General features: G+C 44.8%; 1 protein-coding gene across 3 annotated transcripts; it reads left to right on the top strand.

The window, feature by feature from the left end:
* The first annotated feature begins 11,187 nt into the window (after positions 1-11,187).
* On the top strand, positions 11,188-68,924 carry STOX1 (storkhead box 1). Of its 3 annotated transcripts, none has more exons than XM_088019860.1 (4): positions 11,188-11,497; positions 59,565-59,717; positions 60,996-63,354; positions 68,712-68,924. In XM_088019860.1, the coding sequence occupies exons 1-4, from the start codon at positions 11,188-11,190 to the stop codon at positions 68,857-68,859; spliced, it is 2,970 nt and encodes a 989-aa protein (XP_087875986.1). In that variant the 3' UTR covers positions 68,860-68,924. The 3 variants fall into 3 exon arrangements, with proteins under 3 accessions (XP_087875986.1, XP_027965498.1, XP_027965499.1); XM_028109697.2 differs by having other exon boundaries at positions 60,996-61,192; positions 68,712-68,817; XM_028109698.2 differs by lacking the exon at positions 60,996-63,354 and having other exon boundaries at positions 68,712-68,841.
* The last annotated feature ends 2,212 nt before the right edge of the window (positions 68,925-71,136 follow it).

The following is a 71,136-nucleotide window of genomic DNA, read 5'->3' as shown; positions in this document are numbered from 1 at the left end:
AAAAACAAAGAGGGGCGCCTGGGTGGCTCAGTCGTTAAAGTGTCTGCCTTCTGCTCAGGTCGTGATCCCAGGGTCCCGGGATTGAGTCTCGCATCGGGCTCCCTGCTCGGCGGGGAGCCTGCTTCTCCCTCTGCCTCTGCCCCTCCCCCTGCTTGTGTTCTCTCTCTCTCTGACAAAAGAAAAAAAAAGAAAAAGTCACCTTAAAATCATATTTTTAAAAAATATTTTATTTACCTATTTGACAGAACACAAGCAGGGGGAGTGGAGAGGGAGAAGCAGGCTCCCACCCAATGCAAGGCTCGATCCCAGGACCCTAGGATCATGACCTGAGCCGAAATCAAGAGTTGGATCCTTAACTGACTGAGCCACCCAGGTGCCCCCTTGCCAGATAATTCTAACATCTGGATCATTTCTGTGTTGGTGTCCTCACTTGTTTTGACATCTGCCTGGTTCTTGGTATGACAAGTGGTCTGTGACTGAAACCTGGACATTTTGGTATTGTGAGACTCCGGATCTTATTTAAATTTTGTATTTTAGCAGACAACACTCAAACCTCTGATACCACTCCAGTGGGTGAAGAGGAGTGCCACCTTGTTACTGTCAGATTGGAGGGGGGGGTAAGTCCAGGACTTTTACTCTTGCTCCTTTGATGGTGGGGGGGACAAAAAGGGGGAGCCATTGTTACTTCTAGGCGGGGTGGGCTTTCAGGCCGTCCACTAGGCTTGAAAGTGGTGGAGCGTCTTGTTACTGCTCTCCACATGGCTTCCACTGACACTGAGGAGGGGGTGGCCTTTTTACTGCTGAGCTGTGATGGAAGTCCTCATTCTCCACCTGGCCACCTCTGACACCACCCCAGTGGGGAGGGGTAGAAGTCTGAGCTCCCCATGTGCTCTTCACTGACCCCACAGGAGGTTGGGGTAGGGGGTGAGCTGGGACTCATCATTATAGCCTGGCAAGTGTGGGAGTCTAGGCTTTCTAATTGGCCTTTGCTGATGAGATGGTAGAGCTGAATGGCTACTGTGTTAAAGCTTCTGTCTTGTTTGTTTGTTTAAGATTTTATTTATTTATTTGTCAGAAAGAGAGAGAGAGCAGAAGCAGGGGGAGCAGCAGTCAGAGAGAGAAGCAGGCTCCCCGCTGAGCAGGGAGCCTGATGTGGGACTTGATCCCAGGACTCTAGGATCATGACCTGAGCCAAAGGCAGACGCTTAATGGACTGAGCCACCCAAGCGTCCCAAGTTTCTGTCTTGCTAGGCTGTTCCTCTCCTACTCCTTTAGGAAGGGAAAGCAGTCTTTTCTTGAGGTGTTAGTTTTTTCTGTGCCCATTGGCATTTCCAGTTTGCTGGCTTCTCTGGTATCCAGTTTGGTATATAGAAAGCAAAAAGAAAACCCAGGGAACTAACCAGTGGGATGTTGTTCTTGGGTCCCTAGATCCCTAGCCAGCTGGTCTACCAGTCTTGTCTCTCTCCACCTTTCAGAGATACAGATATATTCCCAAGGTTTTTAGTTACGCTAAATGCGAAGAATAGGGGAAAGTGTGTCTCTTCCATCTTCCTGAAACCAAGTCTAATATTTTTCACTTAAAATATGATACATAATATGATTCTATTTTTCTAAAATTATTTCTTTCTGTCTATATATCTACCTAGAAAAATGCTCACCCTGCCAAAGATGATCATTTCTGGGTGGTAGAATTTCAAGTGAAAAAATTTTTTTGTAGTTTAAATTTTTAATATTGAAATATATTGTTTTTCAAAAAGAATAAAGACATTCTAAAAAGAAGCCAGTGTGTGCCTTGGGGGAAGGTTGGGAGATATTAATATCCCCAATGAAATGTCTACATCCTAGAAAACCCAGCAAATTTCCTTTCTGAGTGATTGTAATCAGTTTAAAAGAATTCTTTTCCTGTTGTCTGCTAGTGTGGTTTACCTCTCATCATCATTTGGCAATTTGAATGTCCAAGAGGGACAATTTATTGGTTTAAAAAACAATTCTTGGCTTCAAAGTCATTTGAGGACTAGGGGTGTGTGTACCCTGTTAATATTCAAAATATAAATGAGGGATGCCTGGGTGGCTCAGTCGTTAAGCATCTGCCTTCGGCTTAGGTCATGATCCCAGGGTCCTGGGATCAAGCCCCGCATCGGGCTCCTTGCTCAGTGCGGAGCCTGATTCTTCCTTTCCCACTCCCCCTGCTCATGTTCCCTCTCTCGCTGTCTCTCTCTCTCTCTCTGTCAAATAAATAAATAAAATCTTTAAAAATATATATAAATGGAATTTTAGGCAAATGAGAAAAGGCTGTATTGGCATAAAAAACAAATCCTTCCATTGTGAATGCCACGGAGCCTTTCACTTTAGAGTGAAAAATTTTGATTCAGGTAGAATAAGCAAGTTATATTACGTGAATGGCATTTCAATTTGAAAAAAATTATGAGATTCTTTTGAATAACAAACTATGAGTTTTCAAAAAGAAAAAGAGATATTCTTTATGAAGCAATCCACCAAAGGGTTTGCTCCGCTCATCTTGTTGAAATGTTCTAACATACACGTACACATTTATTTACAGTAAATTTTTAGACAATCTAGTATAAAACATGTTTGCCTATAAATGCATCTTTCCCCTCATGCAAAGGAATATTTTCACCTGTAAGAAATATTCTTTGAGAACTCACTGCCCTTAGAGATGGGCATCTAATTTCTTAAAAAATTCAGAACTCTAGAGTGGAAGTTGCCAGATACATATGGGCTCTAATATAGTTTTGCCATAAACATCTGTGGGAAATCTGAGGTTAATCTTGTAGAGGGATATTAAATTTGCAGGGTCTGTTGGCTGTTTCCCCCTGAAGTGTCTGGTAAATGAGGTGAATTCTTTGACACTTTTTTCCTAAGGAGTCTGGAGAGCTCTAAGGATTGGTAAGAGGGCTGGCTGCCTTTCACTTTTCAAGCCCTGGTTTGAATCTAACCCGGGTTAACCTTGTGACCCTGAATTGTTTGTGTGAAATGAGGTGGTGATCTCAGTCTTGCCTTAAGGAAACCCCTTTCGCATAGAAATTGGCACTAATTGGTCTCCCTGTTGACAGGCTTAGCTGAGAGGCCATGATTGAGTAGGCAGTGAGAACAGCAACTAAATGAGCCCACCTCAGTTCAGCGTGTTGGCTGGAGAACGAAGAGGGCCGCTACCCGTTCTGCTCCCTTCCAGCAGCATCTGACATGGAAAGCAATGGAGCTGGCCCAAGGAGGCCCAAAGGCCTACCGATTGTGCACTAAGAATAATTTCCATATGTCTGGCCCTGTTCTGCAAAGCAGCCTCGGCACGGATAGGGCTCTAGGCCGGGATTTGGCAAACTTTTTCTGTAAAGGGCCAGAGAGGAAATAGTTTCGGCTTCACAGGACATACAGGACTTTGTGGCAACCAGTCAACTCGCCTGACAAAAGCAGCCACACCTTATTGGTACATGACGGAATGTGCCGATCTTCCGACATAACGACATGGACATGGAAAATTGAGTTTTATGTAATTTTCACATGTCAAGAAATAGTCTTGGGCACCTGGGTGGCTCAGTCATTAAGCGTCTGCCTTCAGCTCAGGTCAGGATCCCAGGGTCCTGGGATCGAGCCCCGCATCGGGCTCCCTGCTCAGCGGGAAGCCTGCTTCTCCCTCTCCCTCTCCCCCTGCTTGTGTTCCCTCTCTCGCTGTGTCTCTCTCTGTCAAATAAATAAATAAAACCTTTAAAAAACAAAAAGAAAAAGGTATGTGTACTCTGGGGGTGCCTGGGTGGCTCAGTCAGTTAAGTGTCTGACTCTTGGTGACTCTCAGTTTCGGCTCAGGTTGTAACCTCAGGGTCCTGGGATGGAGCCCTGTGACGGACTCTGCGTTTGGCAAGGAGTCTGCTGGAGATTCTCTCCCTCTGCCCCTCCCCCCCAAACAAATAAATAAAAATCTATAAAGGGTAACACATACATCTTAATATTCTCAGTGTGATTCTTTGTCCTCGTAAGAGGAACAATGTCACAATCCTGAAAGCGAGACCGAGATGTGTAGCCTCCTATCTCTGTTTGAAGGCTCACTCCCCTTCTTTCTGTTTTTCCAGTGCTATTCTTTTTCTTTCCTGGGTTGTTTTTTGTGTTTTTTTTTTTTCTTCTTTTTTTGGTGAATGGGGAAAATATCCCAGAGTTTGTTGGAAAACGGAATTTTTTTTTCCTTCAAAGATGTTATTTTAAAATATAAATGTTTTGGGGTCTTATTGCCCAGTATACTTTATAAGCACTCTGCTACCCAGATGTACCTTATTGTAGGAGGTGATGATAGAGGGTTAGTAATCATTTTTACTGAATATCAGGAAAGAAAATCACCAAACAACTTAACCCAACACACTAATGTTTCTTTTTAAAAGGTGGAGGTATTTTAAGAGCATATTCATTTCTTCATAAATCACCCTCGTGTATCCCTTTGTTTTTCCTTTTGTTCTTTGTATCAAATACCCAGTCAGTGTTCACATTTCTCATAAACTGTTTCACATTTGGTTTGTTCCAATTAGGATCCAAATAAGGTTCGCACTGACCGTTCCATTAGTTGCTATCTCATTCTTTTTAGTTTATGCTCTTCTCTTCTGCTTTTTCTCATCATAAATGTGTTAGAAGTCTCTGATGTTTTGAAAAACACGAGATGGCACGCTGTCTGAGTGAACGGAAATGTTTCCTCTATCTTCGTGTCCTCCTCATTACCCAAAGCGGCACCTGGAATTTAGCGGGCTCAAGAAGTACTTTTTGTTGTTGTGTTACAGGTCCTTCTACAGAGCCTCCTGTTTTATTTGGATCCTCTGGGGAACGCTGAATGAACTGCATCTGTGCCGTCCTAGACCCGCGTTGGTTGGCACCAACTTGAACGACCAGTTCTCCCTTATCACACTGTGTTCTTTACCATCATGTTGAGAGAACCATTTTCTGGCTTTTGAGCCATGCTGTGGGGGGCACTCTAGAGGGGAGACAGATGAATACCAGGTCATCCTGGATTCCCGTTCAGAGGCTTAAACAAGGTGGGGTGCCTGGGTGGCTCAGTCGGTGAGCGTCTGACTCTTGGTCTTGGCTCAGGTCATGATCTCAGGGTTGCAGGATCAAGCCCCGAGGCGGGCTCTGGAATCTGCTTGAGATTCCCTCTCCCTTTCCCTTTGCCCTTCCCCTCTCTCAAATTAATAAATCTTTTAAAAAAATAGGCTTAAACAACTCATAACAAGTATATTGTGATTAGGGACAAAGCAACAGTTTGTTTCCCAATCCAAGATCATTTCAGCGTGTGAGGGAGGTGCCTGAGCATCTTTATTCCCCTCTGTGCCCAAGAAAGCAGAGAAAACAGACTCCTGGCTACGGGCAGGGGCCTCACTGGAAACAGAGTTCCTTTGAGATCTGGGCATCTGGAGTGGGGCCAACTCATTTTTGGTGGGATTTGCATGTAAATAGTGGGATATGAGGCCCAGCTTTACACCCTGTGCAGTAATCAAACTGAAGAGAAGTGGTTTCTCCTTTAAAATCCTGAAACTGGGTTTGGCATCTTGCCTTAGGCCTGCATACTTTATTCTCCCTTTTTTTAGGTGTAGGAAAGAGTTAATCTGATTTTCCAGGTTTCAAATAAGAATCTTGCTGACTTGCTCTGGTTCCAGGGCACTTCGTTGTACGTCTTTTTGACAGGCTGGTGTTGTGGCTTTCTTTCTGGGAGTAATTTTTTCCAGTTCTGAGACCTGCCCTCTGACCCCAAGTTTAATGGGGAAGTGAAATGATGGAGTCTCTTCATTTTGGTTAGAAAGCTTATTGGGTCCAATGGCCCCAGTGCAGGGGAGCCAGCTGCCTTAACTTCTTTTAAATCAAAAATTATTAGAGCCTTCTTCTTCTTCTTCTTTTTTGTAAATTTTTGGCAAGTATAGAAAAGCTCAAAGAAAGAAATAAAAATTGCTTGTAATTCCACCATCTAGAAATAATTTCTTTTTTTTTTTAAAGATTGTGTTTATTTATTTGACAGAGATAGACACGGTGAGAGAGGGAACACAAGCAGGGGGAGTGAGAGAGAGAGAAGCAGGCTTCCCGCCGAGCAGGGAGCCCGATGCGGGGCTCGATCCCAGAACCCTGGGACCATGATCTGAGCCGAAGGCAGATGCTTAACTACTGAGCCACCCAGGTGCCCCTAGAAATAATTTCTTTTAATGATAATATTCCAATTCCCCCCCTCACCAAACAAAAATAGGATTATGGGGTGTTTTAAATGCTTTACGGGTGTTAGTACCTTTAATCAGTGGGGAGGGGCAGAGTGCAGGAAGTTTGTATTGGTTTCTTTTTTTTTCTTTTTTTTATTTTTTAAAGATTTTATTTATTTATTTATTTGAGAGAGAGAATGAGATAGAGAGAGAGCATGAGAGGGGAGAGGGTCAGAGGGAGAAGCAGACTCCCCGCTGCGCAGGGAGCCCGATGCGGGACTTGATCCCGTGACTCCAGGATAATGACCTGAGCCGAGGGCAGTCGCTTAACCAACTGAGCCACCCAGGCGCCCTTGTATTGGTTTCTGACAGAGACCCTTCTTGACCAAACTTTGGTCAGGCTCCTCTAAGCCCTCTTTCTTTCCTTTCTTTCTTTTCTTTCTTCTTCCTTCCTTCCTTCCTTCCTTCCTTCCTTCCTTCCTTCCTTCCTTCCTTCCTTCCTTTTCTTTCTTTTCTTTCTTTTCTTTTCTTTTCTTTTTCTTTCTTTTCTTTCTCTCTCTCTCTCCCTTCCTTCCTTCCTTCCTTCCTTCCTTCCTTCCTTCCTTCCTTCCTTCCTCCCTCTCTCCCTCCCTCTCTCTTTTTCTTTTCTTTTCTTTTTAGTAGGCTCCATGTCCAGCGTGGAGCCCAGTGTGGGGCTCAAACTCACAACCCTGAGATGAAGACCTGAGCTGAGATCAAGAGTCAGATGCTTGGGTCACTGGGGTGGCTCAGTCGGTTAAGCATCTGCCTTTGGCTCAGGCCATAATCCCAGGGTCCTGGGATGGAGCCCCGCATCGGGCTCCCTGCTCGATGGGGAACCTGCTTCTCCCTCTCCCTCTGCCTCCTTCTTCCCCTGCTTGTACACTCTCTCTCTCTGTCAAAAATAAATAAAATCTTAAAAAAAAATAAAATAAAGAAATGGCATTAAATGCTTTTCTCCTGCCCCCACCTTCTTTTCTCTAGCCTTTGCCTCAACACAGTTGTTTAGCAAAGCCTCACATTTTTCTATGAGAAATACAAACAGAAGTCTCCAGGACTTTTTTTTTTTTCTGGTACAGGGAGAAAAGATGTTGTAGAAGTGGAAATGGTCATAATAAAGAGAAGCCAGATAGAAAACGATTTCTAACTCAGCCTTAAATGTCAAGGCTTGATTTTCTTAGTTAAGGGGGAGGAATTTCAGCCTGATGAATTCTGGTGTGGAAAAGAATTTGAGGCAGTTAAGACAAACATCATCCTCAGTGTAACATGTGTGCTGTAAACAGACTTCAGAGAAATCACTGAACTCCAAATGCCTGGGTGGGTGAGGCCTGGCTGTGCCTGTTGCTTGAGGCTTTGCCCTGGCTTTGACTACTGGATAACTAGGTCTTCCTGTGATTCACCCACAGACCAGAAATGCTTATGTGTGTGGTGACCCCAGACTCAACGAGAAGCAGCAAAAGTGGAGTTATCCTGGATTAAGTACTAGTTAAATTGGACTTGATTCAAGTGGAATGAATCTATGGCCCAGGTACTGGGCCACAGAGACGAGTCAGTCAGGAGCCTGGTCCTCAAGGAATCCCAGGTTGCCTGATGAGACAGATAATTAAGTATTACAGCCCTTGCCACACAAGTGTTATAAAAGGGTTAACAATGTGCTCCAAGAACAGATGATATCTCTCTGGATGTGTCACAGGTTTTATGGGCTGAACTTTGTAAGATAACAGCTGGTCAAGGGGGAAGGCCTTCTAGGCAGATGGAATAATGTGAGCAAAGACGGGGGAAGGTGTGTAATTTTGTGTAGTTGGAGCACAAGATCTGTGGATTGCTGGAGGAGGGCGAGGATAGAAATGGCAATGATATGAGAAAGACTGGGCTGGGGTCAGAGTGTGAAGAGCACTGAATGTTCTACTTCGGATAGACCCCAGACAGATGTGAGCATCAGATGATCCAGTTTATCTTATGTTTCTGTGTCTGGTCTCCAGAGATCACAAAGATGGAAGGCCCTTGAGAAGCTTCTGTTTCTGTTTCTCTAGTTTTGACACGTAATACCGGCCATTCAGGCTGGAGGTCTTCAGTTTTCCATTAACACTTTGCGCGCACACAAGCAGGGAGAGGGGCAGAGGGAGAAGGTGAAGCAGACTCCCCACTGAGCTGGGAGCCTGACGCTGGGCTTGCTCCCAGGATCCTGAGATCCTGACTCAAGCCCAAGGCAGATGCTTAGCCAACTGAGCCACCCAGGTGCCCCTCCATTAACTTTTAAGGCATATTCCATTTGGTAGTTTAGGGATATTTGTGAGGTAGCTGATCCTTTGGGAAAACAAGTAGATACATATTTGGCTGTAGTTTAAAATTTTTCTCTTTACAGTCTTCCCTCTTCTTTTGTTAATTGGACCAGCTGAAGTAAAATGATAATGGAAATGTTGCACATCTGAATGAAAGTTTCCACAATTTAAGACAGTTCTACCTTATCAGTTCAGGCCATGAAATCTCATAGCGTGGTCTACCTGAGAGCATCCCAGCAGCTACAGGCTCTGCTAATAAGGGCCTTATTGTGTATTTCCAGTTCAAAGACTTGGGAGAGAGAATCAAGCTCAGGACAATTTTTCAGACCAGGCAACAGGTCCCGTGAGTCAGGGTGTGGGTCTTCTGGCTTCCCCGTCTAGCCAGGTGTGTGGACAGTGTTGGGATCTCTATTTGACTGTCCATTAGCTTTGTCCTCATAGGCATGTGGCATAAGCTCTTTAAGCGTTTTCTTTTCTTTTCTTTTGGTTTTAAGTAGGCTCTACACCAAGCATGGAGCCCAACACGGATCTTGAATTTACGATCCTGAGATCAAGATCTGAACTGAGATCAAGAGTTGGATGCTTAACTGACTGAGCCACCCAGGCGCTCCCTCCCCTTTTAAGCTTTTGTTTTTCTTGTGGAAGATGGGGCTTACTAATATTACCCCTTTCAGAGGGTTAATTTTGAGGCTAAAATTATATCACACATGTAAAACCCTTAGTACAGTTCTAGGCATAGAGTGGGCTGAGAGTAAATGAGAATTATCATAATCCTTATTATAATGGAAAAGACACTTGTAGATGCTAGTTACAGAGACAAGTCATAGTTCTTTAGGGTGGGAAACACAGCAAAGTTATCCTTGATCCCATAAGGTTAGGGATACGATAGAGACAACTCAGTGGAGGAAATTTTGCCTTCCTCGTGGAGCTTCTACAAACATAGGAGTTTAGTTCATTTAGGCTCTCTGCTGTATTTATCCATCCAACCATCCATCTCCATCAGTGTCAAAATTCAGACCTGAGATGGTTATCTCAGGTTTGTATGCTTATTTGAATTGAAAATGGTGTCAGACTTGTCATAGGGAACCCTGATTGGTAGTTGTCTAACTCTTATCTCTTACTATCTGTGTGATCAGTATGCACTTTTTTTTTAAGGATGTTATTTATTTATTTGAGAGAGAGACAGAGATAGCGAGCTGGGAGGAGAGAGAGAAGCAGGCTCCCCACTCAGGAAGGAGCCCAATGCCCACTCCATCCCAGGACCCTGGGATCATGACCTGAGCTGAAGGCAGAGGCTTAACCGACTGAGCCACCCAGGCGCCCAGGACGCACTTCTTAATCTAACACAGCCTGCAGTTTCCTCATCTCTAAAACTATAGAAATGCTAACAGGAGTTAACACCTAGTTGTGAAATTAACGCCCCCAGCATACAGTGTTCAGTAAATGTTAGCTATCATTATTTAATAGAGTCATCTATCATTTATTGTGAGGATGATTTACAAGGAGGTAGGGTATAGATTATCTCCAATCATCATGGTTGTTGACTGATGAGCTGAGGGAGCGGGAAGTCTGGGATGACACCCAGGTCTTGCCAAACACCTCTGCTCCTTCTTCTAGGGACAGTTTCTAGTAGTAATAACGAACGCCCTACCTCTCATGTCCCCTGTTCTTTCCTCCAGGAGCCCTGTTCCATTGCCCCGGTCAGGGCTCCAGCCTCTGTCCCTCCGCATATGAGCAATACCTCGTTGCTCCGAGGCCCTCGCTACAGTCGGCCCGACAGATCACAAGCCCCTCTCCCTTCAGTCCGGGGAGCTCCCGGGCAAGACGGTTTCTCTTTCTTGCGGGATGTCCAGGTCCAGCCCAAGGCTGAATCCCACGGACTTCAGCACTGCGCCTCGCCAATCGCGGCCGCTCCTCTGGAACACTTCCCTTCCCTTCCCACCGAAGGGTGTAGGAGAGCCCAGGGGCGGGCCCAGAGCCTAGAACCTCAGAAAGTCACGGATGGAAAGGGGCTTAGAATGCAGTTCCAACTCCTCATTTTACAGGACAGTAAACTGAGGCTCAAAGAGAGGGGAAGTGACAAGCAAAACGAGTTAGGAGCGGACCGAGACTCAAACCTGGGTCGACGGACTGACTCCCGGCCCCAAAGAGGTCCCTGACACCCGCAGGCTGTCCCTCGTGGCCTCTCTCACTTAGGAGCGACCCTGAAGCCAGGACGATGGCGGCCACCCTGGTCCTCTCAGTTCTGGGGACTGCCGGCCGTGCCGCTCGCGCCGCGGTTGAAAGAGGCTCCCGAGAGCTGCGGGGCTCCCCGAGGACGTGGAAAGGCTCCAGAGCGTCCCCTTCGGGGTAGGGGAGTTCAGGGCTGCCCCGGAGCCGGGAGGTGAAGGGAGTCCCGGGGAGGCCGCGGGGAGGTGGCGGGGGGGGGGGAGCGGCGGAGTCCGGGCTGGGGAGGAGAACTACTCAGTCCTCGGAAAGCCCCATTGGGCGCCGGGCTGCCGACGGCCGCCGCCACCCTCAGGCCCCGCGTCCCGCCCCACCCCCGAGCCGCAGAGCGCCGCCGGCCCCGCCCCCCGGAGCCCGTTCCCCCGGCAGCCGGCGCCGCGCGCAGTCGGCCGATCCCTCCCGCCGGCCGCCCGGCCGCCAGTGCTGCGGCAGCGCCGCGCCCGAACATGCGCTAGGCTGGGGCCCCGGCCTCCCGCGGCGGCATGGCCCGGCCGGTGCAGCTGGCGCCGGGCTCGCTGGCGCTGGTGCTGTGCAGGCTGGAGGCGCAGGAGGCGGCGGCGGGCGCGGAGGAGCCTGGCGGGCGCGCGGTCTTCCGCGCCTTCCGCCGCGCCAACGCGCGCTGCTTCTGGAACTCGCGGCTGGCGCGCGCCGCCTCGCGGCTGGCTTTCCAGGGCTGGCTGCGGCGCGGGGTGCTGCTGGTGCACGCGCCTCCCGCCAGCCTGCAGGTGCTGCGCGACGCCTGGTGCCGCCGGGCGCTGCGCCCCCCGCGCGGCTTCCGCATCCGGGCGGTGGGTGAGTGCGGGGCCCGGACGGGAGGGGTGATCCGCCCCAGCCGCGGGGACCGAGCCCTGGCCGCTGGGGCGTGTGCGGCCCACGCTCCGCTCTGAGGCCGCGGGAGCCGGGGGTAAGAGGGGATGGGCGGCCACCTGGCTGCTGGAGGAGGGCTGTCCTCCCAGGACGTTGTCTCCTGCCCGGACACTGAAGCTCAGGCCCCCGAGATAGGCGTGGCCGCTGCCTGGGTTCAGCTCCAGGATGCCTCCACTTCTCAACTCTTGAGCCAGGGCAGCCAACAGGTTCCTGGCCGAAGGAAATTTCTACTTAGAAAAGTGATGCTCTGGGGAGTCTGGGGCACCGGGACTGGGGTCAGGAGACAGGGCCTCTGTCCCCGCACCATGGGGGCTCTTAGGAAGGGGACTGCTGAACTGGTTGCTCCTTTTTTTTTTTTTTAAGTTCCAGGCTTGGAGCGGACAAGAGTCCATGGTTTCCATACCCTTCTGCACTGGGTGGTGTGGTGGTCTTGGCTCAGGGCCTAGTGGAACGTTTGGGGTCATTAACAGCTTGGGAAAAAGAAATGACAAATGGTGCTCTGAACACATCCCATCCCATTAGCTAAATAGAGAAGATTCCTCCTTTTCAGTCTTTTCAGAGAGCCCGTTTGTTAGAAGGCAGCAACTTTTTGCTTGTGTAAAATAGCTTCATTCAAAACCACTGCAGCATTAAGTGGTCTTTGACACCCACCGCTAAACGGAGGAGGGCATGGCAGCTCCCTGTACCAGTCTGGTTTGTTTGCATTTATGTGGGGTTGTGACGACCATTTGATGGTGTGCTGTTGACAAGTTACCAGTTGTTCCAGCCCTGAATTTTGACTCCTACTGAGGAACCCCTCTCTCTCTCAGTCCATAAATCCTCCTCCTCCTCAGGTGAAGCAAATAAAACACATTAGTTTTAGTCCCCAGGGAGAAGAGAAGTGGGGTGGGGGTGGGGGGGAGAGTAGCAAGAGACACTTGATGTTGTTGTGTATCATCTGCTTAGAGATGATGTCTCAATATCCCAGGCCAGGGAGGCTAACCGTTGGCTTTTCATCTCCATGCATTCCCGTCCTGTCTGGTACCCCTGCTCCACTTTTTCTAATGTTAAAAGCAAAAGGAGAGCTCATTGGCAAAGCCACATACATACATTTCATCTCCTTTTACTTGCAGGAGTTACTGAAGAAATCGGTTTCTGATCTGAAAGCAGAGAGCCAAGGAGCCAAGCCAAAATTCTCACAGGGAAGGGGGTCTTTCAGACAGGCTGGATGAAAAACTCTTTTCAGTTCTGTGTCCTCTGTTTTTCTGGTTTGAATTAGTGGTTGCATTCTCTGGTTCCCCCACACCCTTTCAAAGGGTGAGCATAGAGTATTGCAGAGAGGGAAGATGGAGTTGGGGGTCTGGACCTGAGGGTGACAGAGAGACTTGTACTAAGCCAGAGGCAGTCACGGTGCCACCACCTGGGTCCCAGCGAGCAGTGGTGAATGGTGGTTCCTGGGTTGGCCCTGTTTGCTGCCCTCTGAACAGTGCGGGGGACAAAGAAAACACGTCACCAGGTGCTCCAGTCCTCCACCCACTAGGTAACTCAGCCTCACTGCACAACTCTGGATGCCATGGGCACTGTATTCTATGGAGTGTGCCGTAATAACAGTGGTCTTTATGCTAGGTCATCACCCCTGACCCGGGTCTCTTAGAAGGAATGATTTTGAAGTTTTTAACAGAGTCCTGATAAGAATTTGGATGTTTCTGGAATTTGTACAAAACCACCTAATAGGACACTTTGAAGAGCAAAATGGAGAAAGATCTTATTTGATGCAGGTCAATGGATGCATATGGACAGGGAGTTCTTTCTTTTTTTTTTTTAAGATTTTATTTATTTATTTGACAGAGAGAGACACAGTGAGAGAGAGAGAACACAAGCAGGGAGAGTGGGAGAGGGAGAAGCAGGCTTCCCGCGGAGCAGGGAGCCCGACGCGGGGCTCGATCCCAGGACCCTGAGATCATGACCTGAGCCGGAGGCAGCCACTTAACAACTGAGCTACCCAGGCGCCCCAGGGAGTTTATTTCGAGTAGAATTGATAATTACTAGTCTAACCTGGGGTCCCTAAGTCAGATCAAAGGAGAAGAGGCATCAAGGCAGCTCTTGGGCTAGGGCCATCTCAGACTCCCAGAATGTGGTAAAGGCAGGGGGAGCTGCCTTCCCTAAAGAGATTGGAAGTTTCAGTTCACTTGCTTTCTTGAATCTAGGAGCTTTGACTTTCAGAAGCTAAAATGGGCTTCCAGAAAGGCAAGGGAAGAGCAACAGTGCACTCTTGCAGGTACTGTTACTTTGTGGCAAAGAGCAAATGCACAAAATGCAAAAAGCAAAAGACACAAAGGACCAATTTGGTCAAATCAATTTAGTCCCTTTGCTGTAGATTTTTTTTTTTTTTAAGGCTCATTTATTCCCATATAAAAGCATTTGGACATAGGGAATGCTGCTGGCCAGCTCAGACAAAATGCACGGTGGGAAGTGGGGGTGGCCACCAGCATTATAAACCCATGGTGCTCCCATGGGTTCTTCTGGGCTTCTGGACCTGGAACTCCTGGGGCCTCATAAGATATGAGGAGGCTGAGCAGGTAAGAGTGACCTGAGTTTCCAGTGCACACCTGAATTTAAGGCCTGCAGGAGTTTTTCTCCACGTTTTGTGCCTTTTCTTTCCCTCTTTAATCTCCACCTCAACTTCCCTCTGGTGAGAAAAATAGTTCCCAGGCTGAGAGCATTTCCTTAAAAAGAAGGACATAGGATCTTTTAGCATGATGACTAAGTCTTCTTTTGTGCTCCAGTACTCATGTCTTTTTTTGTTTTTAATAAGCAAGTGACATTAACAAATGAAAGGGGTGACTCTGGAAGCCGGAGGGAAATATCTGCTCAGCAAGCTGAGCCACTGCAGGTGGTTAGGGGTGGGGGACACCTGTATTTGTTTGGTTGAATCGGTTGTTACTCTGGGACCACACCTCCTGGGGAGGTGAAAGGTTAATGATGGCTTCCCTGGGGTTAGGGAGGGAAGGCCACTTGGCCAAACAGTTTGCTCCTTTCTCCTGAAATTTATAGCCAAGGTGTCCCTGCTCTTTCACCCCTAGCATGGCCTTCCATCTGTTATCACTGAATAAAAATTCCTGTGGCTCTTTCTAAATATTTGCCTCATTAATTCATTCATGTGTCAGGTACTGTTCTAGGTATGTCTGTGTTTTAATGCGTATTTCACTCAGAGCTGCTTGTATTCAAGGAGAATATTATATAATAGAATTAGCCAGTGTCCTCCATATTCAGTTCACTGGGGGATAGCTGAGTGGGAGGCTATGTTCTAGAAGCTGTCTGGTTCACGCAGAGGCTTCTCCATCCCACTGTGACATGTGTGGGCACTGCAGGTTCTGCCTGTGATTTTGGGGGGTGAGAGTTCCCTGGTGTGTGTTTTGGGGGGTACTGAAGATCAGGCAGGTTAGGCTCGTGAAGGGGAGGTGATACAAGGATCTTCCCACCTCTACGTGTCCCTCCTTCCTGCTCACTGAAATATCTCTGAGCACAGAAACTTATCGAGGCAAAATTGAAAGGGCCCCAGAAGAGTAGAGGCCAGTCACTAATTTATGCTAGGCGTAAATGACTGATTTCAGAATCTATTGTGGGATCTGGTTTGAGAGAGGAGGAACGCTCAAGGGTACCAGGTGCCTGATGGTGCAGGAGTTGGATGAATATCTGAAATTTTGTTTTCACTTATCCTGTGATTTAGGGAATGCCTTGGGGGGAGTGCGTAGAGACGGTGAGGAGAGGAAGTGGTCCAGCTCCCATCCTGCCTTGTTTCTAAAGCCCTACCTTGGGGCACCTGGGTGGCTCAGTCATTGGGCATCTGCCTTCGGCTCAGGGCATGATCCCAGGGTCCTGGGATCGAGCCCCACATCAGGCTCCCTGCTCGGCGGGAAGCCTGCTTCTCCCTCTCCCACTCCCCCTGCCTGTGTTCCCTCTCTCACTGTGTCTCTCTCTGTCAAATGAATAAATAAAATCTTAAAAAATAATAATAATAAAGCCCTACCTTGAAAGACAGTAGGGTATCTTGTAGGGTTTAATAGCTAATGGAATATTTGAGGTGAAATTTTCATTTAGTGAAATGCACAAATCGTTTAAGTGTATTCTTTTTAAAAAGATTTTATTTTTAAGTAATCTCTACACCCATCATGGGTCTTCAATCCACAACCCCAATATCAAGAGTCACGCGCTCTACCACCTGAGCCAGCCAGGAGCGCCATAAGTGTAGTATTTAATGGATTTTTCAAATATATTCATGAATGTAACCCAACTTCCTAGCAGGATTTAGAACATTACCATTAGCCCACAAAGTTCCTTCTTGTTCCTTCTCAGTCAGCTCTGCCCCCACCCTGAGAATTAACATGATTTTTTTAAAAGATTTTATTTATTTATTTGACAGAGAGAGACACAGCGAGAGAGGGAACACAAGCAGGGGGAGTGGGTGAGGGAGAAGCAGGCTTCCTGTGGAGCAGGGAGCCCGATGTGGGGCTCGATCCTAGGACCCTGGGATCATGACCTGAGCCGAAGGCATAGATGCTCAACGACTGAGTCACCCAGGTGCCCCTGACCTGATTTTTTTTTTTAACCATAAAATAATTTTGCCTGTTCAAGAACTTCATGTAGGTGGAATCATATAGGAGGTATTCTTGTGTGAGGATTCTTTCACTCAGTTTAATGTTCCTGAGATTCATCTCTGTTGTATTACTAGTTTGTTCCTGTTATTGTGTAGAATTCCATTTTATGAATATACCACAGTTTATCCATTTTCCTGTAAATGGATCCCTGGGATGTTTCCACTTTATGGCTATTAAGAATAAAACTTCTATGAATATTCACGTATAGATTTTTTTTTATGCCGTTATTTCTTTTGGGTCATTACCTAAAAAAGGAATTGCTGACTCACTGAGTAGGTTATGTTTAGTTTTAAGGAACCTTTTTCCAGAGTGATTGTGCATCTTTGCCAACATTTGATGTTGTCAGTCTTTCTAATTTTAGCTATTATGGTGGTATCTTTTTTTTTAATTTGTTTTTGTTTTTTGAAGATTTTATTTACTCATTTGACAGAGAGACACAGCAATAGAGGGAACACAAGCAGGGGGAGTGGGAGAGGCAGAAGCAGACTCCCCGCTGAGCAGGGAGCCCAATGTGGGACTCGATCCCAGGACCCTGGGACCATGACTGGAGCCGAAGGCAGCCGCTTAATGACTGAGCCACCCAGGTGCCCCTGTTCTGGTGGTATCTTATTGCACTCCCTGATGTTATTGAACACTGTTTCATGTGCTTATCAACTTCCTTTGTGAAGTATCTGTACACATCTTTTGCCCTTTAAAAAAAATGGGTAGTATTTTTTCTTTATTATTTTCTTTTTATTTTTTAAAGATTTTATTTATAAATTTGAGAGAGAGAAAGTGTGCGAGCAAGCAGGCAGGGAGTGGGGCAGGAGGGGAGGAAGAGGAAGAGGAAGAGGGAAAGAATCCCAAGCCGACTCCAGACTGAGTGTGGAGCCCCACGTGGGGCTCAACTCCAGGACCCTGAGATTATGACCTGAGCCGAAACCAAGAGCCAGAAGCTTAACTGACTGAGCCATTCAGGTGCCCCATATTTACATAATCTCTACACCCAGTGTGGGGCTTGAACTCATGACCCTAATATCAAGAGTCACATGCTCTTCCAACTGAGCTAGCCAGGCACCCCTGGATAGTATTTTTATTTTATTATTGTGACTTGTTATTGCTCTGTAGTTCTTTATATATCCTGAATATCAGTCCTTTGTTAATTATATGCTTTGTGAGTATGATCTAGCCTGCGGCTCGCCTATTCAGTTTTTCAGTGGTATCTTTTGGAGAGAAGTTTTAAATTTCGATTAAATCTAATTAGTCCATTTTTCTCCTTTATGGAGCATACTTTTTGTATCCTCTATAAAGGAATTTTGCCTAACCCAATGATTTTCTCCTGTGTTATCTTCTAGAAGTTTTATAGATTTGTGGTTTTACATTTAGGTCTGTGATCCATTTTGAGTTAATTTTTATGAATGGTATGGTAGGTGAGGTTCACTTTTCTACATATGGGTGTCTAATTATTCAAGGACAATTTATTGAAGAGATTAGCCTTTCTCATTGAATTGTCTGTTAAAAATCAATTGAGGGGCGCCTGAGTGGCTCAGTTGCTTAAGCGGCTCAGGTCATGATCCCAGGGTTCTGGGATTGAGCCCCATATCAGGCTCCCTGCTCAGTGGGGAGCCTGCTTTTCCCTCTCCAGCTCCTCCATGCTTGTGTTCCCTCTCTGTTCCCTCTTGCTAGCTCTCTCTGTCAAAGAAATAAAAAATAAAATCTTTTTTAAAAAATCAATTGAATGTATATGTATATAGGGGTCTATTTCCATTGATCTTGAGTCTGTCCTTTCATTAAAACATACTGTCTTACTGTACTTTATCGTTAAGACTTGAAATTAGATATTGTGATCCTCCAACTTTGTTCTTCCTCAGAATTGTTTTGGCTACTGTAGATTCTTTGTTTTTCCACATAAATTTTAGAATCAGTTTGTCAATTTCTCAAAAAAAATCTATTATGTTGAAACAATAGATCAGTTTGAAGTTAGATGAGCAATTCATCCTGATTTGCCCAAGACTGCTTTGGCTTTAGAAATGGTAGTCCTGAATCTTTAGAAATTAACTCTTTCAGTCCCAGGCAAACTGGGATGGTTGGTCATCCTAATTTGGGGAGAATTGACATTTTAGCAATCCATGAACATGGTATTGTTTGAGTATTCTTAATTTTTCTTAGCAATGGCCTGTACTTTTTAGGGTACAGGGTCTGAATATCTTTTGTTAAATTTATCTTCCTAAGAACTTAATGTTTTTGGATGCTATTATAAATGGAATTATTTTTTCTATTTTTAAATTTTTTTAAAGATTTTATTTATTTGAGAGAGAGAGAGAGCACAAGCAGTGGGGAGGGGCAGAGGGAGCACAATCCCTCTGAGCAGGGAGCTGGATGCAGGGCTCCATCCCAGGACCCTGGGATCATGACCTGAGCTGAAGACAGACATTTAACCAACTGAGCCACCCAGGCGTCCCTGGAATTATTTTAAAATAAATTTCATTTTGGGGGCACCTGGATGGTTCAGTCGGTTAAGTGTTCAACTCTTGATTTCGGCTCAGGTCATGATCTCGGGGTCATGAGATTGAGCCCTGTGTTGGGCTGTGCTCAGTGTGGAGTCTGCTTGGCCCTCTCCCTTTGTTCCTCCCCCAGCTCGAGTGTGTGTGCGTGCACTCTCTCTCTCAAATAGTTAAATAAATAATCTTTAAAATAAATTTTATTTTAGAGTAATTTTAGATTTACAGAAAAATCACACAGGTAGTACAGAGTTTTGGGGCGCCTGGGTGGCTCAGTCAGTTAAGCATCTGCCTTCGGCTCAGGTCATGGTCCCAGGGTCCTGGGATCGAGCCCCGCATCGGGCTCCCTGCTCAGCGGGGAGCCTGCTTCTTCTCTCTCTACTCTTCCCCCTGCTTGTGTTCCCTCTCTCTCTCTCTGTCAAATAAATAAAATCTTAAAAAAAAAGTATAGAGTTCTGTATTCATCACCCAGTTTCTTATGATGTTTTTTACCTTACCTTTAAAAAAATTGAGATATAATTCACATAACATAAAATTAACCATTTTTAAGTATACAATTGAGAGGTTTTAGTATATTCACATTGTTGTGCAGCCATCACCATTATCTAATTCCAGGATATTTTCTTCACCGCAAAAAGAAACTGTACCCACCAGCAGTCTCTCCTTATCTCCTCTCCTTCTAGCCCCTGCCAATCGCTAGTGTACCTTCCGTCTTTATGAATTTGCCTATTCTACCTGTGCTAGATATTTCTTTTTTTTTTTTTAAGATTTTATTTTTAAGTTGTCTCTACACCCAACCTGGGGCTTAAACTTACAACCCTGAGATCAAGAGTCACACAGTCTACTGACTGAGCTAGCCAGGCACCCATGGATATTTTTTTTTTTAAGAGTTTATTTATTTATTTGACAGAGAGAGACACAGCGAGAGCAGGAACACAAGCAGGGGGAGTGGGAGAGGGAGAAGCGGGCTTCCTGCTGAGCAGGGAGCCCGATGCGGGGCTCGATCCCAGGACCCTGAGATCATGACCTGAGCCGAAGGCAGACGCTTAACGACTGAGCCACCCAGGCGCCCCACCCATGGATATTTCTTAAAAATGGAATCACAGTATATTGTTTATATCTCATATCTTTCACTTAATATGTTTTCAAGGTTTATCCACGTCATATCATGGATTAGCCCTTCATTCATTTTTATGGCTGAATAATATTCCATTGTATGCATATACTACATTTTGCTTATCCATCAGTGGATAGTTACTGGGGTTGTTTTCACTTTTTGGTCACTGTGAATAATGCTGCTGTGAACATTCTTGTGCAGGCTGTGTGTGGATATATATTTTTATTCTTAGGTAGAGTCCATTTGATTATTTTTAAATCTGTTTCTCTGATGAGATTCCCAATTTATTCATTACAAGCATTTTTTTTTATCTTTCAGTATAGCTCTACCAGCTTGTTTAAAATTAAAAAAATTTTTAATTATTTTATTTTATTTTTCTAATTTTATTTATTCATTTCAGTGAAGGAGAGAGTAAGAGTATGAGCAGGGGGGTAGAGTCAGAGGGAGAGGGAGAAGCAGACTCCCCCCTGAGCAGGATGCCGCACACCAGGCTTGGTCCCAGGACCCCAGGATCATGACCTGAGCCGAAGTCAGATGCTTAACTGACTGAGCCTCCCAGGTGCTCCCCCCAAATTTTTATTTTATTTTTTAAGTAACCTCTACACCCAGCATGGGGCTTGAACTCACAACCCCGAGATCAAGAGTCACGGCTCTACCGACTGAGCCAGCCAGGTGCTCCCAAAATTTTTGTAATTCTAACATCTTAGTCATTTCATGGTAAGTCCCATTGCTTGCCTTTTCTTTTGAATGGGTCACATTGTACCGTTTTTATATTGTCTAGACTTGTGGATTATATCTCTGACATGAATGGTATGTTGTAGAGACTCTGGATTGTCATGCTCCTCTGTAGTGTTCGTTTTTTTTGTTGTTTTTGTTTATTTTATCAGGCAATTAATTTGGCTGGACTAAAAACTCTAAATTCTACCTCCCCTGCACTAAATGACAGCTAAAATCTCTTAAGGTAGGCTGCTTGTGCCCTGTGCATGCGTAGCTCATATTTCAGTCATAGAGTCAGGCTGAATTTATGTGCAAAATTTGAGGGTCCACCTCTGTGGCTCAGGCCATTCCAGCATCACTTTTCTGCTGTTGTAGCTGCTCCAGACTGTGTCCCTAGACTCTTTAGGCCAAGAAGACCATAGGTTTCTACCAAAGTTTTAGCCTCCTGGCCTGGCTCCTACTGGGGCCTGCCTGCCCTAAGGCGAAGAGCTGTAGAAACTGGGACACTTAACTAGTGCCATTTCCTTCCAAGAGGACCTCCCCTCTAGGTTCTACTTGGTTTTGGTTGCTTTTAAGTGCCTTCAAGTAAGGGTTTTTATATTTCATCCAAAGTTTATATTTGTTGTTTGCAAGAGGGTTGGTCTAAGGATCTTACCATCATTATTGGAAGCAAAACCCCATTAATGAATTTTTTAATCCCCGTCTTTTCCTCTTTTATGTATGTATCTTTTTTATATCTATTTAAGTTTTTATTTTATTCTATTTTATTTTTAATTAATTAATTATTTTTAAGTAGGCTCCACGTCCAACACGTAGTCCATCGTCGGACTTGAACTCACAACCCTGAGATCAAGACCTGAGCTGAGATCAAGAGTCAGACACTTAACCGACTGAGCCACCCAGGCGCCCCTTAAGTTTTATTTTAATCACCTGGTGCTGATCATGACAAGTGCCCTCCTTAATCCCCATCAGCTATTTCACCCATCCCCCCCACCATCTCCCCTCTGGTAACCATCAGTTTGTTCTCTCTAGTTAAGAATCTGTTTCTTGTTGTTTTTTTTTTTTCCTCTCTCTCTTTCTCTTTTTTTTTAAACTTTGTTCATTTGTTTCTTAAATTCCACATGTGAGTAAAATCATATGGTATTGTCTCTGACTTATTTCTTTTAGCATTATACTCTAGTTCCAACCATGTTGTTGCAAATGGCAAGATTTCATTCTTTTTTTATGGCCGAATAATATTCCATTGTATATGCATACCATATCTCCTTTATCCATTCATCTATTGATGGACACAGGCTGCTTCCATAGTTTGGCTGTTGTAAACAATGCTGCAATAAACATAGGGATGCATGTATTTCCTTGAATTAGTGTTTTTGTATTTTGAGGGTAAATACCCAGCAATGTGATTATTGGATCAGACCGTAGGGTATTTCTTTTTTTTTTTTTAAGATTTTTTTTAAAAATTTTTTTAAAGATTTTATTTATTTATTTGAGAGAGAGAATGAGAGACAGAGAGCATGAGAGGGAAGAGGGTCCGAGGGAGAAGCAGACTCCCTGCCAAGCAGGGAGCCCAATGTGGGACTCGATCCCGGGACTCCAGGATCATGACCTGAGCCGAAGGCAGTCGCTTAACCAACTGAGCCACTCAGGCGCCCTAAGATTTTATTTTTTAAAATAATCTCTTCACCCGATGTGAGGCTCAAATTCACAACCCCACTATCAAGAGTTGCATGCTCTACCAACTGAGCCAGGCAGGCGCCCCATGGGTAGTTCTATTTTTAACTTTTTAAGAAACCTCCACATTGTTTTCCAGAGTGGCTGCACCAGTTTGCATTCTCACTGACAGTGCAAAAGGGTTCCTTTTTCTCCACATTCTCCCCAACACCTATTGGTTCTTATGTTTTTGATTTTACCCATTCTGACAGGTGTGAGGTGATAACCTCATTATAGTTTTGATTTGCATTTTCCTGATGATGAGTGATGTTGAGCCTCTTTTCACATGTCTCTTGGCCATCTGTAAGTCTTCTTTGGAGAAATATCTGTTCATGTTTCCTGCCTTTTTTTTTTTTAAGATTTTATTTATTTGAGAGGAGAAAGAGAGAGTGCACAAGTTGGGGGGGCGCAGAGGGAGAGGGAGAAGCTGACTCCCGCTGAGCAAGGAGCCCATCAGGGAGCTCAGTCCCGGGACCCTGAGATCATGACCTGAGCCAAAGGCAGATGTTTAACCCACTGAGTCACCTATGCACCCCTCCTGCCCATTTTTTGATTGGATTATTTGTTTTTTGAGTGTTGATTTTATTTATTTGTCAGAGAAAGAGAGAGAGCACAAGCAGGGGGAGTGGCAAGCAGGGGCAGAGGGAGAAGCAGGCTCCCCGCTGAGCAGGGAGCCCGATGCAGTGCTCAATCCCAGGACCCTGGGATCATGACCTGAGCTGAAGGCAGATGCTTAACTGACTAAACCACCCAGGCGCCCCTATAAGTTCTTTATATATTTTATATATATATTTATATATATATATATATTTATATATATATTTATATATATATATTCCTTTATAGGAAATGTCATTTGCAGATAGCTTTTCCCGTTCTGTAGGTTGCCTTTTAGTTGTGTTGATTGTTTCCTTTGTTGTGCAGAAGCTTTTTATTTATTAAAAAAATTTTATTTATTTATTTGTTTGTTTGTTTGTTTGACAGAGAAGGCGAGCACAAGCAGTGGCAGGCAGGGGGAAGGGGAGAAGCAGCCTCGCTGCTGAGCAAGGAGCCCGATGGCTCCATCCCAGGACCCCCCGGGATCATGACCCGAGCCAAAGGCAGATGCTTAATCGACTGAGCCACCCAGGCACACCAGAAGCTCTTTATTTTGATGTAGTCCTATTAGTTTATTTTTGCTTTTGTTTCTCTTGCCTCAGGGGACGTATCTAGAAAAAAAGTTGCTACTGCTGACGTCAGAGAAATTACTACTTTTGCTCTCTAGGATTTTTGTGGTTTCAGGTTTCACATTTAGATCTTTAACCCATTTGGAGTTTATTTTTGTGTATGGTGTAAGGTGATTCAGCATTCTTTTGCATGTTGCTGTCCAGTTTCCCCAACACCATTTGTTGAAGAGACTTTTTTCCCATTGGATATTCTTTCCTGCTTTGTCAAAGATTAACTGACTGTACAATTGTGGGTTTATTTCTGGGTTTTCTATTCTATTCTGTTGATCTATGTGTCTATCTTTGTACCACTACTATAATGTCTGGATCACTACAGCTTTGTAATATACCTTTAAGTCCGGAATTTTGATGCCTCCTGTTTTGCTTTTCTTTTTCAAGATTGCTTTGGCTATTCAGTGACTTTTGTGGTTCCATACAAAGTTTAGGATTATTTGTTCTAGTTCTGTGAAAAATGCGATTGGTATTTTGATAGGGATTGCATTAAATGTGTAGATTGCTTTGGGTAGTATGGACAGTTTAATAATATTTGTTCTTCCAATCCATGAGCATGGAATGTCTTTGTTTCTTTATATTGTCTTCAGTTTCTTTCATTTTTTTTTTAAGATTTTATTTACTTACTTGACAGACAGCAAGAGAAGGAACACAAGCAGGGGGAGTGGGAGAGGGAGAAGCAGGCTTCCCGCGGAGCAGGGAGCCCAACGTGGGGCTTGATCCCAGGACCCTGGGATCATGACCTGAGCCGAAGGCAGACGCTTAACGCCTGAGCTGCCCAGGCACCCCTCTTTGGTGTTTTATAGTTCTCAGAGTACAGATCTCTCACCTGTTTATGTTTATGCCCAGGTGTCCTACTATTTTTGGTGCAATTGTAAATGGGATTGTTTTCTTAACTTCTCTGCTGCTTTATTATTGGTGTATAGAAATGCCATAAATTTCTGTAGATTCATTTTGTATCCTGTGACTTTACTGAATTTTTCTATCAGTTCTAGCAGTTTTTGGGTGGAGTCTTGGGTTTTTTATATATAGTATCCTGTCATCTGCAAGTAGTTAAAGTTTTACTTCTTTCTTACCAATTTGGGTGCCTTTTATTTTTTTTGTTTGATTGCCATGGCTAGGACTTACAGTACTATGTTGAATAAAAGTGGTGAGAGTAGGGGCGCCTGGGTGGCTCAGTCGTTAGGCGTCTGCTTTTGGCTCGGGTCATGATCCTAGGGTCCTGGGACGGAGTCCCACATTGGGGTCCCTGCTGAGCTGGGAGTCTGCTTCTCCCTCTGCCCCTTCCCCCACCCCCCTTGTGCTCACGCTCTCTCTCTCAAATAAATGAATAAAATCTTTAAAAAAAATAAAGTCTAGTTTGTCAGAAAAAATATAGTCTAGTTTGTCTTATATAAGTATTGCTACTCTGGTTTTCTTTTTCTTTTTTTTTTTTTAAGATTTTACTTATTTATTTGACAGAGAGAGAAAGAGCACACAAGCAGGGGGAACAGCAGAGGGAGAGGGAGAAGCAGGTTTCCCACTAAGCAGGGAGCCTGATGCGGAGCTCGATTCCGGGACCCTGGGATCATGACCTGAGCCAAAGGCAGATGCTTAACTGACAGCCACCCGGGCGCCTCTCTGGTTTTCTTTTGACATCATTTGCATGATAAATGTTTCTCCATCCCCTCACTTTCAATCTGCAGTTATCTTTGCGTCTGAAGTTAGTCTCCTGTAGGTAGCTTATCGATGGGTCTTGTTTTTTTTTTCATCCATTCTGACACCCTGTGTCTTTTGATTGGAGCATTTAGTCCATTTACATGCAAAGTAATTATTGACAGATATGTATTTATTGCCATTTTATTAGTTGTTTTGTGGTTGTTTCTGAAAATTTTCTCTGATACTTGTCTTTGTCTCACGGTTGGCTGGTTTTCTGTATCGATGTATTTGGATTTCTTTCTCTTTATTCTTTGTATATTGTCTTTTCCTCTTTTAAAATGTCATTCTGGTGATGACAAGGGTCTAGGCTTCAGAGAAACTAATGGCCATGTCGAGATTGTTCAGACAGTCACCACGAACAAATACCTCTGCTCCGTCTCTTTCTCCCAGATAGATATGGACATATCCCCAGTCTTTTCTAGCTTGATTATTCTTTTTCTTCTGTTCGGTGGTCAGATGGGATAATTTTGCCCAGTGTACGGACAGGAAATGAATGTTAGGCTGCGACATGCTGGTGTTTCTGCGGTTCTTGCCTTCCTCTCTATCCACCAGTAGCCTTCCCAGGGTCCTGTGAAGGTTCTGGTATTTCTCCCCAGCCCGTGCCCTGGCCCTCACTCTCCCTGGGAAGCTTTCAGATTCCCGCCGTGCCTTTGGTCCATGCCAGGCCTAGGAAATGGCAGAAACAGCTGCTCGGGCCATGGCCCTGCTCTCACTCCCCTCCTTCCTACCCAGGATCTTCCCAGCCGTGTTTTTCTGGCTTTGTTCTGCCAGATGTTACCTTTTCTCCTTATTCTGTGCAGGGGTCCCATCAGAAAGAGCCAAAGGGCTCCCCACAGGGTGTCTTGTGGGCCTGTTGTTATTACCATACTGGATGATCTGTATGTAGCATCTGGGTAGTTAATGAGTGTTTCTAGCCCCATGTTTTGATTTAGCAACCAGGGGATAAGAGAACACACCTTGAGTTGCTGCCACGTGGCATTGAGGTCCAGTGGGAGAAGAAGACCCACGAACTGGAAATCAGTTTGGATCCCTCCGCCCTCTTCCTCATACCCCAGGCCAGGAGGTCACCAGGTTCCATGAGGCATAACTTCTCTGTCTCTCCAACACATTTCTTTCTCTCTGTTTTCCCTGCCAGGCCTTTGTCCACCCGAGATCTCACCATTTCCTACCTGAGTTATGGCTTCAGCCTCTTCCCTTTTTTGTGGTGCCTCCCCGTGGTGGGCCCTGAACACTCCAGTCCATTCTCCATCCCACAGGTAGACAGACAAATAACATCTGAAATACAGATCTAATTCTGCTCTTCATCTTGCTCAGATCCCTCTGTGGCTCCCCTTGGCTTTTCAGGAAAAGTCCAGAGCCTTTAACATGTATTGCAGTGCTCTCTACTTCAGTTCTAGCCTGAGCCTGCTTTTTCCCCCACCTTCTGCAAGGTGCCTGCCTTCCTGTTACCAGTCAAGGTTCAAGCAGAGATCCAGAACCAGTAGGAGATATATATTCAGGGAGTTATTACAAGGAATTGGCTTTGCATGATTGTGGGGGCCAGGAAGGCAAGTCCAGGGTCTGTATGTCTAGCCATCATGAAGGGTGGGCTGGAACTCTCCCACAGAGCTAAAGCTGCTATGTATAAGTACAGTTTCTTGGGGGCGCCTGGGTGGCTCAGTTGGTTAAGTGACTGCTTTCGGCTCAGGTCATGATCCTGGAGTCCCAGGATTGAATCCCACATCAGGCTCCCTGCTCGGCAGGGAGTCTGCTTCTCCCTCTGACCCTCTTCCCTCTCGTGCTCTCTATCTCTCATTCTCTCTCTCTCAAATAAATAAATAAAATCTTTAAAAAAAACAAGTACAGTTTCTTTTGAGAAGGCTCAGTTCTGGTCTTAAGGCCTTTCACCTGATCGAAATCTAGATTATGCAGGATAATCTCCCTTACCTAAAATCGACTGATCATAAACTTCAATCACATCTATAAAATAGGTTCACAGCAATGCCTGGGTTAGTGTTTGATAGAATAACAGGGCTGTAGCCTCGCCAGACTGATGTATAAGACTGACCGTCACACTTCCCTTGGGCCAGACCTGAGTGCTGTCCCTGTCCTCTGAACAAGCTGGGCCATCACCTAGGCTGTCTTTGCACATTGCACCCTCTGCTGGGTGCCTGAGATGGGTGCTCTTTGGTCTCCCTGATGCCTGCCGTCGATAGGCCTCCCATCACTGGCTGTACTCGAGTTTCAGGCACTTCCGTTCTTCCTGCTGTTGCTGGCTGAGGGGTCAGTGTCCCAGAAAGTCGTTGGTCTGCTCTACACGGTTCGTTTGTAGCGATGGTCATCTTCCTTCTCCATCGTACCATGCATCGAGCCTTTTAAACATCCTTGTGAATCTCATGTGCGTTACTGCGGAAGAACACCAGCACAAAATTATTTTCAATTGCAGACAGCAAAATGGACTTGAAGAATCACTGAAAGTCATAGTTTAAAGTTTCCAGATCACCCAGAACCACTCTGGTTAGCGGAGAAAACCGGGTTGACATTCCTGGCCTGCCACTCTTAGCTAGCTCTGTGGCCTTGAGCTACTTCCCCCTCTCAGCTCCATGGTCTTCCTGGGCACAAACAAGGACATGGTTTGTACTTTGCAGGTTGTTTTGAAGATCAAGTACCTGAGAGCACGCAGTCTGTGCTCCTCCAGGGTTAAAATCAGGAAAACCGACAAACACGCGGCAATCTTCAGTGTGGAGGGAGCAGCAAACGTGTCTCCGGGCTCTCGCTCTCTAGCCAGCCTATCTCCACGGGGCATTTGCTGGTTATTGCTCATCTGGCACGTGTTTATTTTCAAGATCTCTGTCTTTTTTCCTGCCCTTCCTGTTCTATCCCAGACCCCTTGGTGCTGGTCAGGTCCACAGCTCTTGTCCTGGGCCTTTGCTCAGATCCCCAAAGGTGTCTGGGTGCTGTAGAAAGAGCCCCGAGTTTGGAACCAACCCTGCTGCTAAGTTTCTGGGAGCCGTTAGGTTAGTCATCTCACTTCTCTTTACCTCTGTGTCTTCAGCTGAGAGCCTCTTTCTGCTCACTTTGGTTCTGTTGACTGGCTGAGGTTTCTCAACCCCTGGCTGGATCAGCCTCCCAGTCACCTGTGTCAGGAGCCCCGGGGAAGAACAGACGAAGCTCACATTGAAGTTGCTTAAGATATTTTCCACAAACGGGAGTGGCACCTTCCCCGCAGTCTTGCCCAGACAGTCTCCCTTTGTGAAGCATCGGAAGTAATGCACCTGCTAAAGCAGCCACACCATGCCAGGCCTCCCTTGATCCCACAGTCATTTGTTAGGTGTGCATTGATTACACTTACTGTGTGCCTGACCATGCACTGGTCAGTACAAAGGGACAAAGGGCTCATGCCCTGGCCTCAAGGAGCTCGTTGTATAGCGGTCAGATGGACAAGTAAGTGATAGGCATAGGGAGCAATAGAAATACAGTTGACCAACAGTCCTATTTGTGTGCTCATGCGCATGTGCTTTCAGGGAAGACTTCCTGGAGGAAGTGATGCCTAAACTAAGATGGGAATATTAGCTTGATGAGAAGCACATTTTTTTTAAAGATTTGTATTTGTTCATTTGAGACACAGAGATACAGAGAGAGAGAACATGAGCAGGGGGAGAGGCAGAGGGAGAGGGAGAAGCAGGTTCTCTGCTGAGCCAGGAGCCCGATGTGGGGCTTGATCCCAGGACCCTGGGATCATGACCCAAGCTGAAGGCAGACGCTTAACCATCTGAGCCACTCAGGCACCCCGATGAGAAGCACATTTTAATAAAGCAGAAGGGGAGGGCTTGTATCCTAGGGCATGGCCCACATGGGGAACCACAAGCAGCCAAGCACATCCAGAGTGTGGAGTTGGAGGTGGGCAATGGCATGAAGGGCCTGGGGAGGGGCTGACCTGTGAAAGACCTTGACTATCATATGGGGGTTGGAGGGGCGGGGGTGGGGGGGTGGATTTGAGCCTGAGGCCACTGAAGAGTATTAAGCAGTGAAATGAATGTATGTGCATGTCACACATTACATTTATAATCCTGTTTAACATGATATGTCCTAGCCTTATGTGTGCATTACCTTCCATTAAGATTGTCACCTGCAGTGGGGATACCTTGAAAGGTTACCTAACCCGTGGACCTACTGCAGTTTATGCTGTTGGGCTCACGAAGTGGTGGTCCATCATCTGAGTAAGGTCATAGAGGCCGAGGGCCACGTAGGACACCCAGGATTGAAGCCTCTGCAGCTGAGTGACCCATCTTCTGATCCAGTCCTCTTGGGGCCTTGGTTGCCTCCTGTTGGCAAGCATTCTACCTGCCCTTTCTACTTCACACAGTTGGCATCAGGCTCAAATGAGGTACTCTCTGTGAAAACAGTTTGAAAAGTACAGAGTATAAGAACCAAGATGCCTTTCCACCTATTTATGTCTTCCTTATCTTTCATCAGTTTTTATAGCTTTCCGTGTACAAGTCTTTCACTTAGTTGACTTTATTCCTAAGGATTTTATTCTTTTCTTTTTTGAGAGAGGGAGGGGGAGGGGCAGAGGGAGAGGGAGAAGCAGGCTCCCCACTGAACAGGGAGCCTGATGCGCAGCCCTATCCCAGGACCCCAAGATCATGACCTGAGCCTAAGGCCAATGCCCAACTGACTGAGCCACCCAGGCGCCCTTGACCTGATGTTTTTTAAATGTCCATGTGATCTGCAGATTCATTGCAATCCCCGTCAAAATATCAATGACATTTTTTACAGAAACAGAAAAAATTATTCTAAAAATCATATGAGATCACAGAGGACCCTGGATAGCCAAAACAATTTTGAGCAAGAAGAACAAAGCTGGAGGAATCACAATGCCTGATTTTAATATGTTACAAAACTATTGTAATTAAAACACTTATGGTACTGCCATAAAGATAGACATAGACACCAGTGGAACAGAATAGAAAGCCCAGAAACAAACCCACACATATACAGTGAGCTGATCTTTGATAAGGGTGCCAAGAATACACAGTGGGGATGGGATAGTCTCATCAACAAACGGTGCTGGGAGAACTGGACAGCCACATGCAAAACAAAACTGGACTCTTTCCTTACACCATACACAGAAATCAACTCAAAATGGATTAAAGACTTAAATGTAAGACCTGAAACTGTAAAACACCTAAAAAAATATAGAGGAAAAGCTTCACAACAGGGGTATTGACAATGATTTCTTGAATAGGACGCCAAAAGGAGAGGCAACAAAAGCAAAAAAAAGGCAAATGGGACCAAAGTCCCAACACTACGTATTAACAGCGGCTGTCCCTCTCTGGCGTTGATTGTGGTTGGGGTGTTTGTGTGCATGTGTGTGCTCACGTACTCGTGAAAGCTTTTATATTTGTAAGGTATTACTTTTTTGAGTGCCTGTTGTTTTATTTGATTTTAATTTAATGGGTTGCTTAGGTAACACACACACATGGTACAAAAGGCACATAGTAAAAAGTCTCTTCCCTGCCCCCAGCCCCTTATTTCTTTCTCTGGAAACAGCTGCGGTGACCAGTTCCCTAATCCTTCCAGAGATAGTTTATACATCTACAAGCAATAGGTGGGGATATATTCGCCCCCATTTTTACATAAATGTTAGTATATTACATTGATCTTGTTTTCTTGGAAACACAAGGTTTCTAGAAAGGTGATTTTTTAAAAAAAGTGCAAATGCAAGGAAGTTAATGGCATTGATCTCATTCTGTGTGCAAACACTAGGTCTGTGGCATGTAAATGGGTATGACATGCAAGAGGTTTTCCTAGCTGAGTTTGGAAACCGCGTTTAAACAGGTTTCATTACTGCAGAGACTTCTGGGAGACCTTAGTCTGTTGACTGCCTCCATCCAGAAGACAGGAGAAAAATCTAAGTGCTCCGAGCTTATCCTACCAAGGAAACCCTTTTTGCCGAACTCCTTCTGCGGGGAGATGTTTGAGGAATTCTGGGGAAACTCTGGGTTCTTATGGAGCATCTTGCTGTGGAAGGAGTTGATAGGCTCATCAAGTGGGCCCAGAGGCCTGCCCTCCAGAGGGCCACTGTCTCTGAGCAGCTGTGATAGTGGGATGGAGAGAGACAAAATAAAACCAGCCAAGGCTCTCCCCTGGGGAGTCTGAGCTTGGAGGATAGAGTGTGGGGCTGGGCACTGGGGAGCACTGCATAGAATTTGGGCTGTTTGAAGAGTATTAATCACGGGACCTGGGATTGAGTTTTCCCAGCCCTCCCATCCTGCAGTCGTCCCCTTATTAATGACAAGTCACCATGCTCGCCCCGCCCCAGTGTTGTGGCTTTGGATGTGGAAATGCCCTGATCAGATGTTACACACACACACACACACACACACACACACACACACACACACACACACACACACACGAGTCAGGTGCACAGTGGGATTTTCAAGGAGTAGAGTTTCACTTCACAGGTTTCATAGATCAGAGGGCTTTCAAAGGCTACCCTTGGAGGTCCTGCTAAATTGTGCTAGTTAGGGATAGTCAGACTTTTAAGTTTTTAATGTAGGGAACTCTTGAGATCTGCTGACTTTTTACAGATGAGGAAACAACCTGCTTGCCCAAGATTATTTGCAATATTTTTTACATGATAATTTACTTTAAAAAATGTATCTTTGGGGGAGAAAGTGATCTCCTTGTGGATGCATGGCTCCCCTCGGTGGCCCTGCAGCATTTCTTTAGCTGTTGATTAAGGATCAGGAAGTCCCTTGTGAAATTCTCTGTAAATCAAAACAGCTTTTGTCCCCCAAGCCTAAAACCATCAGTTGTTTGATGGAAGGGTCTGGCAACGCAAATTTTTCTACGGCTGATTAGTCTTACATAACTCCCAAGTGCTTATAAATTATACTTTAAAAATGAAATATTTGGCTTCTTTTTGTGGGGTTTAGTGAGGTTTAATTTACATAGAGAAAAATGTATTCATTTTAGGTATACATATTTGAGTTTTGACAAATGTGAACAGTTATGTAACCACCACCGTAATTAGGATGTAGGATATTATCACCCCCACCCCTCAATTCCCTAGTGACCTTTTGTAATCAATCCCATCCTTCCACCCCGATGCCGACAACCACTGGTCTGATTTCTGTCCCTATAGGTTTGCCTTTTCTGGAATGTCATAAATGAAACATATGGCCTTTTGAGTTGGGTTTCTTTCACTCTGGATAATGCTTTTGAAATTCATCAATGTGCATATTAGGAATTCATTCCTTTTGTTTCTGAGTAGTATTCCACCATGTAGGTGTTCATCCTTTCAGCCACTTGATGGACACTTGGGTTGCTTACATATTTAATGATTATGAATAAAACTGCAGTGAACATTCACTAGCAGATCTTGGCTTGGGTTTATGTTTTCATTTCTTTTGGGTAAATCCGTAGTAGGATTAGAAGGCTGTTTTCCAAAGTGACGGTACCATTTCACATTCCCACCAGCAATGTATGAGTATTTCAGTCTAGCATTTGATATTGTCTTTTATTTATTTTGATAATTTTTTACTATTCTAATAGATGGATCGTGGTATTTCATTGTGATTTTAATCTGTATTTCTCTAATGCCTAGTGAGTTGAGTATCTTTTTATGTGCTTATTTGCCATTTGTTTGTTAAAATTTTGGGCCCATTTTAAAAAACTGTTTTTTCCCTTTTCTTGTTGTTCAAGCTCTTCATATATTTTAGATACAAGTTCTTTTTTTTTAAAGAATTATTTATTTGGGCGCCTGGGTGGCTCAGATGGTTAAGCGTCTGCCTTCGGCTCAGGTCATGATCCCAGGGTCCTGGGATCGAGTCCCGCATCGGGCTCCCTGCTCCTTGGGAGCCTGCTTCTCCCTCTGCCTCTCTCTCTCTCTCTGTCTCTCATGAATAAATAAATAAAATCTTTAAAAAAAAAAAGAATTATTTATTCATTCAAGACAGATAGAGAGAGAGAGCAGGAGCAGTGGGCAGAGGCAGAGGCAGAGGGAGAAGCAGACTCCCTGCTGAGCAGGGAGCCCGACATGGGGCTCAATCCTAGGACCTGGAGATCATGATCTGAGCCAAAGGCAGATGCTTAACCAATTGAGCCACCCAGGTGCCCCTAGATACAAGTTCTTTATCAGATATGTGTTTTGCAAATGTTTTCTCCCAGTCTTTGTTTTGTCTTTTTTATTGTTTGTTTTTGCTGTGTCCTGCCTAAGAAATCTTTGCCTTACCAAGATCATAAAGATTTTTATCCTATGTTTTCTTTTAGAAATCTTATACTTTGGGACACCTGGGTGCCTCAGTTTGTTAAGCTTCTGCCTTTGGCTCAGGTCATGATCCCAGGGTCCTGGGATGGAGGTCCTGGGATGGAGCCCCGCACCAGGCTCCTTGCTTAGCAGGGAGCCTGCTTCTCCCTCTGCCTGCAGTTCCCCCTGCTTGTGCTCTCTCCCTCCCTCCCTCTCTTACAAATAAATAAATAAATAAAATCTTAAAAAAAAAAAAGAAATCTTATGCTTCTGGTTTATATTTAGTTCGCTGATGTATTTCACGTATTTGTATATGGTGTGAGTTTTGTATTTGTATATGGTGAGTTATGGGTCAAGGTTCATTTTTTTTGCATATGTATGTCCAGTTTTTCAAGAACTATTTGTTGAAAAGACCGTCCTTTCTCCATTAGTCCTTTGTTGAATAGTAGCTGACCGTGTATTTCTGGACTATGTTCTCTTCCTTGATGGGCAGGTATATACATCACCAATACTACTCTGCCTTGATGACTGCAGCTCTATAGTAAATCTGGAAATCCCACTTTGTTTCTTAGTGTTTTGGCTATTATAGGTCCTTTGCTTTTCATTTCTTCTTTTTTTTAAAGGGTCATATCTCAGTAACTGCATATTAGGACAATGTCTCAATTATATGGGTTGCTTTATTTATTTATTTATTGCTCCCTTCCCACTTTATTTTCTAAGGATTTTTTAAAAGTTTATTTATTTAAGCAATCTCTATACCAACGTGGGGCTCGAACTCACGCCCTGGAGATCAAGAGCCTCACGCTCTACCTACTGAGCCAGCCAGGTGCCCCCTTTGCTTTTCTATAAGACTTTAGACTCAGCTTGTCAATTTCTACAAAAAATAAAATCCTGCTAGAATTATTAGAATTGTGTTAAATCTGTAGATTAATTTGAGGAGAATTAATAACAATACTGAGTCTTCTGATGTGTATCTCTCTCTTAAATCTATCCTTCTGACTGTGTTACAAATGTAAATTTTGACCTTTGACCTCTGGAGTCTGGAAACCTGTGAAACCAAATGCCTTCCAGACACCAAGGAGTAAGCAATGCAGGTGCAGGAGGGAGCAGAGGAAACAGAAATCCTGGAAGACCTAAATTCTCAAGAGGGGCACTGAGTATCAAAAAGGAACAAATCCCTTAGGAAGAATTAGAAAATCCTTATCAACTGAGGGGGAAAAGGATTTTGAAAGGCAACAAAAGATGACACTGGCTTAAGTTGTAAGAGCATCAGCAGATACCTGTTTATTGTGGTCGTTCTGGGGCTATTGGGGAGTTTATTTTGTCACCTTGGGAGTGGGTTTGGGGATTGGAGGGTAGAAGTGTTTTCCAGTCTTCTTTTTTTCCTGTCTGCACCCTGCCTGGAATTGATCAAGGCCTTTCCCTTAGTTGTTGATCAAGAACTGTGCTAGTCCAGCTCTGAGCTGGGTGCCAGGCCCAGTGGGCAAGGCTGGGTCTCCTTGCCCTGTGGGCCTAGGCCAGGTGGCCTTTCCTGCACTGAGAAACGGATCTGTCAGTTTGTTCTCCTGTCTCCCTCGGGGCAGAGGCTAGGAGCCTGCCCCTAGTTCCTGCTAATTGATCCAGACTGGAAGGTACTAATTCTGGCCAGATCTCAGCCATGCCAGGCCCAAGCCAGCTTCACTGCTGCCTTCCACCAAAGCCCAGTGGCCGGGAGGCCACCTTTCTCCCAGCCTTTGCTTGGGCTGTTCAGGGACCTCTGCTGCCACTGTCCTGGAGGCCTCATTCTATCACTGTGGTGTGTGTACTTTGGCCATCTTGGTTCCATGTGCCAAAAGATCACTACTTTGTTAAAATAGACGCAGAAACAACTTTTTTCTTTTTCAGGAGTGCTAGTGTGCCCCCGGCTTTGCTTTTTCAGATTCAACCAGGCAGGGCTGGCCTCTGAGTCCATGAGACCTGGATTCCAGTCCTAACTTGTCCCCTGAGTGGCCAGTCCCTGGTTGTCTCTGGATGTCAGCTTCAGTCTGTGGAGTAGGCATGTTCCATACAGTATTGTGCTGTTCTCATCCCCTGAATCACTGAATGATTTCTCATAGGCCAGTAATTCCTGACCTCCTTTCGTTTAATATATAAATCACTATTTCCTAAAAATTTGGAATAATCCATATTACTTTTAATGTAGAGTGAATAAAAATTGTATTTTGAAAAATTGAAAATTGTGTAGATTTCTCCCCACTTCCCACCTAACAGAGGTACTTGCAGCTTCCAGGCGCTGCAGAAGGAGTCCTAACCAGAGGAAGTTCATCTCTGCATCAGACTGTGGAGAACCCTCCAGGCCTGCCCCTGCCTTGTCTTCTGTGTGGGAGGCCTCTCCTGTCTGATTGGGCCGAGGGCACTATGCACAGAAATGGAAAGCTAGTAAGAGTGGAGCTTTGCAGGACAGAGTATGTGTGTCTGTCCCTCGCTTTCCTTTTGTGATTGCTCTTTCATCCCTGTACCAGATTTTGATTCCTACTGGAATAGAGGTAAAAAAAAAAATTGCCTGCAAGGAGCAATTTTGATATTTCCTTTTGTTTTTATTTGCTTTGTTTTTGACCCAGCCTTTGCCAGAATCCATTTCTTGGGGCGCCTGGGTAGCTCAGATGGTCAACTGTCTGCCTTCGGCTGAGGTCATGATCTCTGGGTCCTGGGATCAAGTGCCACGTCGGGCTCCGTGCTCAGTGGGGAGCCTGCTTCTCCCTCTCCTTCTGCCTCTCCCCCTGCTTGTGCTTTCTCTGTCTCTCTCTCAAATGAATATAAAATCTTTAAAAAATAAAATAAAAATGAGACTTCTTTAAAAAAAAAAAATCCATTTCTTTTAAACTTTTCATAATATCATTCTCCATAACCCTAGAAAGGGAATAAAGGTATGATGTGGTCTTTATATACTTATTTTTATTTTTTTAAGATTTTATTTATTTATTTGACAGAGACACAGTGAGAGAGGGACACAAGCAGGGGGAGTGGGAGAGGGAGAAGCAGGCTCCCTGCCGAGCAGGGTGCCTGATGTGGGGCTCGATCCCAGGACCCTAGGATCATGACCTGAGCCCAAGGCAGATGCTTAACGACTGAGCCACCCAGGCACCCTATATACTTATTTTTAAAGTTTTATTTATTTAAGTCATCTTTACACCCAACGTGGGGCTCAAACTCACGACCCTAAGCTCAAGAGTCACGTGCTCTACTGACTGAGCCACCCAGGCGCCCCTGGTGGGTCTTTATTTTATTTTTATTTTTTAAAGATTTTATTTATTTATTTGTCAGAGAGAGCACAAGCAGGAGGAGTGGCAGGCAGAGAGAGAAGCAGACTCCCCGCCCAGCAGGGCGCCCAATGTGGGGCTCGATCCCATGACCCTGGAACCATGACTTGAGCCACCCAGGCGCCCCCTCTGGTGGGTCTTTAAGTGGTAATCGTGGGTCACATAAACTGGTGGGGCTCTGGAGAACAATAGCATTTGGTGATGGCACTTTTCAGAAAGCCCAGGGCTGTGTTTTTTTAAACTGAGCTTAATAGTCTAGCCCGGCAGTTGCCCATCGTTATCCATTATATTTGCTGGTTGAAAGCCCTGGTAATAAAAACTTTTTTTTTTTAATTTTTTAAATGTTTTTTTTTTTTTTAACTGAATCAAAGCCCTGTAGAGGTTATTGATGTGCCTTTAGAAGAACATTGAAAACAGTCTTCTCAGAAGCAAGGCTGGTTCTCAAACTCAGGGCACTTCACAAAGACAGTGCCTTCTATTTCCATTCTCACCCTTTCATCCCACACAGCAAATTAGGGCACTATGTGGCATGTATAGGATTGGTGGTGGTACACAAGTTCATTTAAAGATTTTTTTTTTTTACTCCAGAGAGAGAGAGAATGAGAGAGCACGAGAGGGAAGAGGGTCAGAGGGAGAAGCAGACTCCCTGCCAAGCAGGGAGCCCGATGCGGGACTTGATCCCGGGACTCCAGGATCATGACCTGAGCCGAAGGCAGTCGCCCAACCAACTGAGCCACCCAGGCGCCCCGGTACACAAGTTCATTTAGATATGCATTTAAACATTAAGCATTTTTTAAAAGATTTATTTATTTGAGAGAGAGCTTGCGCACATGCACGTGAGCTGGGGGGAGGGGCAGAGGGAGAGGAAGGAGACAGCCGACTCCAAGTTCAGCAAGGAGCCTGACATGGGGTGAGATCATGACCTGAGCCAAAATCAAGAGTCGGCTGGACGCTTAACCAACTGAGCCACCCAGGCGCCCCAAGCATTTTTTTAATGATCTAAAGTATACCTTCTGTTGTAGCAAATGGTACTGATTTTCCCCTTACAATAGGGACATAAAGTTTCCTTAGTAATGATTTTAATGCAGTTGATTTTAAGGTAAACGTTATATATGTGGGTAGGTCCCAAAGGTGACCCAAATGATTGATGTTTAGGAAACAATGGCCTAGGTTTTCTGAGACATTAACTTTCCAACTTCCCTAAACCATAAGGAGCCCCCTGCTGGGTTTGGTGTTGCAGAAGCTTCCTTACAGTTGAGTGTTGTGTTACATGCTCATTTTCAAGTTGACACTTCGTCAGTAGCTGAGATTCCGTAACATCTCATTTGTTTATACTTAGAATGTTGTGTAGTTTTGCCAGCCTCTTGGAGTGTGGGGGCTGGGGGAGGGCTGGGGCCATAGGGACTTTCCTGACCAAGGAAGCAGGGTGAGTGAGAGGTGTGGTTACTCTGGACACCAACTCATTCTCTACAGATGCCAACTGGGTGTCCCACAATTTAATTCTGACACTGACTACCTGGAGTTATCATCAGACTCCACACGTTTAAGGTTTCAGTCCCGCAAGACTGGCCCCACTTCAGATGATAGTTGAAAGTATTGGGTCCCCAGGTGACCAACATTTCTAACTTGGTTACAAAATCAGGAGTTCCCACAACCACCTCATTAATTTGTTAGAATAACTCACAGAATTCAGGAAAGTGCTTTACTTATGATTATCAGTTTATTACAGAGGACACAGCACAGGAACAGCCAAATGGAAGGGATGCGTAGGGCAAGGTGTCGGGGAGAGGGGTTCAGAGCCTCTGTGTCCTCTCCAGCACCTTGGTCTATTCACTAACGGGAAAACTCTCCCAGCTTTGTTTTCACGGAGGGTTCATTATATAGACATGATTTATTAAATTATAATTTTTAAAAGACTGTTTTAAGTAATCCCTACACCCAGCATCGAACTTATAACGCGAGATCAAGAGACTCGCTCAACCAACTGAGCCAGCCAGGTGCCCCATGATTTATTAAATTATTTGCCATTGGATGTGGCACCTGGGTGGCTCAGTCAGTTAAGCATCGCTCTTCGGCTCAGGTCGTGATCCAGGGGTCCTGGGATAGAGTCCTGCATCTAGTTTCCTGCTCAGCCGGGAGTCTGCGTCTCCCTCTCCCTCTGCTCCTCCTTCCTGCTCATGCATTGGCATGCTCTCTCTCATAAATAAAATTAAAAAAAAAATAAATTATTTGCCATTGGTAATGAATGGAATCTCCAGTCCCTCACCCATCCCCAGAGATTGGGAGGTGGGGCTGAAAGTTTCAAGTTTCTAATCAAGGCTTGTTCTGGCAACCAGCCCCAATCCTGAGGCTATCTAAAGGGGCCTGGCAGTCACCCTTATCTTTCAGGAAATTCCAAGGGTTTTAGGAACCAGGAACTGTGCCAGGAACTGGGGATAGAGACCAAATATCATTCCATGATAGGATAAGGGGAAATATACACAGTCAAACAACTCCGTCCTTGCAAGAAGAATGGCAGCAAGAGGGAGCCCTGATATTCTAGGGAGTTTGCTCCATGAGCAAAATGAATCATAGATCTTAATTTTTTTTTTTTTTAGATTTTATTTATTTTAGAGAGAGAGAGAGAGCACAAGCACGGGGAGCAACAGAGGGAGAGGGAGAAGCAGTCTCCCTGCTGAGCAGGGAGCCCTATGTGGGGCTTGATCCCAAGACCCTGGGATCATGACCTGAGCCGAAGGCAGATGCTTAACGAACTGAGCCACCTAGGCGCCCCTTACCTCACTTTCTAATACAATTGTCATCCAGTTGTGTCAATAAAAAGTCATTTTTTTTTTTTTAAGATTTGAGAGAGAGAGAGAGTGAGCGGGAGAGAGAGCCCATGAGCAGGGGCAGAGAGGGAGAAACACACTCCCTACAAGCGGGAAGCCCGATGAGGGCCTGGATCCCAGGACCCTGGGATCATGACCTGACCTGAAGGCAGACACTTAACTGAGCCACCCCGGCACCCCAAAAAGTCATTAAATTTTTAAAATCTTTTAAGTAGGGGGCGCCTGGGTGGCTCAGATGGTTAAGCATCTGCCTTCGGCTCAGGTCATGATCCCAGGGTCCTGGGATCGAGCCCCTCATTGGGCTCCTGGCTCAGCAGGGAGCCTGCTTCTCCCTCTCTCTCTGCCTCTCCCCCTGCTCATGCTCTCTCTCTCTCTGTATCTCTGTGTCTCAAATGAATAAAAAAATTTTTTTAAATTAGAGTATTGTTGGGTTTTTAGTATTCATCTTTATTAATTTTATCTGGAATGCACACCTGATTTGTTCTGGATCAGTTTATTGTCTCATCACTTTATTTTTAAAGATTTTGTCAGAGAGGGAGAGAGAGCACAAGCAGGGGGAGTGGCAGAGGGAGAAGCGGACTCCCCGCTGAGCAGGGAGTCTGATGCGGCCCTTGATCCCAGGATGAGCTGAAGGTAGACGCTTAACCGACTGAGCCACCCAGGCACCCCTCATTTAGTTTTTATAGTTTCTCTTCGATATTCTCTCTTTGGTGAGACATTGTCTTCATATGTCACTTCGTGAAGCATGGTTTCCCTTACTTCCTAGGACATATCATGGCTACTTGGAAGTCTGAATTTGCCATGTGGTCTCTTTCATAGGCAGTTTCTGTTGCCTGATTTTCCCCCTGCATGTAGGTCATGGGTTCCTGGTTCTTTGCAGGTCTTAAGTTGAAAATTGGACCTCTCAGGTAATCTATTATAACAACTCTGGGTACAGGTTGCTCTTTCCCCTCTCTGGGACTTGTATTTCATTTTGTGGCTTGACTAGGCTATGTTAGTGACGTCTGTTTGCCCAACAGCAGGAAGGCTCTGGTGTTGCTCCTCGGAGAGCGCAGCCCTGGTCGTACACCCGGTACCTTGGGCTGCCAGTGGCTTTAGCTCTTTAGCGCGCCTTGTCTCTCTCCCCGAGCTCTTGGGTAAGATGTCTGCTTCATTTGGTGTCCCACCACTCTTACTAGGCTCTAATTACGACTGCTCTTTTGTTTTCAACAGTGGCCTGGGGCAAACTTGCTCAGCAGTCTGATCCAGTTAAATTCTGGCTGGGGTGGTTTTTTGAGGTCACTCTTGTTTTTTCCTCACCCCAGGAAAGGTCTTTTTAGATATCTTTTTCTGGTACTCTCTAGTGCACTAGCTGGTCTACAGTTTAGCTCACTGTTCTTAAGCGGAGCTATTGTTAGGAGTGCCCTGAGCCTTGAACTTTCCTACCGACTTCTTCAGATAAAGTCGTTCCGGGAGTTCTTTGGAACTCCCCTGCTTATGGACTGCCTCTGCCCGTGGGCAAACTGAGCCCGTGCTATGGGTACAATGTAGCCTTTGGTCTTCTCCGTTTGCTCTCCCAGGGTAGAACCTATGCCCTGGGAGTGTGTTGGGGTAAAGGTGGTTGGGGTCCCAGTATTCTTGGCTTGCTGCTCCTGGAGTAGAGTTAGGACAAGGTGGGCAGGGACTGGGCAGAGGAAAGGGACCCCTAATCCTTCAGCCATAATCACCAGGGATTTCAGTTTAGCTTCTTCAGCTTGGAATTGGAGGGGATGGAAAATTCAGGCAGGCTGCCCCTCCCAGTGAGATATGGTAAACCTTGATTGGGAGCTGAGTGAGGGGGAGCCCCGACTTCTTGGCCATATTTGCCTGGAGTGGAGCCTTCATCAAACTGAGCTGGAGTTGGGGGGAAGGGTGGGGTAGGGAGAGGGTGGTGGCTTATTGGCCACAGACTCTTTGTTCTTATCAAGTTTAACTAGATTTTCTTTGGTAAATGTTTCTTCATTTGGCATATGCCCTTAGAATTTCCAGGGACTTTGGTATTTTGTTTTATGGTTTCCACCAGCTTTGTTTTGCCAAGAGTGGTCCAAAGACTTTCTCACACTGACATCCTGAAGTGGATTAGTTATTACTTACAAACTACATCAGTCCTGGGGCAACACCATGAGAAGAGGTTGGGAAAACCTCCCACGCAAGTGGCTGGACATGCCATAGAATCAATTTTCTCTCTTTTTCCACAGGAGAAGGGCAGTTGCCTCTCCTTTCCCTCCCAAAAGGAGAAAAACCTTTGCTACTTGGAGTCAGGGTGGAAAGCACTCTGGGTTCTCTAACCTTTTGCAATGTAAACACATTTCTTTGAGGTCAGATAAGCTCCAGCTTTTTGACCTAAAGAGGTCTTCAAGGTTATAGGTCTCATTTCCTTTGAAATATAAACACATATAATATAAACCTCCAGAATTAGGCGAAACTCTCTGGAGTTCTCTACCTCTACAGTTGAAAATTAATTTTCCAAGACTTGGCTCTCAGTCCAGGATCCCAAGTTTTTAGCAAATTTATTCAGAAAACTCCAACTGTGCAGAAACACAAAAACTTTTCTCTCTACCCAGTGATTCCATCTCCTTGTGTTTCTCCATAGTTGGCTACTGGCAAATTTTCCCATAAAATGCTACTACACTGGTCAGTTTATTTTAATTTGACCAGCAGGAGATAGGACCAAATCCACTGGGTTTGTTGTAAATCGCACTTGCCCAGTTCTTGCCCACAGAACTCCAAGGACAGAATGAGGCTGTTCCCACTGCGGTGGTCTTAGCCTCTGCCTTCCAAGCTCCTTCTGGTTTTCATCAATTGAACAAACCTCATTTACCATCAAGGTCTACCTTAGAATGGCTGGTGGCTTCCCCACATTTCTGAATTAACCTTGCCTGCCTGGCCTGAGGCATACTCCCAGTTTCAGCTGGATAGACATACTCTGTGTGGACTTCGCCGTGGCCTGTAAGGAGAAAATCTGGAGCAAATTCAGCCATCCATATAACTGGCCCCAGTGAGTTGAAGCTGACCTAAATGTCTTTGAGGCTGAGGCAGGGCCACGAATCACTTCAACTAAAAAGTGAGGAATGTATTTCATACCCCCTGACTAATGGAATAACATATTGTAGGTAAGCTGCCCCCAAAGTACATGTCTGAGGGGTCCTTGGTCTGCCTGGGCTGTTTCTATAAACACTTGGAATATTTCTGATAAGCCCTTCTAGGTGTAGGTCAGTGTTTTCACCAGAGATAAGTTAATGCCTGCCTTTCATACAGCCCTGGAGGGTACACACGGCATCCCTGGGAACAAAGAGTTTACAGCTGTTAGGGCCCCCAAGTGGGATTATGCATCAGTCAGGCAGCCTAAGTGCACAAGATCCCTAAGGAGGCCTTCCACCAGTTGATAAGTTTTGGGGTTTCCCCACTTCGGCCCAAATCACTCAGTTCAGTTCTTGTTTTCAGAGGGACTAACTTCAGACAGTCAGTTTCAAGCAGTCCGGCCTGCTCGTGCCCCCAGGTTGTCTGTTCCTGAGATGCAGAGGACACCTGGGGTGGTTCTGCGTAGAACATGCAGGAACTGGGCCCATCCCCTGCTGTCTGGGCAGCTGTCAGGCCTCAGGAGCATGTGAAGTGGTCGGTTCGAATTTGGGGTGCTGACAGCAGCAAGGCAGCCAGTTAGGGAGGGGGGCACAGCACTGGGCAGCAGGTCAGGAGAGCAGTGTGGAATGTTCTGGGAGGATGGCTCCAGGAGCGGATTCTGAAAAACAAACATCATGAGTCCCCTTGCCCTTCATCTCCTGGGTCTGAAGTTTTCCCTTCTCTAGGGCCTTGCTTTTGACTTTCCTTTCATTGTTCCTAAATCAGTGTGTCTCACGCCTGGAACTTCACGGGGTTTTTTCCATCATCATCTCCTCTCAGCCAGACATTTCGCCCACAAGGGTTGGGTGCAAGAGAGACAAAAAGCCTTTTCACAGAATATTTTCACACAATTCACACAGACTTAATTATTACATCTGCCTGTCCTAAGACCCTTTTTAGGCAAGCTGATCTGGGATTATTGTTAGGGGAGAGAGAAAGCTACATCATGTCCAGGAGACTGGTCAGGGCAGAATTCTTTTTTTTTTTTTAATGTTTTTTATTTATTTATTCATGAGAGTCAGAGAGAGAGAGAGAGAGAGAGAGGCAGAGGGAGAAGCATGATCCCAGGACCCTGGGATCATGACCTGAGCCGAAGGCAGACGCTTAACCATCTGAGCCACCCAGGTGCCCCAGGGCAAAATTCTGAATTAAAACATTTTTTTGAAATAGATCTAACCTGCCCCCACTCTTACTGTTCTGACCGTGAGCCAGTGAAAAGCCTAGAGAGGATCAGCCCTCCCCGTGAGGGCTGCCCTGAATAATCAGGCTGCCTTCCTGAGGCGCGTGTACTGGGAGGGGGGCAGTTAGACCAGCAGCTGGTTGCTGAGTGACCTCTGCCAGAACCAGCCTTCTCTTTGCAGCCTTCCCTGAGGGAGTGAGGAGGGGAGACGAGCATAGAACATCCAAGTCCATTTCTGCCATATGTTCAGATACCATAGCACAGAAAACCATGCGAAGCTGTTTTTAAACTCCTTTCTCCTCCCTGCAAAGTTTTGCACAAACTCAGCAGTTAAAATTAGTATTTGCCGGGATGAAATCACAGCGGCAGGGAGAAGCTGTTTCCTCCCCGGTGGGGAATGCAGAAGTGGGGCAAAACGCAGGCTGCAGAGTGGGGTTTCATAACCGCCCTCTCCTTTCTCCGCTGGGCGTGTGCGAGAATGCTCCAGGACTCCCTCCGCTCACTCAGCTTATGGAGGCTCCACTCCACATTCCTAAGCGTCTCCATGAATCCCGTGCTCCCTGTCCTCTCCACATGGGTGCTTGGAGCCAGCCTCCCTGTCTCCCCCTGTGGAAAGGGACTAGTGCAGTGCCTTCTGAGATAGGAGAGTCAGCTGGAGGTGCAGGGGAACTAGGGAGCAGAGGGGAGCTGGGAAGGGTCTCCAGAGTGGTGATCCAGACCCTTTCCCCTGCGGTGTTGACTCAACCCCCAGACTTGGGAGCTGATTAAGTCTGCCTCCTCCTCACCTGTAGGAGAGCAACACAGGCTTCTCCTGTCCCACCTGAAGCTCACCTGTAAGGATTTCTGGGTCCACCCAGAGCAGGAAGCAAAATCCTAATCTGGATTTTCCAAGCCTGTCTCCTAATCCCGGACTAATAAATTGCTCAGTCTTTTCAACAGAGCTACTGATTCCTATGGATAGTCTTCAAATCCTGCTAACCAGCCTCAGGGCTCTGTCTCTTCCAGTAAGCCGTGTGACAAATAGGATACCATCATCTTTGCTGCCATAACTGTTGGGCTTTTAATAAGCATCTTTATGAATTTTATTCTGAATGCATATGAGAGATAGATTATTTACACAAAAATAAAAAATATTCTTATGCAAATAATTATAATGGCACCAGCACCCCCCCCATACCCCAGTGCTTACCCCTGGGGCAATGTGATGAAAGCCAGGTGGAAAATCTCTAGCATAAGAGGTTAGACTCTCCATAGGTGAGGGATGGAGAAAAAGGGATTTTCCTTGCTCATATAGAGGACAAAGAACTGCTTCCTTCTCTTCTCCCAAGAGGGAGAAAAACCTTTGTTGCTTGGAGACCAGACAGAAAAGATCCTGGGTTCTCCCTCTGACCTTTTGGGATATAAATACATCTCTTCAGGAGCCAGAACAACCCTGGTGGCTTCAGTTTTTGTGACCTAGAGCTGTTTCCAAGGTCATGGGCCTCATTTGCCCTTGAAATAAAAACACACCTTCAGAGTTAGTTAAATCTCTCTAGAGTTCTCTCACTATGTAGTTGTAAATTAACTTAGCTGAGGATCCCAAGATTCAGCAATGTTTATCTGGAAAGCTCCAACTCTTCAAGATTCTGCTTCTCTTGCTAACAGTTTGCTCCGTTGTGCCGTGTTAGAAGCAGGACAGATGCAGGACTCTCGTGACCCAGAGGTGTGTGCTGCTCCAGGCACTTCCACGAGAATTGTCCTTGCTCTCCTACACCTGGGTTTAGGCACCATGCATTGGGTGAGGTGGCAGTGGAAAGGGGAGGCAGCGGACTGAGAAAGAGGGTTGGTGAAGTGAGCAGGGTGTTGGTAGCAGGAATACTGTCTGTGCATCACTTAGAAGAGGGGATATTTCATAAGCAAAAGGAGAAAGTTTTTTTTAAAAGATTTTTTTTGAGAGCGAGCGAGAGAGCCGGGTGAAGGGCAGAGGGAGAAGCAGGCTCCCCGCTGAGCAGAGAGCCCAACGCAGGACTCATTCCCTGGACCCCGGGATCATGACCTGAGCCGAAGGCAGAGGCTTAACCCACTGAGCCACCCAGGCCGAGAATGTCAGTCTTAAGACTCCTAGAGAGAAAGAAGAGGGGATTAGAGAAGCAATAATCTAGAAAGTAGTATATTTAAAAGATATGTTGGGGGCACCTGGGTGGCTCATTTGGTTAAGGGTCTGACTCTTGATCTCAGCTCAGGTCTTGATCTCAGGATTGTGAGTTCAAGCCCCATGTTGGGCTTTATTAAAATAAATAAAGGATTTATTAAAATAAAATAAATAAAAATAAATTTATTAAAAAAAGTTTCAGTCTTTTATGGGCTGAAACCCAAGAGAGTGAGGAAAAGAGCACATTTGAATTTGAGTGGGGAAGGAAGGCAAAGGGAGAAGTCAGCTAACTGTTGCAGACGGACCCTCGCGGTTTCTGCCTGGACACACAGCATGATATGTGCACGAACCCACCCTCTTTCCACCAGCATGTAACCTGAGAAAACGTGTGGCTGCCTCGGGTCTGAGGTGCAGTAATGGATGGCTTAGTGTGAGGCAGCTGGCTCCTAGAATCGGTGGTCATAGGACCCCACATGTAAAGATCAGAGCCACTGATATGAAGCAAGACTTACAGCCTCTTTCAAGATTTCTCAGGGTGGTGAACTTTTCATTTCATTTCTAAGGCAATGACCTTGTGAAAATATGCTAAAGGCCTTCTGAGGTGCAGTCACATCTGCCCCCCAGATGTAATGTGAAGCCTTCTGGGCTGAAAAAAAGGAGTTCACAATCTTAAAATCGAAAAGTTTAGGTCTTTAAAGTCTCTCACAGCCTAGAAACGCTTTTCAGTAAAACTACATTTGTACGAATTGTATTCCCGGAGTGGCTTTTATCTTTTAAAAGTTAATATTTCAGGAGGCCAAAAGAATCTGTAATCAACTTGAAAGCAGCTGGAGCATAGCAGACAGTCTGGGAGAAGTGAAAGAGACCATTGATGCAGAAACTCAGGGATGCTTTCCAGATTGGGGCAGGAGCAGCTCCCAGGTGGGAGTCAGAGTGGCTGAGCACTGAGCAGCCCTGCTGCGGGGGCCTGGGCAAGCACCTGTGGGCATGGATAATCCTCCCTGGATTCTGGGGCGGGTCCTGTTCATTATTCTGGGTCACCCGACACCCACCTCCATCAACAGGAAAGGTGTAAGCCAGGCTGCAATTTGTGTGATGCTTCTGGTAAAGGTATACGTGTGCGCACGCTCATGTGTGTGTGTAGAGTCTGGGATAAAAGGCAGCACTAAGTGTGTATCTCATGATGTAAAGTAGAGCCTTGTCCCAGCTCCTGTCAGCACAGAACCCGGTCCTGGTTGGAGCAGGAGGCCTCTGCTGGGCTTAATCCACCACCACCGCACAGACCCAGCTGTGGGGAGGCCTGGGGGTGGGGGGGTTGTGGGTGGATCCAGGCTCTTTCAGGACCAAAGCAAATTTCTTCAACAAATGGCAGGGATTACCTCCTCCTGAAATAGAAGTGGTGTTATTCATTATTTGCCTCTTTAAATGCCGAGTTAATCTTACATCGATGTGAACAGTGATACTGACTTATTGGCTCCATTTCACAAGACTTCCTTTCAGGAGAGTGAACGGCAGCCCGTTCTCAGGGCTGTAACTGTAGATACCCATTTGGGAAGCCAGCCGTGCGGCCGTGACAGTCCTTATCTTCCCCTCTGATTTCTACATGCAAGAAGAAAATCCTTCCTCCTCCAGAGGACACTGCCTGTGGTGGTCTTCCTAGGACAGATTTCCCCAAGCCGTTAAAAATTAGCAACCCAGGGGCGCCTGGGTGGCTCAGTCATTAAGCGTCTGCCTTCGGCTCAGGCCATGATCCCAGGGTCCTGGGAGCGAGCCCCGCATCGGGCTCCCTGCTCAGTGGGGAGGCTGCTTCTCCCTCTCCCACTCCCCCTGCTTGTGTTCCCTCTCTCACTGTGTCTCTCTCTGTCAAATAAATAAATAAAATCTTTAAAAAAAAATTAGCAACCCAAGCTCAAGTTTCTGCTTTTCATTCTTCTCATGGCTTATCCCAGACTTGGCATGATGATGAGTAAGCAGGAGCCCCAACACCGTTTCTGTGAATTCCCATCACTGTGGCGTCCTAGCTTCGCAGCATCTAAGGTACTGTAATAAAGTCCAGGTGGTAGAGAATCCAGGAGCTTTACTCCAGCCCTGGGCAGGACAAACACTTCGCCCATAGCAGAAAATAGGAGGAGGAAACAAATATCAAAAGCCCTTGACTAAGTAGTTTGGCCGGAGATGCGTTTTGCTGCAGGTTACAGAAAGCGCTCTAACAATGGCATGAACAAACGAGGGGTAGATTTGTCTCATGACAAGAAGTTTGGAGGTCGGCAGCCCGGGGCCTGCACGGTGGCTCAGCAAGGCTACCAGACACCTGGGCTTTTTCTCTCTTTCTGCTCTGCCTTGCTCAAAGAGTGGTCTCTGACATCATGTTTGTCACCTAATGGTCACAAGATGGCTGCCTCCTCTTCAAGATCCAGGCTGGAAGAAAGAGTCAAGAATGAAAGGAAAAAAGATGAAGGTGGAGCCTTTTCCTCGTGAGGTCTCTTCTAGCAGTGGTAGCTGCCTGCCTTATCTCATGGACCACAGTGATGTCATGTGCCCACCAGTTTTAAGAGAGGCTGGGAAATTGAGTAATACATTCTCCTACCTCTACACTGGAGGCAGGCAAGGAAAAAGGCGATTGGGACTGTGTGTTGAACGTGTCAACCTACAATATCTGCCACAAGGTGTCACAGTAAAATAGTACTGAGTAGAACAAAGCGGGGCTAGCCGTAGGCTTTACCAACAAGAATTGCTTCTGCTCAGGCGGAGGAGAACGTCATGGGCAGGACCGGTGTCTGGTCAAATAGGCAATGGGGGTTGGGAAAAGAAAAGTCAGTACGGCACCATCAGTAAGTGGAGGTGGAGGATTTGAGCCCAGGTCCGCCTGACTAATTGCGGGCTCCCTTTATTATCCCATGCTGCTTTAGGGACCCCAGGGCCCCAGAGAGACACGTTTGGCTCTTCTTACTCATGACGATCCTGCCCAGCCATCCACAAACTTCTGAGAGTGGCATTCAGGAGGGGGACCAGGAAGACTGAGTCCCAGTCCTACCAGCGATAGCCCTCATGTTGGGTTATGACTGCCTCCAGTCACTGCTCTTGCACTAGAATCAGAACCCCTGGAAGGCAAAGACCGCGTTCTGATCACAACCTGTATCCCCAGGAACTGGCATATAGTAGGTACTCAATAAATATTTGCTGGGTACGAAATGATTGAAGGACTGTGCTATGACAATATCCCCGTATGATGAGTACTAAGGCTATGCCATGGCAACCGCTCACTCAGTGTTTCGTAAGGGATCCCTGTGGGAAGGAGAACTCCAGCTGATGGGCTCAGAGAACAATTCAGGGGAGAGTCAAGTCAGCATTTGAGCCAGTCTTGGTGATTTTGAAACACGGGCATGGGGAAGCGTGCTTTAGGTGGAGCAAATAGGGACAAGGTCTCCCAGATGAGAGTACAGACTATGCAGGGAGAGGCCAGTTTGGATGGGGAGAAATCAAAGCCGACGGGTAAATATGAGGTTTTGGAGAAAGGAGATTGCGGCCGAGTATGACTGGGAAACATCGGGTTAAATAAATAATTAGATTATCCGTTACAGTTCTCAGAGCCTTTAATAATGCCCCTGTGACTCCCAAACATTCGGCCTTGGGACCTTTCCTTGCAGAGCATTTCATGGAATGAGTGCTCCACAGAACACGTTTTGGGAAACACTGATCTAGCTCAGCCCCACATGTATAGACAAGGAAAACTGAGACTCAAAGAAGGGAGGTGGTTTATTCAGAGCCACACAGCAGAACCTGGATTGGAAACCCAATCGGGTCCCTTGAAGACTATGTATATGAAGGACGGCTTCTTTGTCACAGGGACTTTTTATTTATCTCTCATTCAAACAACAACCTTGGTGCTAAAATTGGCCCCCAGTTTTTGTACAGTGGTATTTTATATTCATCACCATGACTCTGAGCTGCCAGTCATTGGTATTGTGTGTGAGTGTGGCCTCCAGAATCTTGGGAAGAAGATTCACCTTAAGTCAGTCCCAGGTTGGCCTAGAGGGCAAAGAAAAGGTATTCTCCTGCACAGCCATTTTTAGGGAGATACAGGACTGGTGCAGTTTACGACCTGTGCCTCTCTCCTCAGCTGTTCCTTGCCCCCAGCCCTTATACCTGGTGTGGTAGGCAGAATGGTGCCCCAAAGATGGCCACATCCAAATCCCTGGAACCTGTGAATATGTTACCTTACGCGGCAAAAAGGACCGTGTGGATGTAATTATGTTTTGGACTTTAGGAAGGTTATCCTGGATTATCTGGGTGGGCCTGATCTAATCACACGAGCCCTTAAAAGCAGAGAACTTTATCTGGCTGGAATGGAAGTGAAGCAACAGAAGGGCAAGTCGGCGAGAATCGCAGTGTGAAGAAGACTCCACCCTGTCTTTGATGATGAAGGGGGCAACAGGACAAATCCAGGTGGCTTTAAATTGCTGACAAGAGGCTCCCTTCTGACAGCCATCAAGGGAACGGGGGACCTGAGTCCTAAGTCCTACAACCACAAGGAACTGAATTCTGCCAAAAACGGGAATGAGCGCGGAAGTAGACACTCCCCCAGAGCCTCCAATTAGAGCCCAGGCCACAGGACCCGGAGCAGAGGAACCAGTGATCTATAGACTGTGAGATAATAAATTTGTGTTGTTTTAAGCCACTAAATTTATGGTAATCAATTTTGACAGCTTTAGAATACTGACACCGCTGGGGTAAAATCATTAACATATCCAGAGTGGGAGCCTGAAGGGGAGAGAGGTTAGGTACAGGGCACCACAGAGCCTGGAGGGCTTTGGGGCTGAGGTACTGAGCTTTAGTGTTTAAAAAAAAAAAACCCAGCCAGTTTGAGTCATGCGCACCCTTGCCTCCTGGCCAGGTGTCCCCATATCTCTACCCAGAATGAGGGTGGAGGTCATGGGGGAAGGCTGCTAGAGGCCAAAGGACTCCCCGAAGTAGGGCTACTTCTGTGTCCGTTCTTTGTCCCACATCCTGTCTGACACCTGAATCGTGGGGTCCCTTCATAAACGGCCCAAAGCCTCTGCAACTTGAATGATAGTGGTTACTCGTGGCTATATCCCTTGAAAAGAAAGGGGCTGCTAATTTGCTAATCCTTACAGGTCGAAGGATGGTTATTACGGGGGATAGTACTAACGACTCCTGGTGTTGGAACAACCCAGGCTCCTGAGGGAAGCCTTTATCTTTTCAACAGAGGGCATGTCCCAGAAGGGGAGGTATGTGTCCAGGAGTTCAAAATAAACATTACAGCTCTTGAGAAAGAATTCCAGCTTTCATGGGAGATAACCCGACTACAGCCAGTTTCTGGGTCTTGGTACTCTTTTGTTTCTAAATGTGGGGGAAAGTGTTTGCATTCTTTTATTTTACTAAAATAAAAGGGAGACAGGGAGAGGGGCTTGGTTTTGCTGGCCTGAAACCTTTCTTTTTGTTCCAATTTTGTTTGATTTTCTGAACCTATTTAAGGTTATAACACAATAGATCTAATTATTTAAAGCCATGGAAATTTGTGCACAGCATCTTATCTCTGATGAGATACATGTTGTTACAAAATACGTGCATTTATAAAAGTACAGGATTAATTTTAATGTTAAAGAAATCTGGAAGTTCTGTCTTGGATAAAAGTGTAGTTTAAAAATCAGAGAAGCTTCTTGGATTACTTAGAACAAAACATCCTTTTTTTTAATTAAACTTGAGTGTATCTGCAGGCTGTTTTATTCATGCTCTATTATCATCTCTAATGCACCTAGAAGATACCTTTCCCACAGTGTGATTCAGTCCGGGCGCCTAAAACAGATGGTCTCAGATTTCATGTGTCCGGGTAATTAGCTGAATTTGAGCGGCTCAGTTAAACCGTTTGAAGGTCAATAATGCATGAATTTCTGGCCGACTGCCTAGCACTAAGTCCATAAACTTGTATGGGGACTCAACATTTTTATAGTAGAGAGCTTTTGTGTCTTAAATATGAAATAAGTAATGTTAGGGTTAGTTTTGCCTGGAATTTAATTTTATGGACACGAGAAAGTTCTGTTGTGAGTGCTTTCCAAATTTGCAAAGAAGTCTTCCCTCTGTTTTGCACATTGGTAGCACAGTCTCTTAGGAACTTTGAAATCAAATTCAAGTACCCTGAATTAAAATGTCAGAATTTAGATTCCAGGGGCACCTGGGTGGCTCAGTCGGTTAAACGTCTGCCTTCGGCTCAGGTCATGATCCCAGGGTCCTGGGATCGAGCCCCGCATCGGGCTCCCTGCTCCGCGGGGAGCCTGCTTCTCCCTCTCCCACTCCCCCTGCTTGTGTTCCTGCTCTCGCTGTATCTCTCTCTGTCAAATAAATAAATAAAATCTTAAAAAAAAAAAAAAAAGAATTTAGATTCCACGTGGGCCCTCTTGGAATTTGTGTAGGTGTCTTAAAAACGTAAGACAAATGTTAACATTGCATGGTATTTATAATTTTTTCCTCTAAAGGTACAGTTTTTATATAAAACTTTAATTTTGTCCCTGAAATTTAACTAGAGCATTCAGATATCAAAATAAACTCCATTTCGATAAAGATCGTTTTTTCTTCAGAAGTTTTCTCGGTGGACAAAGCAAATACAGGACTGGGCCCGGCAGATTGCCGCTTAATTTGGGTTCTGCCTTTCTCACTTAGGAGGCCTGAGATCACATGCTTTCTCTGCATCTGGCTCTTTCCTCCAAAATGGTCAGGTTACCAAACCTCACCTTCAACTGTCTGATAACCACTTTCAAGATGGGGAGCGAGTATGTTGTTTGAGTCCGGGTATTGTTGCCCTTGCATCCGACCTTCCCTCGGGGTCCTGGGACTGACCACTGTCCTGCTTCTGTTGGCTTGTGCTCCCCACTCGCACTCCCCCTGGGAAAACAACCTCACTGGACCAGCACTATACTGATAACAGTGCTCCCATTTATCAGAGTGCAAAGTTTAGGCTCGTTTAGTGTTACTGACGCTTCCAACTGGTGATATATAACGGGCAGATTTAGGAGTCCAGTGTCCCTGGTTGAAGATTTCTCCAATATCACAGTTCTGGGGGACGGTTTGCTTGGTCTACCCCAGCTGCCTTCTCTGGGTCTGGTGCAAGGCAGTCCGGCTGTGTCCATATTTATCATAAATGTACCTCTTGATATTTGACACTGAGGTAGGAGTATTTACGCCTCATGATTTGGCCAGGAAATGGCTCTTTTAGCCACTTTCTTCGCTGATAGAAAACAGTGAAGATAGAGTATTCTTCTAGAGGCCTTCCACCAGAGGCATATGGAGGAGGCCTTTGTGTCCTGACAAAGAAACCACCGCCTTTTCCTCAGAGTTGTGAGGAGTACTTTGATGGCACTGGATCATTGTTGGGCTATTGTCACCAACTCGGGAGCAAGCCACACTGGCAGAGTTCTGCTCCTATCAGCCAGGGGCTCTCTGGGCCACTGTTATAAGGCACCAGGGACAGGGATTGACTGCCCGGGGTTATATGAATTTATAGCCATCACATAGGAGTCTGGTTCTCATCACAGTTGTAGGATCTCAAGCTAGAAGGGGCCTGCTCTGGACTTGACTGGATGTCAACAACCTTTGACAATTCAGAACTCCATACTTGCACTTGTTGATTGGGCATCTGCATACTACATACATTGAATTTGCCTTGTGCTGTTTTTTTTTTCTTCTCCCCAAAAGTGGATTTTTAAAGAAAAATTGTTTTAAAACTCATCATAATTTAGAAACGCAAAAAATAAAATAAAGTAAAATACCAACTAAATCCTTTGGGGGTACAGCAAGGTAAGCAACAAAAATATCCTTTGCAGAAAAGATGGCATTAAATGTAGTCGGTGCCAATATGTATGGTTGTACTTTGTTGATGTTTTTGTCAAACCAGTCTTTCAGCCCAAATACTTTCCCCATTTCTGCAGCACCTAAGAGTACAAGACTGTGTAAACAGAGAGAACATTGTTGTGAACTGTTTGCTCTGGCACACAGCCTCTTCTAGCCTTCTGATCCCTGCTACAGGTCAAGGGTCAAAGGTCCACAGCAGGCCTGGGCTTAAGGGTACTCTTCAATTACTCCATAGTAATTGAGGATAAAGCCAAAGGACTGGCTTTCATTTACTGTGAAATCTGGTTATGTATATAAATGGGATCTTCTACACAGAAAGTTAATTTTTGGTGGAAAACTCTACTAAGGGTTATTGCGTTCCAAAAATCCAAGGGCAAAAGTAACTGAAACAAAAAAAGATGGCTAGAGTGTGAACGTGATTCCTGAGTCTATCACGAAAGTTCCCAGTCAGGGTTTGCTCCGCTCTCCTGCACAAAAAACCCTTGATGATTTATGCACCTGAAGACGCCTCTTAGCAACGGCTGTGAAGGAAATGTACTGAGAAATTTTCTCTAGGGTTTGTTTAGAGGGAGTGCCAAACCAGAAGTTAAATGCAATTTAACACATTCTCTAAAATGCAATGGACATATTGTTGTATTACTTTTAAGGAGAAAAAAAGGCAGTTTGGCTTCCTACTTGATAGTAGATTTGTTTGCTCTTAACATACTCATTCCCACACCGTGCTAGGAATTATGAATAAAATTTCTGGGATTGTCTTTGGATTTGGCAAGCAGTGTCAGGATTCTTTAAAAGAAATTGGGATTTTTAAAATATAAGAAAAAAGTTCTGTTGCTCATATATTTCTGCTTGTTAACTAAAAGTAGTGCTTTCTGAACAGTCTATTTTTAGGTTTTATTTCGAATTGACTTTAGATATATGGGAGATTGCAAAGAAATATACAGGAACATCCCATGCATCCCTCCCACCAGCCCCATGAAAAATCCATTTTGACTATTTTTTCTATGAAAGGAGGAAATAAGCTTAAGAACAAAAAATGGGTTGCTTCAGGTCTAGCCCAAAGGCACAGTGGAGACCTGAGTACTGGACCCCCACCCTCGGTGTAGCTTCTTTGTTTCATTTGCCCCAAAATGGGCGGCTACCGGCAGGGGGCGCGGCAGGCAAGGACATCAGACGCTGACATTCTAGCCACTCATCGCTTTCTTTTAAAAGCTTCCTCCTTTCCCATCTCAAAGTTCAAAGTGACTGGGTTTAGGGTAGGGATGCGGTGAGGCTAGAATGTGGGTTGTGTGGTTGAGCCACTGAAAAACGTTTTAGGTTTTGCCCTATACTTCGCCAGTACTCTAGCCCTTATCTTTCTAGGAGAGAACTTTCTCCACCCTCTTTTTGAATTAAGGACTTCTCATCCACATGAAGGTGGTAGGGGGGAGGTAATCAATTTAAGATCACATACAAGAAAAAAGTCACTTAGGTTGTTTTGGGAGATGAGGGGGAAAGATACATAAAAGTTTAAAGATTTTATTTATTTATTTGAGAGAGAGAGAATGAGAGATAGCACGAGAGGGAAGAGGGTCAGAGGGAGAAGCAGACTCCCTGCTGAGCAGGGAGCCTGACGTGGGACTCGATCCCAGGACTCCAGGATCATGACCTGAGCTGAAGGCAGTCGCTTAACCAACTGAGCCACCCAGGCACCCAAGATATATAAAAGTTTAAAGTCACTTATTTCAAATGAAGCACATAGAGTTATGTTAAAGGAGCACAGAACTCTTGGAAATTGTCCTTCGATTCTATACTTTTTCTGGTTGAGGAGGGAGATGAAAGAGAAGAAAGTAAATCCCAGATGCTGAGGGAAAAAAGAGAGGCAAAGAGGGAATGAAGAGAGGCAGAGTCTTATTACCCTTAGCTTAGAGGTAGACTTTCTAGAAGGATTTTGAGGTTTAGGTCAGCTAATGTCCCACTTGGACAGTAAGTACAGAAGCTTAAGCATGCAGGGCAACAGACCAGTATTATGTATAACAGCAAACTACTCAGTTTGCTTATGGAAGTCCTCTATCTTCACGCAGATACAACGAATATGTTATGGGCCACTCACCAGCCCTGGCTACAACCCTTTACACCTTGCCAATCCTCACCACCTTCCTTCCCCCTCAACAATTAGTTCAATGTGGGCGCCTGGGTGGCTCAGTTGGTTAAGCGACTGCCTTCGGCTCAGGTCATGATCCTGGAGTCCCGGGATCGAGTCCCACATTGGGCTCCCTGCTCAGCGGGGAGTCTGCTTCTCCCTCTGACCCTCCCTCCTCTCATGCTCTCTCTCTCTCTCATTCTCTCTCTCAAATAAATAAATAAAATCTTTAAAAAAAAACAATTAGTTCAATGTATTGGCTTCTCCACTGTCACTGGGCGAGTCAACTGCAGGGTATAACCAAGTTTTCTCAATTCTTTGGCATCCTTTGGCTACTCTTGACTCCCCATGCAGCCCTAGGGCCATGTTTATTTGTTGAATGGTTAACTACTTTAACACTGCTATTATCAACAACCTCTAACCCTCTACCATTCCCAAGCAGACCTCACCTGGCAAGTAGTTAGAAATGCAGAATCATGGGCTTTGCTTCTGACCTTGTGAATCAGAATCCGCACATTAGCACAATCCCCTGGTCATTCTCAGAAGCACTGCTGGCCTACCTGGCTCTCAGCCTTTTCATTCTAGATTGCCACGTCACCTGCCAGCAACCATACTTCAATCGTCTTGAGACTCAGGGCTCCTTCATAATCCTTGTATTCATTTTTTTAATTTAATAGACTCCAAAAATAGCTCTCCATCCCCCCTTTCCACTCTTTAGCTCCTCACTCCTGTTTTTTTCTCCTCCCATTCCTATCCCCTCTCTCCCTGTCTTAACTTTGCAGAGATCAAATGACCTTGCTGTGCTCATGTGTGTTTCCTTCTAGGCTTCAGTATGTCTCTGGTCTTCTACCACCCTCTATTCTTTTCTCCAGTCCAGATGAAGTAGTATCTTATTTCTAATGCAGTTCTTCTGCCTCTGCCTTTTGCATATTTTCCTATTCTCCTCTTCTGGGATCTTGCTGTCTTGCTGGTCTTCTTTTTCCCAGAATCATGTACGTCGTTTCCGTGAAGCCCTTCCTTTTTGGATCCAAATGTGCAGAGCTCTTCTATTAAGAAAATCACAACATACGCACACATTCACATTCACTTGATCCTACTCCCTTGTGGTTTATGTTCTGTTTCTCCTCTTTCAGAATCCGATTTTTCCAACAAATGGTATAGAACAGTGGTTTATAATTGAGACAGCTTTGCCTCTACCCCCCTCTTCCAGGACATGTGGCAATATCTGGAAACTTGTTTGGTTGCTGCAACTGGGGGAGATGCTACTGGCATCTAGAAGTGGACAGAGACCAAGGGCGCTACTAAACATGCTGCAATGCACAAGACAGCCCCGCACGACAAAGAATTATCTGGCTAGGCAGACCCTCTTGGTTTGCCTTTGACTTTCTTGGTTATCACACTGAACATCCTATGTACCAGGAAACCCCTCAGTCCTGGGTTACTGAGATGCTTGGTCACCTTTTATCTGGCCCCCAGTGTCAAAAGTGCCAAAGTTAAGAAGCCCTGCTCTAGAAGGAGGATCCATTGACCTTTTTTCTCACCAATGCCCTTCCCTTCAACCTGACATTTAGTTTCTGTGTTCTTTTCTATAAAAACAGTTCTCTTGAAGGACACCAATGGTCACCTTCCAATCAAGAAATACAATGGCCTTGGACGCCTGGGTGGCTCATCGGTTAAGCGTCTGCCTTTGGCTCAGGTCATGATCCCAGGGTCCTGGGATTGAGTCCTACATCGGGCTCCTTGCTCCGTGGGGAGCCTGCTTCTCCCTCTGCCTGACGCTCCCTCCTGCTTGTGCTTTCTCTCTCTCTCTGACAAACAAAATCTTAAAAAAAGAAAAGAAAAGAATACAATGGCCCTTTTTCCTCCTCCCTCAACCTTTCTGATCCTTTTCAAGCATTTTGACACTGTTGCTTTACTGTCATTTTGGAGCCTCTTTTTCTCATACTTTTGGTTCTCTCCCTCCTACTCCCATTATTGGGCCTTCTTGCTTTTGTGGGTCCCTATTTCTACTGTTTCTTAATTGTAGATAGCCCCATAGTTCAGTGTTTCTTGGCTCTCTTTCTACTTCTCCTACTGAAGAATTTATGCCACTCCTTAGCTTCAGATCTCCTCTGTATTAGTTGATTCCCAAATCTCTTTCCTGAGTCCTTGTCTTTCATTTCCAAGTAATCGAGTAATGTTCAGCAGAATCTAAAACTCTAACATGAGTAATAGCAGGTTAAGAACATTTATTTAAGACGTTAGCAAGGAGGAAAGACAATACAGTCTAGCTTATATTTCTGATCTGTCTTCAACTCTGGTCTGATATAACTCAAACTCTATCCAACCAGGATAACATACCTTGTGCTTTCCTCCTTCCATGGTTTTGCTCCATGTCTTTGTGCTTTTGGAAAACATTTCTGCCCTTTCCTTCTTCAAATCTTCCTATCATTCCAATCAGGAAAATGTGGAATGATGAAAATGCTGGATTAGGAGTCAGAAGACCTATTTTGGTCATTCTACTTGCTTTCTGACCTTGGAACAATTATTTGAGCTTTCTATGGCTTTCTCTCTCTCTACATATATATATATATTTTAAAGATTTTATTTACTTATTTATTTAATTTGTGAGAGAGCACGAGCAGGGGGCAGGGGTAAAGAGAGAGGGAGAAGCAGACTCCCCGCTGAGCAGGGAGCCCGATGCGGGGCTCGATCCCAGGACCCTGGGATCATGACCTGAGCCAAAGGCAGCCGTTTAATGGACTGAGCCACCCAGCACCCCTATGACTTTCTATATTTTAAATAAAGAAATAAGAATTCTATCCCTGCCTGCCTCAGATAGCTAATATGATAAAGACCATATAAACATTGTCTGACCTGAACTCTGATAGCACTCTGTGCCTTTCATCTGGAAACTTACTATCTCTTGCATGTAAAGTAGTGACAAATTCTACAAACTTCTTAAAAAGTAGGGGACCTGAATGTAAACCTTTTTCTTCTATGCTTTCTATCATTGTCCATGTCATGTTATCAGATTCCGAGGAAAAAACCAATGGAAAAAAATAGCAATTCCACGTGCTGTTCAGTTTTTATTCTTTTTTTTTTTAAGATTTGATTTATTTATTTGACAGAGAGACACAGCAAGAGAGGGAACACAAGCAGGGGGAGTGGGAGAGGGAGAAGCTGGCCTCTTGCGGAGCAGGGAGCCCGATGTGGGGCTTGATCCCAAGACCCTGGGATCATGACCTGAGCCGAAGGCAGACACCTAAAGATTGAGCCACCCAGGCGCCCCCAGTTTGTTTTTGTTTTTGTTTTTGTTTTAAGATTTCATTTATTTATTTGACAGAGAGAGAGAGAGACAGCACGAGAGGGAACACAGGCAGGGGGAGTGGGAGAGGGAGAAGCAGCCTCCCTGCTGAGCAGGGAGCCCGATGCGGGGCCCAATGTGGGGCCCGATGAGGGGCTCAATTCCAGGACCCTGGGATCATGACCTGAGCCGAAGGCAGACGCTTAATGACTGAGCCACCCAGGCGCCCCAGGCGCCCCCAGTTTTTATTCTTGATTCACTGATCCCGAATAGTTTTTACTACAAATGTATCACTTTTCCTTTTTTTTTTTTTTTAAACCTCCAATTTAGGAGATGTCTTTCCAGTGCAAATGAATCCAATAGCTCAATCTCAGTTTATACCTTTGGCTGAAGTTCTTTGCTGTGCTGTATCTGATATGAATGCTGCCCAGATTGTGGTGACACAGGAATCACTGTTGGAGCATTTGATGAAACACTACCCAGGTAGCGTGACAAGTTTTCTCTATTAGTTCATTGCTTGCTTTCTATTTATAAATCCTCTTAAAGATGTGGATAAACTGGGTGATACCCACTTTTTTTTCTATTGTAGAAACTTGTATGAGAGCCTTGCTAGGAAAAGGGCTGCATCAACAAATTTGATAAGGGCATTTCTTTTACTTTCCAGATGAACTTTTTCAAAAACAATGCTTATGGCAATAAACAAATCATACTGTAGAAAGGAGTACAAAGCAAAAAAAGGAAAAGTTCATCTTCTCCCCTGATCTCATTCTTCCATTGCCACTTCCCAGAGGTGACAGCTTATATTGTTTATCTTTTCCTGTGTATACTTTCATAAATTGTATTTGAGTATATGTATTTTTTTAATAGCATAAATTGGATCATTCTTTACATTGTCTGCACCTTGCTTAAGTTAAAAAAATATTTTGGGGGGGTGCCTGGGTGACCTAGTTGCATAAGTGTCAAACTCTTGATTTTGTTTTTTTGTTTTGTTTTGTTTTAAGATTTTATTTATTTATTTGAGAGAGAGCATGAGCTGGGGGAGAGGCAGATGGAGAGGGAGGGGCAGACTCCCCGCTGAGCAGGGAGCCTGATATGGGGCTTGATCCCAGGACCCCGGGATGACCTGAGCTGAAGGCAGATACTTAAGCGACTGAGCCACCCAGGCGTCCCAGGAAATGTTAATATATTGATGTATTTTCTTCCAGTGTTATACAAACATGTTTCACAATATAAATACAATTTTGAACCCTGATATTTGGAAAAAGGAATTTCTTTTAAAATTGTTACCTTCCTACTTTGAAAAACTATCATAATATAGATATTAGGTAGTTTGCCCTCATCCTGGCACAGACTGGTTTTCATTTTCTCTTTAGATTCTTATTAAGATTTAAGCAATGAAGCTGCAATTTTCAAAAACTCCCATGTTTGCTTCCAAGAATGCTGTCTTGAAGTGAAAATTTAAATTCATGATGGGTTTGTATAACTTCCTGTGTGTGTTCGAGGGAACTCAGATTTTTTTCTCTACTTAACCATTAATTTAGCCCTATGTCTTTGTGTGGACCAAATTGTATTCCTATTATTCAATTAAACTGTGACTATTATGACTGCTTCTTTGGCATTGTAATTACATTTATTGTGTTACAGTTAGCTCTGGGCTCATCAAGCACATGTGTGGTCATTTCTGACTTCCTGATTTCACTCATCAAAATGCTTTTTTTAATTCAAAATCTATCAGTGTAATGAAATGCTTGTTTGTTTTAGGCATTGCAATTCCATCTCAAGATATCCTCTATACCACTCTGGGAACTCTGATTAAAGAAAGGAAGATTTATCACACTGGAGAGGGATACTTCATAGTCACCCCTCAGACTTACTTCATCACAAATACAACCCCTCAAGAAAATAAGAGAGACCTATCAGATGAAAGTCACCCAGTGCCAACTTGCATTAGGTATCTGGTGAGCGTAGCCAGCTGTGCGGAACTAGCCAAAGGCAATGCTGCCCCCATTTCCCATTGTCAGTCTTGCCGGTGTTTCCCTGACCCGTGCACTCAGGACATAGAGGCGACACCGGCGGCTGCAGAAATGGCTAGAGAAGGCCAGAAGGGTCTTCAGGAATCCAGATCTTTGGTACAGAATCGAGCGGTTTCAGTGTCTGAGGAGAATCACATCTGTGAAAGCGCCAAACCGTTACCAGACACAAAAGACAGAGAAAAAAGCAAGAAGTTTGGCTTCAGCCTCTTCTGGCGTAGTCTATCCAGGAAGGAGAAGTCCAGAACAGAGCACAGCAGTTTCTCTGCCCAGTTCCCACCAGAAGAATGGCCTGTCCGAGATGAAGATAACTTGGACAATATTCCTCGAGACGTCGAACATGAGATTATCAGAAGAATTAATCCCATTCTGACCGTTGACAACTTAATCAAACATACAGTCTTGATGCAAAAATATGAGGAACAGAAACAATATAATAGCCAGGGCACTTCCACTGATATGCTGACGATGAGGCATAAATATCCTTCAAAAGAGGGAATGAGGAACCGCAGGGGCCGGTCTGCAAAGCCTCGAAGAAGGCAGGGCCGTTCTCAGAGGGATAGGCACAAAGCCGGGAGTCCGGGAAGCGAGCCTCAGCCGGGAAGCATTAGACTGGAGAAACATCCCAATCTCCCTGCTGCACAACACACCCCCAGAATTAAAAGCCCAAATGGAGCAGTAGTTCAGAAACCACTTGATGAGAACCTATCAGTGCTGGGGTCCCATTTGATTTACAAGAAGCGAATTAGTAATCCTTTCGCAGGTTTTTCTCCCCGAGGGATTCCAGTAACCAAAGGGCACAACATACAGAAGACCAGTGATCTGAAACCCAGTCAGACTGGACCAAAGGGAAAGCCTTTCCCAAGGTCAAGGTCTTTGGACTCCTCAAGAATCTTTGAGAGTGAACTCAAAGAGCCACATGCTGAACAATGTAAAGATAAACCAATGGCAGAATCCATTTATATGAATAACTCTGCCGTCAAACCTGTCAGTGATGACTTCAGAGATCCCCTCTTAAATTACTCTCAGTGTGGTGTTTTGCAAAATGGCAGTAAATGTTCCTTTCAGGAAAGCATGTTGAGATATGATGTATATGGTGGAAAAAACGAGGTAATCCCTGAAGTCTTGAGGAAAAGTTATTCTCCCTTTGACACATTAGGGGAAGCCACAGAAACACGGCATGTCCTGCCGTCACAAGGTTCCTCCTCTTTAGGCCATGCCTCCTCTGCTTGTAGAATAGTTGATCAAACAATACACCAGTTCCAAAATCTTGGTCTTCTGGATTACCCAGTTAGTACGAACTATTTGAGACAACCTGAGAGACAAGATGGAGACTTAGAAGAAATACCAATGAGAAAGGCATTTGTCCCGGAAGCAGAGACTGTGGATCTAGAAAACGAGGGGCTTTCTGATGCTAACCAGGCCTTGTATCAGAATGAATTGGAAGATGATGATGGTGCTTGTAGTTCATTATATCTAGACGAGGAGGACTTTTCCGAGAATGATGACTTATGTCAAATGTTGCCTGGCCGCATTCAGTATTCCTTTGCAGGGAGAAGCAAGTGGAATCATTTGGGGAAACAGAAAGTGACAGAAATATCTCTGACTGAGTACAACAACAAAATACACAGGTCTGAGCTTCAGGTGCTTGAAGGAAATGAGTGTTACAAACCCACTGGGTTTTTCATTAACCCAGGTGAAAGCCAAACACCTAATCTCTCTGCTGAAGGTGGTGGCCTCAATTCAGGGACTCAGTCCATTTGTAACTATGAAGAGGAACCCAGTGTTGCTACATGTGCACAGGCCTCAGCATCCGCAGATGGAAGTATATTTGATTACTATAGCACAAGGAAAGCCCATTCTGAGACTGAAACCCTCCAAGATTCTGTTGGTGACACAGGAAAGAAACCAGCTAGCTGGAGTCAGAGTGCTCAGAATCAGGGAATGAGAAAGCAGTTCACACAAAAGTTAGAACTTTTCAATACTTCACGTAGGCCAGTGTTGGCTCAGGATATCCAACACGAACACAGTCGTTTGGAAGGAACAGAAAATCAGAGCATGGCAGGAGATAGTGGAATAGATTCTCCACGGTAAGTGTATGTAAATGTGTTTGATTAGCCACTATTCCTCAGGAATGATTAAAATCAAGGGTATATTGAATTACCTAATGGGAGACTCCTGAATAAACTTCTTATAGCCATAAAATTCTGCCAGCCTAACTGAATAAATTGTATCAAATTACAATGAAATCTCTTATATAATAGGTTCATTTTTAATGTGAACCAAAATTTACTCCACTACTACTAAATTTTGAATTATTTCTTTTTTTTAAAAGATTTTATTTATTTGACAGAGAGAGACAGCGAGAGAGGGAACACAAGCAGGGGGAGTGGGAGAGGGAGAAGCAGGCTCCCCACTGAGCAGGGAGCCCGATGCGGGGCTCGATTCCAGGACCCTGGGATCATGACCTGAGCCGAAGGCAGATGCTTAATGACTGAGCCACCCAGGCGCCCCTAAATCTTGAATTATTTCTAAAAATAGGAAAGAGCTGCTATAAATGATGCACTTCCTCAACTGAAGGTTGGAAGTTTTCACCTATATTTCTGGTTCTACACACATTGGGAAAGAGATACAGCTACTTTCCACCATTGCTTTCCATGTTAATTTGTTTAAATAACATTGTTCAGATTATGAAAGTAATATGGTCATAATAGAATATTTGAAAAGTACTGAAAAAGTGTCTTAAAAGATTTATTTATTTATTTGAGAGCGAGAGAGAGTGCATGAGCAAGCACAGGGGAGGGGCAGAGGAAGAGAAATCCTCAGACTCCCCACTGAGCTTGAAGCCCAACGTGAGGCTCAATCCCAGGACCCTGAGATCATGACCTGATCCAAAATCAAGAGTCAGATGCTTAACTGACTGAGCTTACCCAAGTGCCCCAGTACTGAACACCTATAATCACCCTACCATTTATTTTATTTTTTAAAAAATATTTATTTATTTGAGAGAGACAGAGATAGTGAGAGAGAGCAGGAGTGGGAAGGAGGGGGAGAAGCAGACTCCCCGCTGAGCAGGGAGCCCAATGTGGAGCTCGATCCCAGGACCCCGGGATCATGACCTGAGCCGAAGGCAGATGCTTAACTGACTGAGCCACCCAAGCGCCTCTACCCTACCATTTAGATATATTTTAAAAATCTTTTTATATTTGGTATATTTATAACACTTCAGTCTGAATATATTGATCTATATAATTTGTCTGAATGTTTTGCCTGTACTGTAGTTCCTATTTTGTATGATGCTTTTTTTCAACTAATAGTACATCAGGAACATTCCCCTCATATTCTTAGTTTTCAAAAAGTTCATCTTAAAATTTGGCATATATCTTTACTAGTTTTTTTTTTTTAAGATTTTATTTATTTATTTGAGACAGAGAGTGAGAGAGAGCACAAGCAGGGGGAGGAGCAGAGGGAGAGGGAGAAGCGGACTCCTTACTGAGCAGCAAAGCCTGATACAGGGCTCCATCCCAGGACCCTGGGATCATGACCTGAACTGAAGGCATATGCTTAACCCACTGAGCTACCCAGGCGGCCCTACTAGTTTTTCATTATATAAAATTATTGTGTACTTTGTTTTGAAAAAGTAAAGTAATACAGAAATGTAAAAGGTAGGGGAGCCTGGGGTTAGATCATGGTCTCAGGGTCCTGGTATCAAGCCCTGTGTCAGGCTCCCTGCTGAGCGGGGAGTCTGCTTCTCCTTCTCCCTCTGCCCCTCCCCTTGCTCATGCATGCTGTCTCTCTCTCGCGCAAATAAATAAAAAAATCTTTAAAAAAATGTAAAAGGTAAAAATGGGGGCGCCTGGGTGGCTCAGTCAGTTGAGTTTACAACTCTTTGATTTTGGCTCAAGTCATGATCTCAGGGGATCAAGCCCTGTGTCGGGCTCTACGCTCAGCGTGGAGTCTGCTGGAGATTTTTCCTCTCCCTCTGCCCCTCCCTCAGCTGGCACACTCCCATGCTCTCTCTCTCTAAAATAAATGAATTAATCTGTAAAAAATAAATAAATAAAAAGCAAAATTGGAATTCTCCATCCCCCAACCTTTGCCATTGCCTTTCTGTTGAGGTGACCTAACATTGTTTACAGTTTGGTTTGTTTGTTTGTTTTTAAGTATTTTATTTATTTATTTGAGAGAGAGACTGCAAGAAAGAGAGAGAGCACGAGCAGGGGGAGAAGGAGAGGGAGAGGGAGAAGCAGACTCCCCACTGAACAGGGGCCCAAACGTGGGACACGATCCCAGGACCCTGGGATCATGACCTGAGCCAAAGGCAGACGTTTAACTGATGGAGCCAACTAGGCGCCCAACAGTTTGGTTTATATTCTTTCAGACTTTTTCCTGTGCATTTGTAAATATAACTATTTTTTAACAACAAATAATATGGAGCTGTGGCTTTCTTTTTTCACCTAACGTAAGTTAGGATATCTTGCAATCAATACGTATAGATGGATATAGATCCAGCTCCTTCTTTTTAATGGCTGCTGAGTATTCTATTATGTGGACCCCAGTATTTACATAGTTATTGTTTTCCTTCCTTTGACATTTAAATTACCAATTTTTGCTGTAATAAATCAATCTGCAGTAGATTGTTTTTACATATAAATGTTTGCAGACACTTCTGACTATACCTTGGGCTAAATTCCTGGAGGTCTACATTTTTTTGAAAGATTTTATTTATTTATCTGTTAGACAGAGAGAGAGAGAGAGCACAAGCAGGGGGAGCTGCAGGCAGAGGGAGAAGCAGGCTCCCTGCTGAGCAAGGAGCCCGATGTGGACCAGATCCCAGGACCTTAGGATCATGACCTGAGCTGAAGGCAGCCGCTTAACTGGCTGAGCCACCCAGGAGTCCCATGGAGGTCTGCAAAGAGAGAGAGAGACAGAGATAATGAGACAGAACAGGATCAGGGAGGAGAGGGAGAAGCAGGCTCCCCGCTGAGCAGGGAAACTGATGTGGGGATCAATCCCAAGACTCCAGGATCATGACCCAAGCTGAAGGCAGATGCCTAACCACCTGAGCCACCCAGGCGCCCCAACGTCTGCATTTTTTTAAAAGATTATTTATTTATTTATTTGAGAGAGAGAGAAAGAGAGATAGAGAGCACGAGAGGGAAGAGGGCCAGAGGGAGAAGCAGACTCCCTGCTGAGCAGGGAGCCCGATGTGGGACTCGATCCCAGGACTCCAGGATCATGACCTGAGCCGAAGGCGGTCGCTTAACCAACTGAGCCACCCAGGTGCCCTGCATTTTAAAAACATATCTTCACTTCTTTATTAAGGAACAGATCTTTCCTTGAAACAATTGTTTAATTCATATCAACTCTTTAAAGTATCAAATCAAAACATATTGTCTCCAAAGTAAACAATGGTTGTGTAAACCAACAAGCTATGGATTCCCTTTCTCTCTAGCAAAAGGAGAAATAAAAACCCAAATCAAACCCAAAGCAGATAAGTGAAATTACTCCTTGACATGCAACTGAGAATTTAAATTTGCAAAATCTCGAGAAATTCAATTTCTTAAAAATTGCTTATAATATGGTTCTCTTGAAAGACATAATCATTAAAGACATGTAGAAGAAAAGGGAGGGAAGATAGCATTTGCACATCAACTATGTGCCCTGTTATAAGAATTGGAGGGAAAGAGATGAACAAGATGCTGTTGCTACCTGTAGGAAGCTTTTATACTTTAGTTGAGTAGACCAACAAACAATAAACAAATTGAACTCAACACAAAGCAGAGGAGTGCCTGGCTGGCTCAGTCGGTAGAACACATGACTCTTGATCTCGGGGTTGTGAGTTGGACCCCCACATTGGGGGTAGAGTTTACTTTTAAAAAATGTACAGGGACGTCTGGGTGGCTGAGTAGGTTAAGCGTCTGCCTTCAGCTCAGCTTATTCCAGAGTGCCTGATCGAACCCCTGCATCAGGCTCCTTGCCCTGCTCCTTGCTCCTCTCTTGTGCGCACGCTTTCTCTCTTAAATAAATAAAATCTTAAAAAAAAAAAAAAAAGGACAAAGCAGAAACTCTTCACAACTGCCAAAGAGATGTGGAATTAAGAGTGATGAGCTGGGGGCGCCTGGGTGGCTCAGTCATTAAGCATCTGCCTTCGGCTCAGGTCATGATCCCAGGGTCCTGGGATCGAGCCCCACATCGGGCTCCTTGCTCGGCGGGAAGCCTGCTTCTCCCTCTCCCGCTCTCCCTGCTTGTGTTCCTTCTCTCACTGTGTCTCTCTCTGTCAAATAAATAAATAAAATCTTAAAAAAAAAAAGAGTGATGAGCTGTTTGGGGGGACACTTGTTGGAGGACACATTTTTTTTTAAAAGATTTTATTTATTTATTTGAGAGAGAGAGAGAACACAGAGGGAGTGGGAGAGGGAGCAGCAGACTCCCCTGCTGAGCAGAGAGCCTGATGCGGGGCTGGATCGCAGGACCCTGGGATCATCACCTGATCCGAAGCAGACGCTTAACTGACTAAGCCACCCAGGCGCCCCAGGAGGACACATTTTTGAGGCATATCAATGTAATGAGCAAGTGATAGGAGACAAGGTGGGAAAAGGGGAATGTCAAAGCAAAATGCCCAGTTAGTAATGTGACTTGGCTGAAGCAAGGCAGATGTGTTAGATAAGGGACTAATCTAGCCTACAGCTCCTTGGAAAGGAACGTTGTCATTGTGAAAAATATTATGGTTGGCTTTTCTCTTTCATATGACTTCTCAAAAAAGAAACAAATTACACTTCAGTTGTATAGAAGAGGTTTTCAGGGAACATATTGATTTTTGTTTTTTTTGTTTTTTTTTTTAAGATTATTTATTTATTTGTTTGATAGAGACACAGCAAGAGAGGAAACACAAGCAGGGGTAGGCGGAGAGGGAGAAGCAGGCTTCCCGCCGAGCAGGGAGCCCAATGCGGGGCTAGATCCCAGGACGCTGGGATCATGACCGGAGCCGAAGGCAGACGTTTAACGACTGAGCCATCCAGGCGCCCCTGTTTTTTTGTTTTAAAGTTATGTATGTATGTATGTATGTATGTATATAATCTCTACACTCAACTGGGTCTTGAACTCACAACCCTGAGATCAAGAGTTGTAGGCTCTTCCAACTGAGCCAGCCAGGGGTCCTGGGAACTTGTTTCTGACTAGAATATAATTGATACTGGATCTGAGGAAAGATGTTCCGAAAATATGGACTTCTTGGAAAGCAGCTGCCAAATAATTGAGGTGCTGTTGTGCAGCCTTTAAAATGTAAGGAGAACTTTAGATTTTTAAAGGTTAACTTATATGATAAGTGTACCTTAGTGTTAGTAAATGTTATACTGCTTCGAAGTAACAAATGAAGGTATAATGCTTTGATTAGAAATCCAGGCCCTTTTGGAAGGTAATAATTCTGTTATTTTCAATATCCTAGGACACAGAGTCTGGCATCTAATAATTCAGTCATTTTGGATGGACTAAAAAGAAGACAGAATTTTCTGCAGAACTCTGAAGGCACAAAGAATGGTCAAACACTCACATCCAATTCCTTACTACAACTAACTCCAGTCATAAATGTTTAATTCTTATTTTTCTTTTGTAAACTTTTTGGTAAAAATGTTCAGATTAATATAGACTATTTTAATCAGCTGAGTATATAAGAATTCTCTAAAGCCAAGCATAGGTGCTGTTAATCTCATTACATATATATAGCTTGTTCTAGTTTCTGGCTTTTTTCCCTTTTTGATGTTTTAAAGCTTTTTTAAAAACTTATTTTACTATGAATTTATTGGGAATATAGAGATTTTTTGCAATTAAAAAAACAAAATCCTTGGTCCTTTTCCTATTAAATGTAATTATCTCAAATTTTCAGACATTCATTAGTTTCTCAAATACATAGGGTGCTAATTTACTATACCCAGTAGTGAATTTCTCTACCCATACTAATACTGAGTTCTTATGTTAAGGATCTCACCAGATTCAGCACAGAAATCCAGAAAATAGTGTGTTAGGGTTGTATAGATCCTTTGTTTGCAACTAAAGTCTTTTATCATTATCAGAAAATTTATATAGTTGTATTGGGTACTTTGCAACAAGAATTTTTTCTATCCAATCATTGCCACCAAGGATCTTCTCTGCACTCACCTTGAACATGAACAGATGGCCCCAAATTGTACTGACTGGAAATGTCCAAAATACCTGTGACAGCATCTGGGTCTACTGTTTTTCTGGTTCCTCTTCATATTTGAGGCACTCTCTATAGCATGGCAGTGAGAAGTGAGGATGTTCTCAGATGGTGGAGATAGAAAGGAAGTAGAATGGTTGCAGAATGGTTTGTGAGTGAAAGGAGGTTCTGAATTAAAGATTTAGAGAAGATGGAAGATGGGTGATAGTTCATTTATATTTGATCTATTTCCACTAAGACTTGGATAGCTTTGCTGGAATTTTTTCTGGCTGGCCTTTTCAGACCAAGTAGTGGAATGGTCAGTTCTCTTGGGTTTGGGAAACAGGAAGCAGTCAAGCCTGGTTTCAGCATATTGGACAGATGCTAACGCTGACTTATGGTTGAGGGGATGTTTCTCCTAAGAGGTTCCTAAGGATTGTCAAGGCCTTAGATCTCAAGCATGATTGAGTAACTGGAGAGTGCCTCTTAATTCTCACCATCTTGGTAACAGTGAAGGCAAGATGAAGCTCAGCACCGTGGAGAGCTGCCTCCAGGCGCTGGGGGAGTGCAGAGAAGGGGAGATCAAATACACTGCTGGGTTTTGCAGTGGTTGGCCCATTCACTCCTGTTGACTTTTAGTGGCTCTGAATAACCTACCATGGCATCCAAGAAGATCAGCTGTCTTCATAAGGACATTTGAAACTCTGGACAAAGTATCAAGAAGGGTAATCTGTATAGCAAAGGCTTATGGGGGAGGCACTGTTTTAGGGGGTCTTATAGCTTGGAATAATCATCAATGAATCAAAGACGATTTCAGCTCATTTAAAGAACTTTCCATTAGTCAAAACTATCCATAGATGAAATAAACACTTTTTTAAATAAAGATTTTATTTGACAGAGACACAGTGAGAGAGGGAACACAAGTGGGGGAGTGGGAGAGGGAGAAGAAGGCTTCCCTCTGAGCAGGGAGCCCGATGCAGGGCTAGATCCCAGGACCCCGGGATCATGACCTGAGCCGAAGGCAGACGCTTAACAGCTAAGTCCAGGCACCCTGAAATAGACACTTTTATAAATGAACTTCCCATTATTTAGGGCACTCAGGCAGAGGCTTGATGATCTTTTAATTGGTATGTTGCAGAGGTATTTCCAGGACTTAACAGGATAGCTGAACTAGATGATTTTAAAGATTCCTTCCCACTGTAAGGTTTTGTACTTACAGATTCAGTGAGGGTTATATGTCAAATATATCTCAAGAAAAAAAAAAAGTTTAAGTGAGGATCCTGCAAAGTACTAAGCTCATACAAGATTCCTGAGTTCTTCCAGTTCTCCATTTCTGTCCTATCCTTGTCAGTCGTTGGAAAAAGGAGCAACAACAACTCTGTCCTACCTTTGATTTTGGACCTGGACAAATTTCTTAATAGAGTGAGGAATCCAAAGTTTTTTATGGCTCTAGTCACATGTAGGGACCAATGAAATCCATCTATTTTTGCCACTAGATGCACTCTAATACTCCCTAAATGTATTAAATGAAGCCTATTATGAAACCAATAAAACTTTCCTTCTACAAAACACAACATTTGACTACAAATATTAAAGATGGGTATATGTGTTGTTTGGGATATTATTCTCTAGAATAGGTGACTTGCATTTTCTCCCCAATATTAATTTGTGTGTGATAACATTAGTTCTTGATTTC

The sequence above is a fragment of the Eumetopias jubatus genome, unplaced genomic scaffold (genome assembly GCF_037043125.1).
Source record: "Eumetopias jubatus isolate StellerSeaLion01/CBP00866 unplaced genomic scaffold, mEumJub1_p1.0 scaffold_17, whole genome shotgun sequence".
NCBI classification, from domain to species: Eukaryota; Metazoa; Chordata; class Mammalia; order Carnivora; family Otariidae; genus Eumetopias; species Eumetopias jubatus.
This window is presented reverse-complemented; position numbering and strand designations above follow the sequence as displayed.

What these genes read in the sequence shown, in the direction of transcription:
- STOX1 (XM_088019860.1), top strand. Translation starts at nt 11,188, where the DNA reads ATGGCCCGGCCGGTGCAGCTGGCGCCGGGCTCGCTGGCGCTGGTGCTG. An exon ending in CTTCCGCATCCGGGCGGTGG is followed by an intron (nt 11,498 to 59,564) that starts GTGAGTGCGGGG and finishes CCTCCAATTTAG; the next exon opens with GAGATGTCTTTCCAGTGCAA. An exon ending in AGTGGAATAGATTCTCCACG is followed by an intron (nt 63,355 to 68,711) that starts GTAAGTGTATGT and finishes TCAATATCCTAG; the next exon opens with GACACAGAGTCTGGCATCTA.